General features: G+C 41.2%; 1 pseudogene; it reads left to right on the forward strand.

Moving 5' to 3' along the window:
• Positions 1–40,489: 40,489 nt before the first annotated feature.
• Positions 40,490–40,608, forward strand: LOC145417629 (5S ribosomal RNA; annotated as a pseudogene).
• The last annotated feature ends 31,481 nt before the right edge of the window (positions 40,609–72,089 follow it).

The following is a 72,089-nucleotide window of genomic DNA, read 5'->3' on the forward strand; positions in this document are numbered from 1 at the left end:
TAGACAAACGACAAACGCGCGCGCACACACACACCCACACACACACACACACACACACACACACACACACACACACACACACACACACACACACACACACATATATATATATATATATATATATATATATATATATATATATATATATATATATATGTGTGTGTGTGTGTGTGTGTGTGTGTGTGTGTGTGTGTGTGTGTGTGTGTGTGTGTGTGTGTGTGTGTGTGTGTGTGTGTGTGTGTGTGTGTGTTTATTTATTTTCCGTATATACAGGCATTTCGTAAGCAGTAACAACGTGGGACTCTTTTTGTAAGCACTGCGATATGATGATGCCGATTTTACTTTAAAGTTGCTACCTACTGTAGATTATTTTATTTCACCTTCGAGAGGCATCTCATATGAAGAAGCTTGAAATTGTATGTACTATACTGATTAAGTTGTTAATGTACACACCCACGGTGATGGAGGATTTTACAATGAATACCGAGAGAGAGAGAGAGAGAGAGAGAGAGAGAGAGAGAGGGTGAGTGAGTGGAAGACGGCTGAGATAAAGAATAATAAGAGGAGGATATCTGAGGAAGCTCAAGTGAGTAAAGCCGTCACACATTCCATAATCGAACCACGACAGCGCCACTAATTAAATTAGTAGAGGCATCATGGTCCTGATTTCGGTTCTATCGTGATCGATAGTGACACTCATGACGCACTCGGCCGAGGCCACGATAAATTAACACAAGCCTTAATTCATCGTGAAGCTCCCCGATTTTTGTGCGCAACGTAGCACTACCGTAAGTCTTACGTGACCCTATCGTGAACTTTGTTGCAACTACGTGACTCTATTGTGGCCGTCATAGGCCTTTCGTGACTCTGTCGTGACAAAGAAAAACATTACGAGTTAGTCACAATAGCTCTACTATATGCCGAATGCATCACGATAGATGGAAGCATGAGTCACGAAAGAGCTAATAATCTTGACCATCATTTGATGGTTAACACACACGTGTCACGATGGTCCTAAGATGAAGTCACGATAACCCTAAGAATACGGCGACTGAGTCACGATAGAGCTACTTATGGGTAATGATAGAGTCATGATAGACCTAAGCACTTTTCGCGGCCTCAGCGATTTGGCATCCGTGCGGGCACACGTGGCAGCACAACCCGCTGCACTGTTGGTGGCTGAGACAGGACAGGGCTGGGCGTCTCATTGATCAAGCTCGAATGCTCGGTTTGGGGGGCATGTGGGCATAACTCTTCATGCTGTCGTGGTACGTTCATGACACTGTCGTGACTCTGTCATGGCACTATCGTGGTGATCGTGGCCTCCTCGTGACAACAAAATGGCCGTTAAAAATATGAAAATCTGCCAATCGTGATTCAGTCTTACAGCTATCATGACGCCATCATGACCATCTTACGACCATCATGACACATACTTACAGCCATCGTGACATAGTTTGTTATCGGCGTTTATCGTGATCAAATTTCACGACAACCCCAAATGATTGAATTAGTGGCGCTATCGTGGTTCGATTATGGAATATGTGACGGGGCTTAAGATGATGAGAAAGAAATGTCGACTACTAAAGGAGTATGAAGCATGAAGGAAAACCGGTATGAAAGATGCAGAAAGTCTGAAAGCGTTAACATGGGAGTAAAACTTGAATAGGAGTTATGAAAGAGTAATGCATTGAAAAATCATGTATGAAATACTGACACGAAAAAGAAAGTACGATTGAGTAAGACAAATAGTGAGAATGGGACGGTAATGTTGAAAAAAGAAAAATGGAAGAACTTGACTATTATATGTAGACACAATATGAAAGAAGTACAAATAGAATGCAGGGATGAGTGAAAAATATATATCGTATGAATAATACATATGAAAGAAGTATGAACGTGTAAGAAAGTTTGAAGGATTGGAGAAAATTAGTCTGAAGGATTAAGATGGTGAGCAGAAGTAGTAAGAGAAAGAAACTATAAAAATATGAAAAGGAGACGCGGTGAGAAATTAAATACAAAGGAGTAAGAAAGTACGAAGAATGGAAATGAAAAAATGGTAGAATGACACTGAGAGATGAATGTATGAAAAAATTAACAAAATGAATGAGAGACAGTGGGAAAGGAATTATTAGAGACACTGGAATCTTGATAGGGAAGAGACCCATGAAAATGAGAGGAAGCATGGTAGAGAAAAGAGGAGCATGTGTGTGTGTGTGTGTGTGTGTGTGTGTGTGTGTGTGTGTGTGTGTGTGAGAGAGAGAGAGAGAGAGAGAGAGAGAGAGAGAGAGAGAGAGATGTCTGTATAGATACCAAGGTGCTGTGGCTTTGAAAACAAAGTCAAGAATGTACGAGTACTCGTATGTCTGCATGCTTTAGTATGCATGGGAGTATGTAAATTGGATATACTGTATCTTGCAGGAGAGAGAGAGAGAGAGAGAGAGAGAGAGAGAGAGAGAGAGAGAGAGAGAGGTGGGGGATGGGTTGAGGTTAGGTATTTCGCTCAGCAAACAGAAATGATTTTTAACGATAGAAATTTAGCACTTAGAAGTCTATAAGGTGTTGATTTTTCTCATTGCAGGTGTGGGAGTTCTTTGTTAGATTCAAGACAGTCCAATACGATTTTATTCACCCGAGATTAGTCCTGGGCATAAAATGTTTTCAACTCTTGCTTATAGTCTTTGTTACTGTGGGTATATCGGTCAGGATAACGCCAGGTGAATTTGTTCACCTGAAAGAAATATTGGCATTCATATATTCCTGAAATATCTTGATGCATCCCTTCGCTGCTATGAAGGCATTTGAGTATGATTTTCAAGCTAACTCAGGGAGACTTTCTTCAGCTGAAATTAGTCCCTTCCTTCGCTGTTTGTTGGTATCTCACTCAGACTACCATCGTCATTGTCGTCGTCGTCGTCGTCGTCGTCTACGTCTATCCTATTTTTCTCACCTAGGACAATGAGGTAGGGTCTAAATAACAAGAAGAGCGAAAACACAAAATGGGCCAGACACTCATTCGCAGGACTTATTCAGCTAAGTGAAGTCCTAGTAAATCAAAATAGTGAAGGAAGAACTGTGAGGAAAGGTAAGCAGATGAAGTATGTATATAAACCATTGAGGAAGGACTAAACATAGGTTCCAGGCTGTTTCAGGGAACTCTGGGGTTAACGTGGTGGAGTGGAGTGCCTTTGACATATTTCCCGTCGATAATATGATGCGTGGGGGAAAATGATGCAAGGGTGATTTATTTGGCAGAAAATAAAGACGATGTAAAGGAGAACAAACAGAAAACAGGGAGGGGAAAGTTAAGGTCTAACAAACAAGATTATTGTAAGCATTTTTTGCCGCTGATGAAAGAACAATCAGTTAGGGAGGGAGAATGTGTTTATTTGTTATAGCAAGCGGAAATTAGTGAAAGAAGAGCAAAAAATCTGAAGTATGAAAGGACGCTACGGCTGAGCAAGCATATTGCTACCTGCAGGGGGTTTGATTCATTTATTATTAATATTTTTTATTAGTACAAGGCAAAACAAAGGATACTGCGTATGTAATTCCTCCAGGTCGAAAAACCTTTTATAGTTAAATAACCTGTTTGAAAGGTAGGGTCTCTTGTAGTGAAGGGATTAACGCAGACAGTACTTAACCCTTGCAGTTCGGTATGTCTCTCGTAAGATGAATAAGCCCGTTTGGCGGTAGGAATGAGGGTGAGAGCCAGGAAACGAAATTTGGAAGGACTATAGACGTGTGCTGGTGACGTGATGTGAATATGTGTGAAAGGAACTTCAGCGATGTGACTGGGCGACCTACCAAATGTATGTGGAGAGAGAGAGAGAGAGAGAGAGAGAGAGAGTCCGTCATAAAACACACACACACACACACACACACACACACACACACACACACACACACACACATCAACTGTATTTTTTGTTTTGCACTGGTATTTGTTTAGATGAACCAACTCGTTTTGGGGGACGATTACGCCGTGTTTTATCATTCGTTCTGAGGCTGTTTAATGATTTTGAAACCCTTCTCGTACCGGAATGTCTTTGTGTCTTGATTTTGGTGCCGCCAGAGTAATTCCACAGTCACACTGGCTCCCCTGGAAAAAGTGAATTTGTTTTAGCTTTTGTCCCAATAATTAAGTTTACTCTCACATTACCTCGTCTTTTCTCGTATTTTATTACTGATACCGGCAGGCGGTTATATTCCGCAGAGAGTAAATTACGCGGGTCTGCATATGTTATTGCTGACACCATTTACTTATTCATGGTCAGAACAATTCTAGTAGCGTAATCTCTTCTTATTAGCGACAGACGATTATATTCAACAAAGTGAATGTAGGAAGATCTAAACAGTAACACATCCACTCTTAACCCTCGCTTGGTTCAACCAACATGGTACAGTAGTCTGTTTCAGCTAATACTTGACGATTTGATTAAACTATGAGTCATAGGAGTTTAGGAGAATTACTTCCCATTCATTGCATGAACGAATTTTGTACTGCCGTTGCTTCGGGGAGAAAAATTATTTTAAGTGTTAAAAATATTTCCTGAAATCATCTTCTTGGTAATCTTGTTCTGCTTATTAGAGGGATCGCTGTTAACGAAATCATTAAACAATAAGTCCATTAAGCCTTTTATGTTCATGATTTTTTTTTATTTAATAATTTATATGCATCTCTATCAATACTTCTATACGTAATTATGAATGTTTATGTATGCATATGACTGACGTATGTATGCACGTTTAACAGAAGACAATAAGAACAATCAACCACATTTAGGCAACAGTAATTACAGAAAAGCACAGAACCAATTTCCAGTCATTGACGATATAATTCATTTGCCAAACCTCTCTCCACCACTCTCTTTAAGTACTGTGTAGTACTATATATGAGATTGTGGGTGGTTTGGATGATGATTGAATATGAGGGTAAATACTCTCTCTCTCTCTCTCTCTCTCTCTCTCTCTCTCTCTCTCTCTCTCTCTCTCTCTCTCTCTCTCTTGTGTGTTTTGTTTTTTAGGATATCACATTTATAAATCCATGACAAGTCTCAGAAATTTAAGATAACACTAATTGAATTTCAGTGAAATATGATGCTGAGTTGCTGGCAATATTTGAAATTCTAGGTGTCACTGTTGAAAGACTTTCGCCTTGATAATATGAACTCTCTATTGAGTCTTCAAAACTTATTGTTGAGTTTATGCTTCACAGCCTTCTGTATTTCTGTGTAATGTTGTACTAAACCGGTATTTATGTGCTTTTCAATATTTTGAATTGAAAATTTAGTGTTTAAAAGTTCATATTCTACTAAAGTTTAAATTTGTGATATGCTGTGTACTTGGCAGTGTTTTTTATCTATTTGGTTTGGATTCTAGGTTTCACAGTTAAAAAGTCTTTCTAGTACATTAAGTGCATAATAAATCTTTCACTCCTATGTAGGCTATCTTGGCTCTTAATTATATAATGTAAAAATATTTAATTCAATCCTTGCTTTTTAAAATGTGTTGTGTGTGTTGAGTGTTTCATCCTTAGTAGGTTACCACATGAGGCTTTATTGGTGCATATACTCTTCCCCCATATATTTCTGGTACTGTATCCGTTAATACTGTAGGCCTATAGTTGCAGATTTTCACTTATTTATATGTCGTTAACTTTGGGAATTAGTGTGTATAGTTTTTAATGCACCCTTGCGTAGAAGACAGTATGATGTTGATGTGGTAGACGATATATATATTTTGTACATATGTGTCTTATTCATCTTGAACTCTAAAACTGTTATTTCATGTCCCAACCTCGCGTAAATTTCAGTGAGTGTGGTTCTTAAATATTTGTTTCCAACATGACTTACTGTACTTGTTAGAGGTTATTTTGTTTTGTAAATGCATATTTTTCCTATATTATCTGAGGCATAAAGTGCGGTACTGAGAGTTTATACATTCCTGTGTATTTCTCGATGCTAATCTAGTCTCCACATCTGGTTCGCCGTTCTGTTTCTTCGCCTTATAGGCTTCTATGTACTTTAGAGGATCTTTCATTTTTTTTCTTTCTTTTTATGTCTGTATACATGTCATCCAGTAATTTTTTTCGTCAGGAGCGTAAGGGTCCTAAGCTAGACCACCAAGCATTAGTCATCCATTCTTTCATCAGTAAAATTTTTGGCTCCACATTTCGCTCGCACTGTAACTCCCTTTTTTCTGTTACTCATCTTTATATATATATATATATATATATATATATATATATATATATATATATATATATATAATATCTGCAGATCTTGCTAACTCTCCTCTTTCTTCTCCTTCCTGGCCTCATACAACTTCCAAAAGATCTTGCAGTCCGTACAACCAGCCCAAGCATCCTTTGACGTACGGATGGTGAGGCGTGTGGAATCTGCCCAGGACGCTCTAGCTTTTCTTAGGACACTGAAAGCAACAACACGTGAGTGGATTGTTACCTGGATGGGTAAATAAGTGGGTGGACGGACTGTTGTTTTGGTGCTTATAAAAGATGGCATTGCTTAGTACCCTGGAAAGTAGCAGTAGGTGAGTGGATGATTAAGTGGATGGATGGTTCTTTAGTTTCATGGTTATACCTAGCCTTCTGTAAAAGGTAAAGATGGTTTACTGGAAGGTTGAGTGGATGGAACGACTGTTGTTCTTATGGTAATATAAGATGGCCTTCCATAAGCCCCAGGAAAGTATGATCAGGTGTGTGGATGGTTAAGTGTATGGATGGATGGATTGCTGACCGGTTCACTGTGATTTTTTTTAAATAATTTACCAACAGAGGATTTTATTCAACTATAGTACTGAGAAGGTTTACAAAGACTATATTTAATTCCACCAGTTCGAAAGAAAAGTTTCCCAAGTTTAGTAACTTTGCCTGGTGGAAGCAAGAATATGGTAATCTAGACGACACCGGATGGAACTGGTGAAGTGCTTCGATGTAATTTTTTTTTTTTTTTAATACGTAGCCTTCATTAGGAAACAGAGAAGGAACAATATGTGACTCTATGGTTACCTAAATAAATGGACGAACTCATACGTGCAGTCTCGTACAAATCTTGATTCACTTCATTGCAGGAAATAACGACATACTAAGCACATACTTCTGAATCACATGGATGTGAACTTACGAATCCAAGCAGGTTTTCTGCATATTATGTAAAAATTTCAGAACTGTTCAATTAAAACTGGAACATTGTCCACAGCTATACATACTGGGTAATTACAATGCTGTTAGGTGTATTGTACATAGTTTTCCTTAACACCCAGGAAAGTCGCAACAGTTGAATGGAAGGTTTGCTGGATGGATCGTTGGACGAATTGTTAGGAACTTGGATACAGTATTGGAAATTACATGAATATTTTGTTACTTGGATAGTTGGCTGGGTGGATGGTGGACTGTTAGGAGATTAGTCACAATGCTGCTAATTAACTGAATGGTTGGTTAAGTGGATTGGTGGTTGGATGGATGATGGACTGTTAGGAGATTATATACAGTTCCGATAGATTTACCTGTCTCCCCTATATAACTAAACAGTCAACTTAATGGTCTCTATTTTAAATGCGTTATGAAATGAAACACAACTTTGTGTGGATCGTTTGGCCGGTGAAGTGAAGCCGATAATTTCGAAAGATTTGATTGTCGATTGAATGAACGTGTGGCCCATTTCAGTGTGTATTTAACTGATGGTTATCCAGCTTTTATACTTTACTCTTCGGATTTCTCTATCCTTTCCACCATAGGCTTTGGTGGGAAATGTTGATGATGATGATGACGATGATGATGACACTTGTAGGCTATGTCACTTAACTTACTTTTTTGCAGTTTTATTGAACCATGCTCTTACCAGACCTAGTTGGGATGCGAAACAAAAGCATTAGTAGAGAGGGAGAAGGGCAAAGCTGTGGAGCCAGACTCACTAACAAACTTGTGATCAATTCCCTGCAGTCACTAGGATTTGTTTATACGAAAGAACAAGGAGAGTACAATATTCCTGAGTCTCCAGCTTTATTCAGATCGAGTCAGTTACAAAAAACTATTTATGAGCTGTTTTGCTTTTACAGGAAGGTTGAGAGAATAAACGTCCTTTGTCTGTTTTCTTCGTGCAACCCAAAATTTGAGTTACAAGAAGGAGACGATCGTAACTTTGTGCATTCGAACATTGCACACAGATGGCCAAGGTGCCGGGCAATACGTTCTCTGTACGGTAAGGGTCTTGAACTCATGAGCCATGATATCAACGCATATACTGACTCGTTTAGTTAGGCAAAGAATCCATTAGGTTTGGACAGATAGACGATGTAGAGGAATCACTGTCTTCAGATGTGAAAGGAACAGAGCTGGATCAATAGATGCAGTAGCTGGAAGACGACAACGAGAGCCGAAAAGTTACACTCGATGACAAAAGTTCGCCTTATATTTTCGTCTCGTATCTTTCTCACATTCCATTGCTGGCTCATATTCGTCAATTGAGAAAAGTGTGTGTATTTCTGTAGCCATATTATATCATTCATTTGGGGGAGGAAAGTGATGGGCATGCCCTAAGTGTGAAGTAGACGCAGTTGAATAGTAGAACAACTTTTTTTCCCAGACTGTGCAAATGAATGACTCGCGGACGGGAAGGAACTCGTTAAATGGTCCACAGAGAAGTGAATAATGTAGAAAGTAGAATATAAAACTAAGAACAATGTGGATGACAAGTAACTAAATTGGTCACTGTAAAATCAAAGTAGAGTTGAAGTGGAGTATCGTTACAATAAAAAGACGAAGGACAATCGAGGAACAGCGTGTTGTTTTAGTGAAATAATGCGCGGTGTTGACGTTGATGTGCTGGAAATAAAGTAGATGTGCCCTAAGATGCTATGACCTTGTGAGGGAATGGACCCTGGGAAAATGTATGAGAAGAAAGTGGAAGGGAGATGGAGACTGAGGATTAGATATGGAAAGGTACTGTACATGAATGAGAGTGGTGTGAGTTAAAGGTAGGGCTGCCTGATAGCGGTGGACAGGGTGGCATGGGGGCGGTTTGCACGTGACCACTCTCGACAGGATTAAGGCATATCTGAATGTAGACCGATGGATAGAAAGTAACGAAGGGAGATAGGGGTAGCGACTGTCAAAGAATATGAGTACGCAGAATATCACTGGTAAAGGAATGCTGCTATAATAATTTTACATTAACTTGGCCTAGATCTTTGTCATTGTGTGGCTTATTTCACTTAGCTTTGTGGCATAATAGGACAATTATGGCTCTGCATTCTTTCCACTGCACTTTTTTGTAAGCAGTATCATATTCTGGTGTCAATCTCTTGCTACATCTCAGCAATTTTAGGCCAATTTAGAGTTAATAGGAAATACCACGTATTGATACTGGTTAGGCTGTTTGATTAACCCTTTCACGTCGATTTACTAAAGATTATATTTCCGCTAACATCAAACGATTTAGCGAAGCACAGTAGAAAAATAAAGCAACAAAACAGAAAAAATCTTCATCGGATTGATGGGGTTCAGTTGATGGAAATACAATTTAAAATATCAACAGCACATACCAAACGCCAATTATGGTTGTTAAAATAATAGTTTGCGTTGTAGCTGCCAGAAGGGAGAACAGTAGGCAATTAAAACACTAATGGTGAGGGTGAAATTTAATATATGCGTACTTTTTCCCTGTAGCAACATGAAAACATTTATTATTATTATTATTATTATTATTTTTATTATTATTATTATTATTATTATTAGCATTGTTGTTTTTGTTGTTGTTTATGTTTTTGTTGTTGCTGCTACTGCTGCTGTTGTTTTTGTTGTATCAGAGCAGAAACCAAAATATCCGATTCCAAGGCCCAGTATTCCTCTTACTTAATAGAGATGGCGTCACACACCTTAACATGACACCACTTGGGCATTAATACCCACCGTTGGTACCGAGAAAATGTTATGGTGTCTGTGTCAGGAGTGATGTGATGACGTTACCGGGATGTGTTTTTATGAAATGTTATTGGGTCGTGTAGAAGGTCGGTCTGGGGTGTTTTGACGAGATTCCAAACACCCAAACTTCTTCCTGCCCCAGCCAGAAATGATCCCGCGACCTTTCAAACGGCAGTCTAATACCCTGCCACTTGACAACCACTTATCCCAATCAACCTACCCAATCTCTTCACTGTGATGGTCATTTTTTTTTTTTCCAGTTCAGTCTTTGTCTCCAGATACTTTTACCTAACTCAGAGGAAATTTTAATTGCAGGGTTAGAACTTGCCATCATAAACTCCTTCACAAATAAGTTGCTGTGCTCGGGTGAATATCATCTGGTAGCAGCAGGAATTAAATACAAATCACATCCAAGAACTGACGATATTAATGGCAATATAATACCGATACTGTTAATGATATTGGTGGTGGTGGCGAAGGCGGTGGCGAGGGGGACGACGCGGGGGCTACTTTTCTTCTCAAGGACTTACTGGGGCACATTAAAGTGTCCTATTAAGTCGGTCTCTTTGGGAAGTTGCCTTGAAGGAATCGTCTGTGTTAAGTAAATGAGGTGCTTTGTGTGTGTGTGTGTGTGTGTGTGTGTGTGTGTGTGTGTGTGTGTGTGTGTGTGTGTGTGTGTGTGTGTGTGTGTTTACCTAATTGTTCTTACCTAATTGTATCTTTACAAGAATGAGTCAAGCTTGTACTGTCCCATGTTTTGAAATATTTTTATCATGCAAATCTTTGAATTTATGAATAGATTTGGCGCACATTGTTTCATCCGGTAGTGCATTCCGCTGATCAATTGCTCTGTTTGGGAAATGAATTTCCTGACGTTTGTATCACCTCTCTGTTTGTACAGTTTTTTGGGGTGTCCTCTTGTTTCTGTCCCAAAGATTGTATGATAATCTATGTCTGAATTCTCTTTCTTAAGCATTTATAGCATAATCTTGTCTCCTCATTTCCTTCTGTATTGTAATGTTGGTAGGATTAATTTTCCTTGTCTTTCTTCATACCTAACATCCCTTAAGCTTTATGCCCATCCTGTAGCGGCCCTTTGTACTTTTTCAATTTTATCTACGTGTTTATGAGATGTAGATTCCAGACAACAGATGCATACTCCGGAGTTGGTCTAATGAATGACATGATTATCTTTCTCAGCATTTCTTCATTTATATACATGAAAGCTATTCTCATATTAGCAAGCAATGTGTACATGTGCTGTACTTTCTCATTAGTGTGGTCAACTCGAGTGAATCTATCTATCTATCTATCTATTGCCAGACGCCTCAATCCCGTTCGGGGTGGCCACAAACAAATCGCCTCCATGTCGCCCTGTCCCCCGCCATTTCACTGCCCTGCTCCCAACTCACATACTCCTCTCTCGTATACCTCTCCACCCCATCCCTCCATCTCATCCTCGGCCTCCCCCTCCCTCTTCCCCCATCCGCCTCACTCACATACACTCTCTTCGTCAGTCTTTCACCCTCCATCCTCTCCATAATGCCAAACCACCTCAGTGTGTTCTTCATAACGCTTCCTATCACATCCACATCCACACTACAACGCTCCTTTATATCCTCATTCGTCAGCCTGTCTCTCCATGTGACTCCACAGGCTCCCCTTAACCCGCCCCGTCCCGACGACGTATGGGTACGTCACCACGATTTGCATTTGCCAGTCCCGGCGACGTACCAGTACGTCGTGCAATTGCAATGTGCATAATTTCGACAATTTTCAAATTTCGCGCTTGATTTGCGGTACGTACCCTCGCCTGACCTTCCCCTACCTGCCACCAGGCGGGGACACTCGGCGACCCCGCGCGACCCGCGCTAGCCCGCCGCTCATCCACTCACCTGGTAACCACGGTCCTGCTCAGACATGGCTAAGAGAGGTCTCTCAGAGAGCGAAATTCAAGTCGCCCTGGACACCTTTACCGGCGACAGTGATTCCCCACTGGATGACGAGGAGATGGACAAAGATTATGTGCAGCCAGACGAGGAAGAAACCACCAGCAGTGACGAGGAAGTTCCGTCACCAAGGAAACGGCAGTACGTGACTTACCGTGCTGCTAGAGAGGGGCAGGAGGCAAAGAAGGCACGTGGTATGTCATATCCCTATCCCCAGCGTGCCTTGGAAGCCGAATTCGAGGTCGAGGACGAGGACGGAGACGTGGGACGTGCTGCCACGTGGTATGGGCGGGAGGTGATTACACATCGTGGCCCAGAGCGCACACCACGTCGTCTAAGCAGGTATGGGCCAAGCATTCTGTTTGGGGCGGTAGGAAGTGAAGTGGAGGGAGTGGGGAGTGAAATGGACATTCCTGGGATTAGGGAAAGTGAGAGTGAGGTGGGTGAGTCATTGCTCTCCCTACGCAGTGTGAGGCGGCAGAGTGGATCACGTGGGCCAGTGCGGGTGCGTTCCTTATCACGTGGGGTTGTGAGGGAGGGGGAAGGTGGGGAGGAACCACTCCAAAGCACGTCTTATGCTCCCCAATATCCCCTAACACGTGGTCGAGCAAGGTTGCGTGAGAGAGCACGTGGTGTGGTAATGGAGGGGGAAGGTGGGGAGGAACCACTCCCCAGCACGTCTTCTGCTCCCCAATATCAAACTATTTCATCCTCACAGCCCCCTAATGTTCCTCAAGGCCGTAAGGGTAAGGGAAAGGGAAAGGGTAAAGGCAGAGGGAAGAGGAGTGACAGTGGGGAAGCCCTCCGTACTCCTTCTCCCCAACCTCCCCAACCAGGATCTCCTCCCCACCCAGACGAAGGCGGTGATGGGGACGAGGGATTTGTGTCGTGGGATTGGGAGGATGGGAGTGATTTTTCTCCCCTCATTCACCCCTTCACTGAGCAGGGGCGATCTGGCTGCATTGCACCAGGTATTCACTGTAATTCAAGCAGGTTGGATTTTTTCCACCTGTTTTTCAGTGAGGCCTTCGTTGATCAGATCGTGCTTCAAACAAACCTGTTTGCAAGTGGCCAGCGGCTAGAAAGTGAAAGATTGGGAACAAGGAGTAGGCATTCAATGATTTATGATTACCCTGTCTCCATTCCAGAAATGTTCTTATTTTTTGCCCTTGTCCTTTTGATGGGTATAATAAGAAAAAATAGAATTCCTGCTTACTGGACTAGGGACCCTGTTATGTTTACCCCCATATTTGGTCAAGTGATGAGCCGTAATCGGTTTCAACAAATTCTAAGTCGCCTCCATTTTTATGATGCTAATGACCCTGCAAATACAAACAACACGGACAAAATGAGGCGAATTAGGCTGGTCTTTGATCACCTCAGGCAAACCTTTCGATCCTCATTCTATCCCTATAGAGATCTCGTCATAGACGAGAGTCTCGTGTTGTGGAGAGGCAATATTTCATTCAGACAGTATATACCCAGCAAAAGGCACCGTTTTGGGTTCAAGATCTTTGTTATGTGTGACTGTAGGACTGGATACGTGCAAGACATAGTCTTGTACACCGGTGCACAGACAGACATAATAGAAGATCGAAGTATAGGACTTTCTGGAGCAGTGGTAAAGACGATGATACAAGACTACCTTCATCGTGGTCACGTTCTCTACCTCGACAACTGGTACACTAGCCCTCTTCTCGCTCGTTATCTTCACAGACATGAAACGGGAGTATGTGGAACCGTAAAGGTGAACCGGCGTCACATGGTCAAGGTAGGGCGGAAACTTGCAAGGAGTGAGGTTGTCTTCTTCAAAGCAAACAACATCCTTGCAACAATGTGGAACCACAACAGAGAAGTAAGCCTCTTGTCCACGGTTCACCGCCCTTGATGCACCGTACTGATTCTGTTGATTACCATAGCGAGAGCAGGCGTCGTGTTTGGAAACCTGAATGTGTCATGGACTATAATATAAACATGCGCCTCGTGGACCAGTCAGACTCCATGATATCGACGGTAGAGTGTGCCAGGACCACGATGAAGTGGTATAAGAAACTGTTCTTTCACTTGCTAGATATCACTGCTCTGAATTGCCACCACCTTCACGCCATGACCACAGGAGTTCAGGAAACCTTTGAAGGGTTTGTGAGGGAGCTCACACGAGAAATCTTTTGCAAAATATGCGGTTGAAAGGCCCCAACAGCGCCCCGCACTGCCCCTATTACCCACACTCCCCAGAGAATATCCGCCCGCCATTTCCCCACTCCTATCCCGCCCCAGCTCAACAGACCTAGGCCCCAGCGCAGGTGTCACGTGTGCAGTAATTCCCAGGTGCGACTCACGACACAGAGGAAGGACACCCGCTATGAGTGCGTGCAGTGTGACGTGGGTCTGTGTATTCACCCATGTTTTAGTGAATACCACACGTTGCTGCAATTTTAGCATGGTGTGATTGCGAAAGGACGCAGAAATTATGATGTAAATGCGACAGACAGACGCTCTGTGAAAAAATCAGTCATGTGGATCGCCAAATATTAGTATAAAGTGCCTACGGGTAGAACATAAGTGCAAACATTGGGTGTAAGTATATAAATCTGCCCTAAGTTGAAACTTACATAGAGAGGGTTGTTTGATGCGATATTCTGTCGCTCAGTGCAATAAATACGGCCCCTTATTATATATTTTCTATTATGTGACATTCTTACTGGTATAATATAAGTTCAAATTATTGTATATGATGATGTATTTCCTAAGTCAAATATTCATAGCGTGTCTATAAAGATAAGATTTCCTGACGCCTAGTCGAATGAATAAGGCACGTATTAGTCAAAATAAAAGTCAGCAAGTGATAAAGTGAATAATTAGTATATAAGTGTGTGCGTGAATTAGTATATAAGTGTGTGAGTATTATGTATGACGTAACATTCCTTGCGAGGGTATTTTCAGGCGATATTCTCACACTCACTTGAATAAATAATGGCAGTAAGTATGTACAGTGCATTGGAGGGGTGTAAACGTGTGTAATGTAAGTGGGAAAATATAATTGGAGTGAATAAATAAAGTAGATGATGAAACACGAGTGTTTGAGATCGTGGTTGCTACGTGAATAGGCGCTAGCATATCGCTAAATGCCCTCGTAATGAATGAAAATAATTGAAAACCTTCACAGTGGTGGGGGAAAGGTTCTATGTAAATGGGAAAATAATTAGAAAGTGATAAAACAATTTGGTATGTTGAAATACGAGACATAGCGAGTGCGCTTACTAAGCTGATGTGCGCTAAACTTATGCTGCATGTCATCAAAATGAATGAAAACATCTGAAATCACTTACAAACAGTTGTAATTAGTAAATTGTCATTGAAACAGAAGTATACAAGTAGAAAAAATGATCGGTAGACTCATAACAGAAAATTAGCAGATAGCATGATACGACTCGGACCTAACTCGCTATGCTCGCGCGATGGTACAATGCTTATTTTTCCTATATATGTGTCTGAAATCCATTATATTGTTACTGTTATTGTTTATTAGTACAAATTCAATAAATGTAGAGGTGTTGTGTGTTGTTTGTCCCATTACTCCTTACCATAGAAAACGTTTACGCATATCCAGCCCATTACAGAATACGATACCTGCGGGGGGAAACCGCACCTGTATAGACCACTTATAGACTGCAGAGACAACTTTCTTCAAGATTTTCCATAGTTTCTCGACCTAAGCGAAAGTTTCATAAGAAAAAAAATTTTTCCAAAAAGGCTCGGGACTGGGGGATGTCATAGGTGCGGAAAGGCTCGGGACGTGACGGGTTAAATAACTCATTTCCACTGCTCTCACTCTTGACTTGTGTCCTTCCAACAACGTCCAAGCTTCACTTCCATACATTAGAGTTGGTATCACAATACTGTCATGTAGTAACTTTTTCACTTCCATGCTCACTTCCCTGTTTCTTATCACTGCTTTCAAAGAACCAGCAACCTTTCTTCCCTGCTGTACTCTTTCAAGCACTTCACCCTCCAAACCTCCATCCTTACTCATCACACTACCCAAGTACTTAAACGTACTCACATTTTCCAATTCCTCACCATCCAACCTCGCTGTACATTCACTGACTTCACCTCTCTCAAAGACCATCACTTTACTCTTCCCTACATTCACCTTTAGATTCCGTTTCTTACACACTCTCCCAAACTCATCCAACAAGCCTTGCAGCTCCCCTTCGTCTTCACTCAACAACACAGTATCATCTGCAAACAACAGTACAGGGAGTTTCCAAACACTATCCTCTCTCACCAGGGCCACTCCAACATCCACTACCCTACCTTGTACCTCTTTTATTACCCCATCCATGTACAGATTGAACAACCATGGAGACATGACACATCCCTGTTTCAACCCAACTTTCAAAGAGAAAAATTCACTTAGTTCACCATCCACACGCACTGCAGCCTTCGCACCATCGTACATACTCTTCACAGCAGTCAACAACTTCCCATCTACTAAATATATTCTTAACAATTTCCACAATCCTTGTCTATCCACCCTGTCATATGCTTTCTCCAAATCCATGAAAGCCGCATACAACTTCTTTCCCTTCTCTAGACACTTTTCCACTAAAGATCTTAGAATGAATATCTGATCTACACAACCTCTTCCCTTCCTAAAAGCCTCCCTGTTCTTCTCCAACTAATTTCTCTGTTCTTTCTCTAACTCTGTCAATAAGTATCCTACCATACACTTTTCCTATTATACTAAGAAGACAAATGCCCCTATGATTACCACACACTTCTTTTTCCCCTTTTCCTTTGTACAAGGGAATAATTATACCTAACTTCCAATCCTCCGGGACTCTACCTTCCTCCCAGGCCAATCTGCACATCTTCCACATTCATTCTACTACTATCTCTCCCCCATGCTTCAGCATTTCACCACCCACTCCATCAATTCCTGGGGCTTTCCCCGATTTAACTTTCTTCATTGCTTCCACAACTTCTATCCTACTGATTTCTTCCTGTCTTCTCACCTCCCTCCTTCTCCCAGCCATTCCCCAGCCACTTATACTCGCCTTACTTCCATCCTCTATGTTCAACAATTCCTTAATGTGTTCTCTCCATCTGCTCACTTTTTCTCCCTTCTCCACTAGTAATCTACCATTTTTATCTTTCACTCCCCTGCTAACTGACGGAGTGAATCATTTATTGATAATCACTCCTAAGTCCTTCTCCATTTCTAAAATGTATAGGGTTGAACTTCCGAGCTTATAAGCCCAGTCTTATATTTTATCACTGTTATCAAACATGATTACATGGCATTTGTCCCACTGAAATACATTTGCCATCTACTGTTCCATTCCCAAAGCTTATTTAATTCTTCTTGAAGTTCTCTGCAAGAGTCGGTGTTTGCAATTCTCCTTTGTATTTTGCATCATCAGCAAATATATTTAATCCTTCATGAGCTGAGCCTTTCTAAATCACACGGGAGGCTGACAGGGTACCACTGGACCCCAAGGAGGCTGACAGGATACCACTTGACCCCAAAACTTTTTGGTGAATTTCTACAATATGCATAAAGCTATATCATTTAGAGTTTGTAGATATGTTGCCCAGGACATGGCACGTGGAGCCATATCACCAGTGTCCCTTCTTCTTCTTCTTCTTTTTTTTTTTTTGTATTCTAAGAAAATTATCTACATTTATCAGAAATTTCTGAAAGTTTCAGTATGGATGCACTGAACCTACACTGATTTGACTGTTTGACATTACTCATGGGATAGGTTCTTTACTATATCAAGCTCTGGTATAAAGTATAATACATAATCATAAAACTATCCATATACTTGTAATATTCAAATTATATAAAAAAATTTTTGCTTTTAGTATCATGCAAATATAAAGAAAACTTACTTTTTGCTATGGGAAAACAACTAAATGATAGTACCTTTCTCACAAAAACAAAGAATAACATATTCTACAACGTTTACCCGAGGTGTTCCATTGACATATGGGTACGTCACAACATTTTGTCACAGTGACTTCCATTGACATACCCATATGTTTTGCAATTGTGAGGTCCATCATTTGCACATTTTTCAAATTTCATGTGTAAGTTTTAGTAGGTATATCAGGAAACCTTCCTCTACCCATCGCCAGGCATGAACACTGCCTTACCTGGCATGACCTCCCCCCCCCTGCATGCCATTGTCGTGGCAACTCACCTGTTACCAGTGACCTGGCCAGTGAAGACATGTTGTGCCACGGTACGAAATTCAAGGTGAGAGTGATTCCCCAATCGATGACAATGTGAAGGACAAAGATTATGTGGTGCCTGAGGAAGAAAAGAGCAGAAGTGATGAGAAGGTAACATCGCCAAGGAAGGTGTGGTATGCTGATGATTCAGTGAGTAAAATAACGCTTATATTGCCCAGATTATTGTGTGAAAACCAATATATTCTTGTACTACAAATAAATTCGTACCAAATGAACAAATAGCTACCTATTCTGAGTGGTCTGCAATAGTTACCGCTACATGGAAAATGCAACACCCACAGTGTGGCTCCAGAGAACATGGTACCAGCTGTTTAAAGGGTACCAGCTGTTTTATACATTGTCACTCCTAAATGCTGCAAGATTTTTGGCCAAATATTACATGCATGTACAATAACCATCTACAATAAAAGTCAGAGACAGACAGGTTGGAAAAATAAACAATGGCTTAATGGCATCATTTTAACCCCTAAACCACGGGGCGTCACTTTCGTGATGCTCAAGAGCAAGGGATCATACTGCAGGGTGTCACTTTTGTGATTCTGTGTTATTTTGAATTCGCCTGGGCTTTCAGGTGGTGGCTTGTATCATCTATCAGTACTACCAGTGTCCAGCTATACTCAGTTCTGCTAATGTCACCTGTACTCCCATCCACTGTTGACAATTTAGCCATTTTTCTCCTGTCCTTGACTCCCCCATTCCTTACCTCCCCTCCATTATCCTCTCCTCCCGCCTGACCAGCTGCGCTGCACTACACAAATCCTGGACGGATTTTTCCACTCATTTTATCCATTGAAATGTGCCCTTTGCCCTATTCTTATACAAAATAATATATAAAAGAAAGAGAAAACGTAATTGATACTCCCATACATCTGGAATGGGCTAATTATCACTAGGCAACACCTCACGTGCACTCGTTCGCTAATTTTCCGTTTATTTCCCCTTGAAATGTGCCGTATGACCTGTTCTCATAATAAAAATATATATAAGAAAGGGAGGGAGAAGCCTAAGTGATATTTACATTCACCTGGAACTACCTAATTTATTATGTATTGTCTAGATTTCCTGCCAATCATTTCATAGCGTATATATTAGCAGCTGTCACCACGCTGACAATGGCAACCCTTCACTGCCCCTAGGCCACAGCATTCAGTTTACTGTCGTCTTTCAAGGTGACCACCACATCGGATTCACACCTGTCCAATTCCGCCACTTTTTAGCCCCATGCAAAGGGCCCTGTGACCTCTACCCCTACTAAACCTCATGTGTAGTGGTAAAGGGCTAAGTGACTCTGCAGTGGAACGTGAACTGACTAATGTATCAGTGATAATGATGGACAGTGACTATGATCTTTCTGGTGACTCTAAAACAGTGCAAGTGGAAATGTAAATAATGTTTAAATAATGTGTAAACAGCAAGTGAAAGCAATGAATGTAAATATAACTGAACAGTGGAAAATAGTTTTATACGTTACTGCAAGTGACAGTGCATAACATAGTGCAAATAAGATAGAAACGTAAATAATGAAAATAAAATAGAGAATGTAAATAGAAATGTAAATAAGTAGTAATATAAGAATACGAGTTTATATACTAGGAGTAATGAAAGTGAAAGTGAAAGTTTCGCTCTAGCATGTATGAATACTGGGAGTTTGAAAGTGAAAGTGACAGCTTCACTCTCTATGCTAGTATACAGTACGGGAAAGTGAATGCCTGGAGTGAAAATAAACTACTAGTACTGAAAGAAACTTACAGATAAATATTGTATATATAAATAAGTGTAATAAAGTACTAGGAATATAAAATGTGAGTGTGTTTATAACTAATAAATGACAGCTCCACCTCAGAATACCATCGGGGAACCAGCACAGGAGGAAAGCTCGTATGCACTCGTAATTTACATTGCTTTCACAGTGTTTTTTTTTTTTTTTAATAAGGATTCCAAACTACTTGAAATTCATAGAATAGTGTTTGTAGTTATAATATCAGGCAGTGGTAACCATATTACGGGGTATCGGGAAGTGTAAAGTGGAGACTTCGTTACCCAAATTCAGAAGTCTCCACAAGTCGTACGATTGTCGACGAAGGCTCAACAAACATCCCAGGGGAAAGCTGAAGGTATGCGCCATAAGCATATGTAATTTTCATATTTTAGGACTAGTAACTGATTTTTGGCAAATATTTTTAAAAAGTCAGTTGGAGCGGGAATATTCAAGCGGGACGCGGAAGGAGCACAAAAATATCCCCATGGTGTAGGGGTTAAAGACATGCTGGGATCCACAGGGACCCCACTCAGCGCACGAAATAGCTTCCATTTCCAATGTTGTTGTCTGTGCCATTTATATACACTAAAAACATATTTGATGCCAACACAGAGCCCTGTAGGACTCCACTTGTCACTCCTCTCCATGATGAATAATATCCTCTTAGTACTGTTCTCCCTTCCTTTTTTCTGAGAAAATCTTGCATCCAACAGTGTAGGTTACCTTAGATTCCTCTTTGGTGGTACAATTTCCATAAAAGTTTTTTGGTATGGTACAATACTCTGTCAAATGCCTTTTTGAAATCCAAATAGATGATGTCTAGCCATGATGGATTGTATTTTATCTTTGATTTCTAGTTTTAAATCGTATGTAACTGTAGAACAGCTTAGTTGATCAGTACTTTATATTATAATGTCTTCTTCAAACTGCCGTTGAGCTTCACTCCTTATCCTTGCATAATCATTTCTTGTCTGCATGTAGTTATTATATGCTCTTTCTCTTTTATGTTGTCTGTATCTAATCCACAGCAAATCTCTTTTCTCTTGCTTTTGCAGTTTCGGTATTAAACCTTTTCTTTATCCTTATTTCTATTTCACTGTGCTGTGAAATATAATTTTGGACTCTTGTTTCGTAGAATTCACAGAATATTTTGTATATAACATTTATATCTTGTCCTCTAAGTTTCTTTTGCCAATCTGTTTCTATAAAGTTCTTCTGTAGGTCATGATAGTTGCCCTTTTTGAAGTTTTGCCTCTTGTTGTACTTTTCAGTATTGCTAGCAACATCATATACTATCCTGAAATTACAGTTTTCATTATTGCTAACATCATATGCTACCCTGAAATTACAGTCTAATACTTCATAGTCTCTTTTGCGGAAAGGAGGAGGATGAATTATGTTGGTAATATAAATTTTTTGCACAGTAAATATTAGATATAATAATGATGGTTCTTCTGATCCTCTCTTTCTAGTGTTTTCCTTTACACTTTGTGTTAGGGAAAATTCCTGTATAAGATCTAGGAGTTTCTTATTCCAAAAGCTTTCATAGCTTCGTATAAATAAAATATTGTATTCCAGTTAATATTTGTGTGGAAATCTCCTGTTTATATATATATATATATATATATATATATATATATATATATATATATATATATATATATATATATATCTTCCATTCTATATAGTAGGGTTCTTAAACTCTGTATTGTACTTTCTGCCAAGTCTTCATATTCACCTCCATCCCATGTGTTTGTCCTGGGTTGGATATATAAACTTGCCACCATTATTTTCCCTTCATATTGCTTTCTTCTGCAATTAACCCTACGTTAGTCCCCTGGCGGGGTAGAACACCTTTAGTACCCCGTTGTGTATGAACATCCACCCCCCCAAAATTCATGTATTGCTGCTAATTTGTCTAATATATTCATACAGCTTCTTGAATATAGTCATCCCGTTACCTATGAACGGGTTAATTTCATTGTACAGTAGCTGATATTTAAGAATATATGTGTTAAAGAATTGGTCGAACATAAACAAAATCGAAATTTGGTTCTAACACTCATTTATTAGATAGAAGTATACAGTATTATATATGATATTGTTTTTACTTCGTCAAAATCATAATAGACAATATACAAACTCCTAATCACTGTATGTTTCATTTTCAGATTCTTTACTAAAATCATAGAGAAATATGTCAGTGCTGTGATATAAAACTAAATCTGTTGCTGACTGGCCATGAAAAGAAAAATACGTTGTTTATGCTTCCAAAAACACACCAAGACGATATTAGAAAAATGTATAAGTCACCAAAACAAGTGCAAATTGTTCCAATAAACATGAAATTGCAAGAAAAACATAATGAGGTAATTACAGAACCACAGGGGAGAAGGAAGCACCGTGGGATTACTACACACCCCAAAGGACGAAAATGCATTTATTCTTCACAAGACCATGGGCAGGAGTGTTAAACTCTCAGTGCTCCCTCCCCTCACGTATTCGGGAAGCTACTGGAGAGGAGAAGAATGTCAGTGTTGCCAACTCAAAATTGTAAGCATACATTTTTTTAGGGGATGTTCAAACACCCCAGGGTACTAACATAGGGTTAATTCTGCTTGTGTGAGTATATCTGATTCTATCCCTTTGACTTGGAGTGTTTTCTTTGCTAATCTCGTATCTCCTACTCCTGTTTTCAAGTTTCTCTCTCTTCTCCATATATTGTATTCACCAAAATTTAAGGAGTCATGGGTAACGTGACCAGATTTACTGGAGCTAAAAGAGGGACAGTGTCACGTTTATACATACACATATATATATATATATATATATATATATATATATATATATATATATATATATATATATTGCTGCATTTCACTCTGAGGTTGCTATTCAAACACTAACGTCTTAGACAAACTCCGAACATACCGTATGGTACGGTGAATGGACGACCGAAGTTGTCAGTTAGTAAGCATAACTAATTCTATATTAACAATTCGTTATTTCATTTGTTTCGTATTATGCATCTATCTATCTATCTATCTATTGCCAGACGCCTCAATCCCGTTTGGGGTGGCCACAAACAAATCGCCTCCAAGTCGCCCTGTCCCCCGCCATATCACTCCCCTGCTCCCAACTCACACCTCCCTCTCTCATATACCTCTCCACCCCATCCCTCCATCTCATCCTCGGCCTCCCCCTCCCTCTTTCCCCCTCCATCTCACTCACATACACTCTCTTCGTCAGTCTTTCACCCTCCATCATGGTTTTATAAAGGAAGGTCAACTTATATCTAATGTAACAGTAATTTTCTAAAGGCGGGACACGTAAGATAATTTGCTAAAAAAAAGTGGGACACTTTAGTCGCACTGAAATAAGCGGGACAGACGTCAATAAAGCGGGACTGTCCCACCTAAAAGCGGGACTCTGGTCACCTTAGTCATGGGATATCCTTGGAATTAATTTTTTGTTTCTGTCAGGCAAATAATATGAGGTTCCTTTTCTTTGGTATAGTCTTTTTCTCTAATAATTTGGATACCGTTCCATCTACTTTTGAGTACATCAACTTAGTCATGTTGACATTGGTTGGGCCTACTACCTTTTTTTTTTTTTTTCGTAGTCCCTGCTATTTATGTGCCATTTTCTTACTTGTAACCATATTACTTTGTAAAAAAAAAATTACTTATCTCTTCATCCTACCATTCACCATTCTTCATTTTGCTTCTTGTGTCGTTTCCTTTTGTAATCCTCATTCTTCTTGAGTTAGGCATCTTTTAACTTATACTTGAATTCCTCTGTATCCTTAATTTTTTTGCATTTTTTAAATACTTCTTCTACAGTGTTTACATTTTGGTGGTTACTTTCCTGGGCCTTGATATATTTCTCTCATATTACCCTAGGCTTTTCAATTCCTCTATGTCTCTCTCACAGATGTCCTCTGATACTTCTTTCAATATAATCATTATATTTACCATCTACTTTTGGTCTCCAGAGATTCTATTCTTTATTTCTTCTTCATCTTTACCAGTGATTACTATAGACTTATTTATTTCAGATGATTCCTTAATTTGTATTGGGTTCTTTCTTATGATTTTTTTTTTCACTTCTCTTCTTATGCTTTTTTCTTCAACCTCTTGTACTATGTCTTCCTTGACTTTTGTGACTTCTGCTTAGCCTATGTACTTTTTGCTTCCTTTGTGCAATAATTTCTCATAATTTCATTTGTCTAAGTTTCTTCTCTTCAGTAACGCTGCTATGTTGTCTCGGACTGCCTGTTTGCCTAATCATTTCTGTATGATTTTTAAACTCCTCCAAAACTCTCTCATGGCTGACCGCTGTACTCCCCATGTCACTTTGCCTCTTTAACAGAGAGCTCACCTCCACTGACAACTCATATATTGTTATGTCGTTTCTGCATAATTCCTTTGCCAATTCTTCATTTTTTCCCTTCTGTTGGTGTAGTTCTCTTCTGATTTCCTCTATTTCCTGTTGCAAAGTTTCTTTTCCAATTTATTAACTTTCTATCTATCTATATATTGCCAGACGTCTCAATCCTGTTTGGGGTGGCCACAAACAAATCGCCTCCAAGTCACCCTGTCCCCCGCCATTTCACTGCCCTGCTCCCAACTCACACACCCTTCTCTCATATACCTCTCCATCCCATCCCTCCATCTCATCCTCGGCCTCCCCCTCCCTCTTCCCCCCTCCACCTCACTCACATACACTCTCTTCGTCAGTCTTTCACCCTCCATCCTCTCCACTTGGCCAAACTACCTCAGTGTGTTCCTCATAACGCTTCTTATCACATCCACATCAACACCACAACGCTCCTTTATATCCTCATTCATCAGCTTGTCTCTCCATTTGACTCCACAGGCTCCTCTTAAATAACTCATTTCCATTGCTCCCACTCTTGACTTGTGTCCTTCCAAACAACGTCCAAGCTTCACTTCCATACGTTAGAGTTGGTATCACAATACTGTCATGTAGTAACTTTTTCATTTCCATGCTCACTTCTCTGTTTCTTATCACTGCTTTCAGTATGGGTGTAGCAGAGAGGAAAAGTTTGAAGGTAATGGAGATGAGATGTCTGAGGGGTATGTGTGGAGTGACGCGTATGGATCGAGTGCGAAATGATGAAGTGCGAAGGAGAACTGGAGTTGTTCGGGAGATGGCTGGTAGAGTTGAGCAGAGGGTGTTGCAATGGTTTGGGCATATGGAGAGAATGGATAATGAGCGATTGGTGAAAAAGATAACTAGATCTGATGTGAGAGGTGTAAGACTGAGAGGAAGACCACGAATAGGATGGATGGACAGTGTGAAGAGAGCTCTGGATGCGAGAGGGATGTCTGTTGAGCAAGGAAGAGTGGCTGTGCATGACAGAAATAAATGGAGAGAAATTGTGAATGAATAAGTGATGACGCAGCCCTGAGGGGATATTCTCCCTCATTTGGTCTGATCAGTTAGTCAGGTCAGGTGCGGGTAAGGGGATGGGTCTGTTATGATGTGGCAGGGGTAAACCAGTTCTGCTGTCGGGCCCTGCTGTGGATGTCACTGATTGCATTGCGCAGTTGACCCTTGTGCGGTGTGATGCGGTGAGGATCTGTCCGTTCTCCCCTTTGGGGCTAAGATGCGAATGAATGTGTTTGAATGGATGAGTAAATGGAGAGTGAGTCGTCCTGTGTCGGCTACCTCCCTTTCCTTGGGGGAAGCAGCCTAGGTATATAGATAGATAGAGATAGATAGCTTTCAAAGAACCAGCAACCTTTCTTCCCTGCTGTACCCTTTCAAGCACTTCACCCTCCAAACCTCCATCCTTACTCATCACACTACCCAAGTACTTAAACGTACTCACATTTTCCAATTCCTTACCATCCAACCTTGCTGTACATTCACTGACTTCACCTCTCTCAAAAACCATCACTTTACTGTTCCCTACATTCACCTTTAAATTCCGTTTCTTACACACTCTCCCAAACTCATCCACCAAGCCTTGCAGCTCCCCTTTGTCGTCACTCAACAACACAGTATCAATTGCAAACAACAGTACAGGGAGTTTCCAAACATTATCCTCTCTCACCAGGCCACTCCAACATCCACTACCCTGCCTTGTACCTCTTTTATTACCCCATCCATGTACAAATTAATATACCATCTACCAAATTAATATATTGTTACGTCCTTATCCCACACTGCCACAGGCTTCAACAGCAGAAGTAGTATAGAAAGGACATTTCCCAGTGAGTTCTTCTTCCTATGGTTAGCCTTTAGATGTAAATCACACAAGCTCAGCTCAGGCATTGTAAATAAACACTGGCTTCTTATGTTCACTGTCTTTATTTTCCAAATAATTACACTTAACCCGAGGCATCCCGTCGACGTATGGGTGCGTTGCAATATTTTGCATTTCCAGTCCCATCAACGTACTGGTACGTCGCGCAATTGCAAGGTTCATAATTTGCACAATTTTTAATTTTCATGCATGAATTTTTGTACGTATACACGGGACACCTTCCTCTATTCCACTACAAGATGCCAAGCAGGGACAATGCCTTACACCACATAACCTCCCCCCCCCCAGCATGCCATTGTCTCGGCAATTCACCTGTTACCAGTGACCTGGCCAATAAAGACATTCAGGGCCAGAGTGATTCCCCAATCGATGACAATGTGGAGGACAAAGTTTACATAGCAACAGAGGAAGAAATAGTCAGAAATGATGATCAGGTAATGTGGCAAAAGAAGGTCAGGTATGGTGATGAGTTAGTGAGTGAAACAATGCTTATAATGCCTGTATTACTGTTTGAAAACTAATATACTCTCATACTACATATAAATTCGTACCAAGTAAATAAATAAATACCGTTTATGAGTGGTGTGAAATAGTTACTCTCCCATAGAACTCGTTTTCTTTGGTGCCAGCCTGTTAGAAAACCCAGTCAGGTAAGGAGGTACTGCTACCTGGATCGAGTATTTTAAACCTCAGGTGAGCGATATCTCTATGAAATGTCGATGTTTCTCACCAAAAGCGTAGGTTTTAGCAAAACAAAATTTTTTTCGAAAATACCTCTTGATTGGGGGGTGTCGGAGGTGTGAAATAGCTCAGGACATGACGGGTTAAATACTGCTTTACAGCTTGACTATTTTCTCCAGTACCGAATATATACAAAACTTTTCACGAACTGCACTTACACTTCACTGTTTGCCAACACTACACTGTTTTCACAAGTACAGTCTCCAGCAAAAATTGAGCGACCGGCTCGACGAGCAGGTTGGTATATGTGGCACCGACACGCCCCCCATTTCATCCCCTCCCCTCCCTCCCTCATTCCCATTCATTCATCTACCCTCCACCCTTCCCACATTCGAGGGCAAGATTGTAACCTACTCACATTGTATCAACCATTCTTCCGTCATCCATTTGTTTTGGGAAATAATGGTTTTGTTATGATAACAAATCAAAACACATTACACAGTGTTTTACTCTGTAGTATAATTATTTATACACCACGATCTGTACACAGGGTGATACTGAATAGTAATATATTCGTATGATAGTGAGGTATGTAATCATACAATTCCTCATTTTGACGACTGTATCCAGTCAGTGTGTAACGTTGAAGAGTCGGAAGCTATAAATAAGATGTCTGTAGTGGTCGTTGGTGTGTGTGTGTGGGGGGGGGAGGGGTAGCTGGCAGTCACACGTTGTGGTGGGGGCATGGGGAGAGGGAGATGGGCCCTGGGTCGATGGCTCTGCCTGGTGTGTGTGTGTGTGGGTGTGTTCTTACCTAATTGTATCTTTACAGGAATGAGTCTAGCTCGTACTGTCCCGTGTCGTAAACAATATTTATCGTACATATCCTTAAATTTGTGAATTGTTTTGGCACACACTATTTCATTCGGTAGTGCATTCCACTGATCAATTGCTCTATTTGGGAAACTAAATTTCCTTACGTCTTTATCACCTCTCTTCTTATACAGTTTTTTTGCAGTGTCCTCTTGCTGATGCTTCCCCATAGGTTAAGTAATCATTTATGTCTATTTTCTCCTTCCGTGATATGCATTTATATAGCCTAATCATGTATAGTATAGAAAAAGGTAGAGCGGACTGGCTCTACAATGTATGTCAGACGTTCAACCCGGCCTCTGCAACTTCCATTTCACCGCTTCCTGTCCGATCAGCGAAGTTAAGCAACGTTGGGTCTGGTTAGTACTTGGATGGGTGACCGCCTGGGAACACCAGATGCTGTTGGCATAACTCCCTACGTGTCAAGTGGGGTTGGTGGAGGATTAGTGCCCCTCCCTGTAAAACAATTAACTCTGAGCCCTTGGCCACCCTGTTTGGGATACATGGCGTCTGGCAATGAATGAATGAATGAATGTCACCTTTTTTTCCTTCTCTCCTGTAGTGTTGGTAGATTCAGTTTATTTAGTCTTTCTTCGTAGCTTAGATCCCTTAAGCTTGGTACCCATCTTGTAGCAGCCCTTTGAACTTTTTCAATCTTGTCTATGTGTTTTTTGAGATGAGGACTCCAGACTACTGATGCATACTCCAGGGTTGGTCTGATGAATGATGTTATTATCTTTCTTAGCATGTCTTCATTTATGTATGTGAACACTATTCTCATATTTGCAAGCAGTGTATACATGTTCCGTACCTTCTCACTGATGTGATCAGCCGGAGATAGTCTGTTATTGATAATCACACCTAGGTCCTTCTCTCTTTCTGATGTGTGTAGGGTTTTATTTCCTAACTTATAATCCCAATCAGGTCTTTTTCCACTTTTACCAAACATGATTACGTGACACTTGTCCACACTGAATTCCAATTGCCATGTATTACTCCATTCATAAAGTTTATTAAATTCTTCTTGTAGCTCTTTACAAGAGTCTGTGTTAGTAATTCTCCTATGTATTTTTGCATCATCTGCAAACATATTTAGATAATTTTCATTTCCAGTGTTACTGTCTATATAATTTATATACACTAAAAACATGATTGATGCCAGCACTGAGTCCTGTGGTACTCCACACTTCTCTCCATGATGAGTAATTTCCCCTTAGTACTGTTTTCATTTCTCTTTTTATGAGAAAATCTTGCATCCAACAATACAGTTTGCCTCGAATTCCTCCTTGATGGTACAGTTTCCATAAAAGTCTTTGGTGTGGTACTGTGTCAAATGCTTTCTTGAAATCTAAATAGATACTGTCCACCTATCCTTCTCTTTCCTGTAATATGTTTGTTACTCTGTCATAGTAGCTCAACAGATTAATAACACATGATTTTCCTTTTCTGAAACCAAACTGTCTTTCTGTTATCATGTTGTGTTCTTCTAGATGATTTACCCAAGCTTTTCTTATAAACTTTTCTAGTACCTTGCCTACAACACTGGTTAGTGATACTGGTCGGTAGTTAAGTGGATTTTGTCTATTCCCTTTCTTGAATAAGAGAACAATGTTTGCTTTCTTCCAAAAATCAGGTAGTTTACCTTGCCTCAAGGATTTCTTGAAAATTAAAAATAATGGTTTACTTAACTCTTTTACACATTCACGTAGCACCCAACATGAAATTTCATCAGGACCATTTGCTTTTCCTTTGTCTAATTTACTTACCTCCTCCTGTATTACTTTTTCTGATATTTGTAAATCTGGTAGTATGTGTGGGCATGCATGTTCCACATAATCCCTCTCAAAATTTTCTTCTTCTGTAAAAACTGATTGGAAATTCTTTAGTGCTTCACAAATATCCTTTTCTTGTGTATAGGTGATTCCCTTGTCCGTAATGGATTGTATTTTATCTTTTACTTTGGTTTTGCTTCTGATGTAGCTGTAAAATAGCTTCGGTTGATCACTACTTTTATTTATGATATCCTCCTCAAACTGTTTTTGGGCTTCCCTCCTTATTCTAGCATAATCGTTTCTTGCCTGTTTATAATTGTTATATGCCCTTTCACTATTGTGTCTTCTGTTTCTATTCCACAACAAAACTCTTTTTTCTTTTGATTTTTTACATTCTGTATTGAACCAATTCTTTATTTTCTTTTCTGCTTCTTTGTGCTGTGGGATGTACTTCTGGACTCCCATTTCATAAAGTTCACAGAATGTTTTATATATAGCATTTAAATGTTGTCCTCTAAGCTCCTTTTCCCAATCAGTTTCTAAGAATACGGTAGTTCTTTAGGTCATGATACTTTCCCTTTTTATAGTTTAGGCTCTTTTTGTAACTTTCATTGCTATTAACTATGTCATAAGCAATCCTGAAGTTGCAATTTAGTACTGCATGGTCGCTTTTGCCAAATGGAGGGTGATATATTAAATTGTCAATATCGTTTTCTTGCCTAGTAAATATGAGATCTGGCATTGAGGGCACATCGAGTCCTCTTTTTCTGGTGCTTTCCCTTACATGTTCCGTTAGGAAAAACTCTTGCACGAGATCCAGAAGCTTTTGGTCCCAACAGCTTTCTTGGCTTATTACATCTAGAGTATTCCAGTTTATATTTGTATTAAAATTTCCAGTTAGTATAATTCTTTCCGATTTCTCTTCCATTTTTTGTAGTAATGCTCTTAAACTCTGAATTGTACTCTCTGCCAGGTCCTCATATTCGTCTCTTGCCCATGTGTTTGATCTGGGTGGCATGTACAAATTGGCTACAATTACTTTCCCTTCAGATGTATTGATCTCTACTACAATCAGTTCTACTTGTGAAGGTATATCTATTTCTATTTCTTTGACTTTTAGATTCTTCTTAGTATTATAATCCCATCTCCTTTTTTTAAGTTCTTATCTCTTCTCCATATATTATATTCCTCTAAGTTTAGGATGTCATTTGATATCCTTGGTGTTAATTTTGTTTCAGTTAGGCATATCATATGTGGTTCATTTTCTCTGATATAATAATTCACCTCAAATAATTCAGATACCATTCCATCCACACTTGAGTAAATCAACTTAATCATCTTGTTAATATGCTTCTCATGACTTGGTTCTACTACCTTCCTGCTTTTTATTTCCTCCTGTTTATGTACCACTTTCGTACCTGCAATCCAATTTGTAAAAAAAATGTATTCTTCTCCTCCTCTGATCTTCCCTCATTTTTTGTTTTTGCTTCCTCCCTCTTCTCTTTCAGTAATTCCAGTTCCTCATGTGTTAGGCATCTTTTTTATCCATACATTTTTTAACTCCTCTTTTTCCATAAGAGTCTTCGCATTTTTAGTATCTCCTCCACGGTGTTTACACTCTGGAAGATTACCTTTAGGGGCTTTGACTTGCTTCTCTCGTATTTCCCTAACCTTTTGTGTTCCTTTATGTCTTTACTACAGTTTCCTGTGATACTTCTTTCAATATGCTCATTACATTTGCCATCTCCTTTTTGTCTCTGGAGATCTTGTTTTTTACTTCTTCCTCTTCTATACCAGTGATTACTATAGATTTGTTAATATCTACTGAATCTCTGACTAACTTAGGATTGTTTTGGATTATTTTTTTCACTTCCTTTTTAATGTTTTTTTTTTTTTTTTTTTTTAATTCCACCCTTGTTTCTAAGTCTTTCTTTACTTTCACCATTTCAACATATGTGGTTTCCACATCATTTTTGTAGCTTTGCACAGCTTCATTCACCTGTGTTATATTCACCTCAATATCACTGCTCTGGTCTGTCAGACTGCTTACTTCCCTAATTGTCTCTGTATCATTTTTGAACTCTTCCATAATACTCTCGTGGTTGACAGCTGTACTTGCCATATCACTGATTTTCCTCCTAAGTGAAGCCAGTTCTACTGTCAACTCATCTATGGTTGTCTTTCTTGTTGACTTCCTTTCCTAATTTTTTTATTTCTTCCTTTTGCAAGTGCATCTGTTTCATAATTTCATCAATCTCATTCTGAAAAGTAGTGATGGGCAAACCGAGTACTTTCTGCGAACCGAGTAATTCGGTATTGATTACTCTTCAAAACCAAGTAAACCGAGTACCGAATGATTACTTTTCACTCAGGTGGAAAACAGAAATGAGAAAAGTGTAGGGATAGCTGGGAGGAGGGGGGTTGATGGCAATCTGATACGCAGGAGGCTAGGGGAGCCAAAGGGTTGCCAAAGATGAGAATATTTCAAATTTATTAATACATAACATTCATTTCGACCAAGAATATAATGCCTTTAATCAGGAAAAGAAATCTTGCAGCGATAAGCAAATTCAATTTATTAAAACTATTTTGTGATGAAAATTTACTTTTAAATCAAAATTCTCATATCAAAATATAGTAAATATACATAGAACGGAACTTAGTTTTCTGAAACTGAATAGAGTCTTAAAATGCAGAAAATTCAAGCTCATGATATTCTAGGAATATTGAACTACTTTCATACAGGATATCTGGCTATCAGCCATTAAATCACTTCTATTCCTACATCAACAAAGAAGAAATGTAAAAGGAAAACGATTTTGATGCCACCTCAAGAAAAAAAATAATAAAACATTTCACTTCACATGAATATTCTTTTTTTTTTTCTTTTTTTTTTTTTTTATGCGAGGAAGAAGGAACCAAAGGCCATGGCCCGCAGTAACAGTTCCCTCCAAGAGAAAAACAAAATACAATAGAGAGCCAAATTCAAGATCCGATCATTTTGAGATGCCTGGACACACTGCGTTTGAAAGACTGGAGATCATAGGCAGCAGGAAATACAGACAGAGGGAGACAGTTCCAGAGTTGACCTGTTGCATAAATGAAAGACTGGGAGTAACGGTTAACTCTTGCATTAGAGAGTTGGACAGAAAAGGGATGAGAGTTTGCTGCCAGACGAGGTGGAGGAATGCAAGCAGACAGTTCAGAGGAGCAGTGACCATTAAAGTAGCGATAGAAAAGAGATAAAGATGCAACAGTGCGGCGAAGAGACAGAGGTTGAAGGGAGTCAGTAAGAGGAGGAGAGTTAATGAGACGAAAAGCCTTTGACTCCACCCTATTGAGAAGAGCTGTATGTGGGGAGCCTCCCCACACATGAGAGTTGTACTCCACACAGGGGCGGATAAAACCTCTGTATAGAGTCAACAATTGTGCAGGGGTAAAGAAAGAGCGGAGTCGGCTTAGCACACCCAATCTCTTAGAAGCAGATTTTACAAGAGATGTAATATGATCTTTCCAAGATAAGTCCCGAGTAAATGAAACCCCAAGCATGTTCAAGGATGATGCAGGATTAAGCTGAATATTATTAAACATTAATGGGTATACCTGTGGAAGATTTTGCCGGGTTGATAGGTGTAAGAACTGAGTCTTAGATGCATTAAAGACAACCATATTATTTTTACCCCAGTCAGCGATACGAGCCAAGTCAGACATTAGGTGTGCCATAGCCTCATCCCTTGTTTCTTGAAGTAACTGTTGAGATGGGCGTTGCGGGAACCGAAAGGAAAGGTGAAGGGTGGAGTCATCAGCGTATGAGTGGATAGGGTTAGATGTACAGCTTAGAAGATCATTGATGAATAAAAGGAAGAGAGTTGGTGATAGGACAGACCCCTGAGGAACACCACTGTTGATAGATCTAGGAGAAGAACGATGGCCGTCTACAACAGCGGCTATAGAACGACCAGAAAGGAAGCTAGCGATGAAGGCACAGATAGAAGGATAGAAACCGTAGGAGGGCAGTTTGGAAATTAAAGATTTATGCCAGACTCGATCGAAAGCCTTTGAGATGTCAAGTGCAATGGCAAAGCTTTCGCCAAAGTCCCGAAAGGAGGATGACCAGGAGTCTGAAAGGTAGGTGAGAAGTTCGCCAGTGGAGCGTCCCTGACGGAACCCATACTGACGATCGGAAAGAAGGTTGTGATAGGAAAGATGCCTTAAAATTTTTCTATTAAGAATTGACTCGAAAACTTTTGAAATACAGGACGTTAAAGCAATTGGACGATAGTTGGAGGGTTGGGAGTGGTCACCCTTCTTTGGGACTGGCTGAATGAGAGCAAATCCAGCAAGAAGGAAAGGTACAAGTTGACAGACAAAGGCGAAAGAGTTTGCCTAGGCAGGGTGTAAGCACAGAAGCACAGTTCTTGAGAACAACAGGAGGGACCCCATCAGGCCCATATGCCTTGTTAGTACTGAGGCCAGTGATGGCAGAAAATACATCAACTGAAGAAATTTTAATGTCAGCCATGAGGAAGTCAGAGGGGAGAAGTGATGGAGGAACAGCACCGGAATCGTCTAAGGTGGAATTGGAGGAGAAAGTCTGTGAAGAGATCTGCTTTATCAGTAGAAGAAATAGCTACAGAACCATCAGAGTAGAAAAGAGGAGGGAAGGATGATGAGGTAAAGTTGTTAGAAAGATTTTTGGCAAGGTGCCAGAAGGAGCGGGAAGAATTCAAGTTGGAGAGTTGAGAGCATTTAGTATGGATGAAATTATTTTTAGTAGAGCGAAGAACAGACTTAGCACGATTCCGGCAGAAACGTAAAGATGATGTGATTCAGGGGTGGGTTGGCTCCGGTACCTTTTGTAGGCCCTCTCCTTGTTATGGACAGCATTAGAACAAGCGTGATTAAACCAAGGCTTTCTTGCGTTAGTCAAAGGATATGAGAAAGGAATGTATGCTTCCATGCCCGGTGAGAATAACCTCCGAAATGCGCGAGGCACACTCAGATGGCTCCCGGCCATGGAAGCAATAATCATTCCAGGGAAAAATAAAGAAGTACTGCCTGAGGGCCTCCCAGTTCGCGGCTCCAAAGTGCCACAGACGACGTTTCCCCTGGAGGGTCCACAGGCCGCACCGTGAGTGATAGGACAGGTTAAGGTAATAAGGTTGTGATCGGAGGAGCCCAACGGAGAGAAAAGATTAACAGAGTAAGCAGAAGGATTAGTTGTGAGGAAGAGGTCAAGTATGTTGGAGCTCTCTCCAAGGCGGTCAGGGATACGGGTAGGGTGCTGTACAAGCTGCTCTAGGTCATTAAGGATAGAAAAGATGTAGGCTTGTTCACCAGGTGGATCCGTGAAAGGAGAGGAGAGCCAAAGGTGGTAGGAACATTGAAATCTCCAAGAATGGAGATTTCAGAGAAAGGAGAAATGGACAGAATGTGTTCCATTGTAGAAGTAAGATAGTCAAAGAATTTTTGATAGTCAGTAGAATTAGGGGATAAGTAAACAGCACAGAAATATTTAGTCAGAGAATGACAGGAAAGCCGAAGCCAGAGTGTGGAGAATTCAGAAGAATCAAGTTCAGGAACACGAGAGCAAGATAAGTCGTTGCGTATGTATACACAACAGCCACCTTTGGCTTTGAAATGAGTATAGAGAAAGTAGGAGGATACAGAAAAGGGTTTGCTGTCGGTTGCCTCAGACAGCTGAGTCTCCGTCAGAAAAAGAAGGTGAGGTTTAGAGTAGGAGAGGTGGTGCTCAACAGAGCGAAAGTTAGATGAAAGGCCGCGAATGTTGCAGAAATGAAGAAGAAGAGAGTCAGACAGTGGTTCCAGGCACCTCGAGTCGTCACCGGGAGAGGGGCAGATGGCGGGGGCATTTATGGTCCCCCCCCCCTGGGGACTCCGAGGCTTGATTAATAGACGCCATTTGTGTTGATTTTTGAAAAGGAAGTGTAGTGTGTACTGTGCATGTAGTTTGGTGAAGATAGTTAGAGAAATTTGTACTGGAGAGCATGCTGGCCTACTCTCTGTGTAACTGAGACACTGAAAAAGTTCAGCAAAGGGGGATGGTCAGGAACTAGTCCTGAGGGCTGATGAAACGGGAGCTCCAGCACTCCCTGTCATCAGCTTTCCATCCACCTCGGGAGTACTGCCCTGCTCGACTGGTGCTACAGTCTACTCCTCACATACTAATATTCACAGGAATATTAGTATGTAAAAAGCACAATACTCTCAAAACAAAAGAAAAATGATTTAACATTATTGTAACATTAATGAATTCTTTGAAGGACTATTTTGCATTGTTTAGAGATTAAATCGATCAAGTAATTGAATTGCAAGAACTGAGTAAACTGAGTAGTACTCACTCAAACCCAAGAACCGAGTAAACCGAGTACTACTCGGACCGAAACGCACATCCCTACTGAAAAGCCATCTCTAGTCAGTGTACTCATTCCACCAGTTTATTGTGAGTCTCCATTTCAACCAGTTCTTGATAGAAATCATCATCCTGCTTTTTACCTTTATCCTTTTTCTTTTCCAAGTTTGTTTTACTAAAGTATGTGGTCATCCTGCAGTACTAAAAGCACATATACTACATACATTCTCTGGTGCAGTCGTAGACTAAACAAATGATCAGCAGATTTTGTGCATTCTTGCACTACTATGTTTTCTTTACTGTTTGAACAAGTCTTACTTGAAACTTCTTTTTTTATATTAGAACACCATTTAGTCTAACCTGGTACAGAGCTTGACTCATATATAGATATTAATTTAGGTAATGCCCCTGGCCAGGTTGGCCAGGTATGGAGTGGTGGCGACGTGCGTCTGCTATCCTCGGTGCCTCGTGTGTGTGTGTGTGTGTGTTTTCCACCAATGCTCATAAACATGTCTTTATTATCACCCAAAAGTAGTTCACTACAATATTGTCCACGGCGCCATATAGTAGTGATCCTTATAGTTTAACCTGCCGTGTCACGTTGACGCATATATATGTCCACACATTTTGTCACTGTCAATCCCGTTGATGTATATAAATGCACATCAATTTCAAGGTCCCTAATTTGCACATTTTTCAATTTTTGCTCGTGATTTTTGGTAAGTATACACGGGACACCTTCCTCTACAAGATGCCAGGCAGGGACAATGCCTTACCCTGCATGACCTCCCCCCCCCCACATGCCATTGTCTAGACAATTCACCTGTTACCAGTGACCTGGCCAGTAAAGAAATGTTGTGCCACGGTACGAAATTCAGGGCCAGAGTGATTCCCCAATCAATGACAATGTGGAGACAAACTTTATGTAGCTTTAGAGGAAGAAACAGTCAGCAATGATGATCAGGTAATGTTGCCAAAAAAGGTCAGGTATGTTGATGTGTTTGATGAGTGAAACAATGTTTATAATGCCTATTTTACTGTGTGAAAACCAATATACTCTCATACTACATATAAATTTGTACCAAATAAATAAATAACTACCGTTTATGAGTGGTGTGGAATAGATACCCTCCCATGGAGCTCATTTTCCTTGGAGCCAGCCTGATAGAAGACCAAGTAAGGTAAGGGGTACTCCTACCTATATCGAGTATTTTAAACCCAAGGTGAGTGATTTCTCTATGAATTTTCGATGTTTCTCACCAAAAGCGGAGGTTTGAGCCAAAAAGAAAAATTCCAAAATTGGTCAGGATTGGGGGGAGTCAGTGGTGGAAAATCAGTCGGGATGGGGCGGGTTAATGATATGGCAAATAAGCATTTAACCCGTATAATCCCACTGTCGGCATGGTGCTGACAGTACAAAATGTCTCAATTAATCCCAGTGACGTGATGGTGCCTACAGCAAAATTCGAGCTCTGTAGCACGTCTCAAACTGCTTTAATCTAGCTTATTTTTTGCTAAGGAGTTGCTTAATGTATTGGCAACACTGTGTCCAAGCAGTTGTAATACTGAGTTTGGTTCTGCTTGGGTGGGTAACATCAGTGTGCCACTGTCCATCGTAGCGTCAGGATGTCATGAAAATCATGCCATTTTTCCGTCTCATTGGGCTGGAGGAGGCTGTTGAAATTGTCACATGGACCCTTCTGTCCCTTCATTTAGTGATTCTTCAGATGAGAAAGACCTGGATGACTATTCTGGGACGGAATATGAGCCAGTGGAGGACACTGAGAAAGGGGAATCCCCCATTTTTCTCCCCTGTTCTCTCTCATCCCGCCCAGCTGGGTGGGAAAATGTTGCTCACAGCTTGGGAAACTGGGCTACAAACACGACGGATGGCCATCCTGCTCTTATTTCTCCTATATGGAGTACTTTTTTTTTGCCTTTCCTTGATTTATATGCCCTTTTGGATTGTTTTATGCAATAAATTGTTTTCCATTTTTGGTCCGGGATTGGGTGGGTATAAAATTGCAAAAAATCCTGGGATGGTACAGGTTAATGATCAGTACACAGTAAGACCTTATTTTCTATGTTATTCAATCAGATATGCAGTGCAATAGCAGACTATAATATATCAGTTTGAATGCAGCTTTTAACTCTACAGCATATATCAGGCTAGAAAATGAGATCTCTAGTAAAATATTCACTATTGTCACTATACCACATGTTATCGCAGGGCAACTGGAACAGGGCGATATCAAAGGTGGTGGGTGGTCCTATTCGGTGTTGACAGGGTTACCTTGTCACTCTCCCAGTTACCCACAACATTCTATTGTCATATAAATCCAGTGTCTGGCCCGATTGTTTCATATCGTTTTAAATTGTGACCTTAAATATACCAGTAGTCAGTTAGTCTTCCTTATTAAGTATTTGCGTAATCAAAACTGTTTGTCCATTCTAAAATCCTTCCCTCTCTGAGGCAATTGACATTTCAGCTGATGATAGTTAATGGGAAAGCCATTGCCACAGAGAGAGAGAGGAAAGTAGTAACAGACACCGGACACAAGTTGAATAGCACACAATCATAAGGTTAACCTGATCGCTAAGTCTATTACGTTGCTGTAAGTAACATTGACCAGTGTGAAATGTAACTCGTCAAACCTTTGTTAAAAACGTTCTAGCTGAAAATGGATAAACTGATTTATCTGCTGTATGGCACGATGATGTTGATTAGCATAAGCTGCAATCGAGACAAGTTTGTAGATCATCCTTTTGGCCAATTTAGTTATTGGTTACCTTTTTCGAAATAGGTCGTATTATAAACGTGTGAATTGCTAGTTACACCCTATTGCAGTTATAACTATATATGGCAAGGTTATATTCCTGATATTGTTTTCAGGTGGTGGTGGGTCTCTTGCTGGAGTGAGTGGCAATAAGTGGCTGCGGCAAGGGGTGGAGGGGCTTGGTTGTATGCAGTGCTGGATTAACCATTCTGTGGCTTGGTAGGCAATGCAGATTGTTGGCCTGCAACATATAGATCTCTTTTTTCCATTATTTCCAGTGAAATTTTGGCATGACCTATAATGGCCTTTTTTGATTGCCTGATGGGTGATGGCACGTATTTGGACACCCAAAGCGTATATTTATTCTGCTCTGGAAGTCTGGATGGCCTGTGATAGGCCGTGGCCTGGTAGGCAGTTGCCCATTTTGCCTATATCCGGTAATCTGGCCCCTGGTACAATGCGCGGCTCACTCTATTGTTGGCTGTTCTGTGTATGAAATTGACATTGATACTTATAATACTGTCAGCAGCAATGAATGGTGTCTAAATATTGACTGACCTTTGGTAATGCCAGCAACTATGTCATGGCCTTGGCTTGACCAGCTTAGGCGGTTTAACCACCAGACAAGTTGTTATCCAGTCCCTGTTGCCCAACGTTATCTGATAAAATATAGTAAAACATCAATAACCAAGATAATACTGACCATGTGTTTTACTTATCAGTGACATTTTGCTAGTATCACACATGGGGTATTAGTAGTAACTAAGGGTAATGACCTATAAAAGAGTTTGTATAGTAACAGTGATTATGTCGAGTAAGGGAAGGAGCACACCACCGACCACTACAGAGTGTTTAATGTTACACACTGACTGGATACAACCGTCAAAATGATAAATTATATTACATACCTCACTATCATATGAATATAATACTATATCACCCTGCACTCAGATCGTGGTGTATAAATAACTATACTATGGAGTAAAACACTGTGTAATGTGTTTTTATTTGTCATCATAACAAAACCATTATTTCCCAAGACAAAATGGATGACGGAAGAATGGTTGAGACAATGCGAGTAGGCCTTACTCTCTTGCCCTTGAATGTGGGGAGGGTGGAGGGTAAACAAATGAATGGGAATGAGGGAAAGGGGGAGGGGGTGAAACTGAGGGGTGTGGCAGTGTCACATACCAACCTGCTCATCAAGCCATTCGCTCAGTTTTTGCTGGAGACTGCACCTAAAATATACAAACTTCACTGACACTGCACTGATACTGACCTACACTCAAAATGAACTGAAAACTGACTAAACTTCTCTAGTCTTTTCCTCATCCTTATATAGCCTTACATTACTCTTGAAACTTCTAGCACAAACTTGGTGGGGCAACAGTTAAAATAGTAGGAGACATCCAAAACATACAAGAGTTTTGTTACACTGCATAACACTGAATTATTTAGCACACAACTTAACCCGCTGACTCCTGTTGACATATATATACGTCCGAACATTTTATCACTGTGCTCCTGTTGATGTATATAAATGCGCTGCAATTGCTAGGTCCGTCATTTGCACATTTTTCAAATCTCGTGCATGATTTTTGGTATGTATACATGGGACACCTTCCTGTACCAGATGCCAGGCAGGGACAATGCCATACCCTGCATGACCTCCCCCACCCCTGCACGCCATTGTCTTGACAATTCATCTGTTACCAGTGACCTGGCCAGTAAAGACATGTTGTGCCACGGTATGAAAATTCAAGGCCAGAGTGATTCCCCAATTGATGACAATGTGGAAGACAAAATTTACATAGCATTACCACATTGAGTACACCGCTTCCCGTCCGATCAGCGAAGTTAAGCAACGTTGGGTCTGGTTCGTACTTGGATGGGTGACCACCTGGGAACACCAGATGCTGTTGGCATCCCTACGTGTTAAGTGGGGTTGGTGGAGGATTAGTGCCCCTCCCTGTAAAACAATTAACTCTAAGCCCTTGGCTACCCCGTTTGGGATACATGGCGTCTGGCAATGAATGAATGAATGAATGATTAGAAGAAACAGTCAGAAATGATGATCAGGTAATGTTCTCAAAAAAAGGTGAGGTATGTTGATGTGTTTGGTATGTGAAACAATGCTTACATCGCCTATATTACTGTGTGAAAACCAATATACTCTTGTACTACATATAAATTCGTACCAAATAAATAAATAAATACCTTTTATTAGTGGTGTGGAATACTTACCCCTCTCATAGAACACGTTTTCTCTGGAGCCAGCCCCATAGAAAACACAGTAAGGTAAGGGGTACTTTTACCTGTATCTGGTATTTTAAACATCAGGTGAGCAATTTATCTATGATTTTTCGATGTTTCTCATAAAAAGCAGAGGTTTTAGCAAGAAAAAACAAAATTGAAAATCTGCCGGGATTGGGGAAGGTCATTGGTTAACCTCTTAACCGCAAGGCGTCACTTTCATGTTGCTCGGGTGCAATGGATCATACAGGGGGGCGTCACTTTTGCGATTCTGTGTTATTTTTAATTCGCCCAGGCTTTGAAGTGGTTGCTTGTATCATCTGTCAGTACTGCCAGTGTCTAACAATAGTCAGTGCTGCTATTGTCATCTGTACTCCCATCCATTGTTGACAATTTAGCCATTTCTCACCGTTCTTGACTCCCCTCCCTACCTCCCCTCCATTACCCTCTCCTCCCACCTGCCCCAGCTGCACCCCGCTAGGCAAATATTGCCCGGATTTTTCCACTAATTTCATCCATTGGAATGAGCCCTATGCCTTATTCTCATACAAAATAATATGTGTAAAAAAGAAAAAAGGTAATTGATAGTGTCATACACCTGGAATTGGCTAATTATCACCTGGCAACACCCCACATGGACTTGTTTGCTAAATTTCCCTGTTTATTTCCCCTTGAAAAATGCTTTATGGCCTGTTCTCTTAATAAAAACATATATAAGAAAGGAAGGGAGAAGCCTAAGTGATATTTACATTCACCTGGAACTACCTAATTTCCTGCCAATCATTTTATAGCATATAAATTAGCAGCTGTCACCTCGCTGACATTGTCAACCCTTGGTGGCCCCATATCCACCTCGTCATTCAGTTTAGTGTTGTCTCTTGAGATGAAAGCACGTAGCACTCACGCGCCTCCATTTCCGCCACTTCTAGAGGGCCCTGTGACCTCTACCCCTACTAAACCTCGTGTGGGAAGGGGTAAAGGACTAAATGACTCTGCTGTGGAGCATGAACTGGCTAATTTATCCGTGATATTGATGAACAGTGGCTACAATCTTTCTGGTGAATCATGTGATGAGCCAGTGGAGGATATGGTGATATACTACGAGTTCTTCAGTGTCCCAAATTCATCCTGGCTCCAAGGGAAAGGAGCCCTTAGTTACTGGAGGTGACAGTGTATAACATAGTGTAAATAAAATGGAAATGGAAATAATTACTAATATAAGAATATGAATACAAATACCTTGGACTAATGACAGTGAAAGCTTTACTCTCTACACTAGTTTACTGAACAAGAAAGTTAATGCCCGGAGTGAAAATAAACTACTATTACTGAAGGAAACTTATAGATAAATACTGTATATATATATATATATATATATCTATATATATATATATATATATATATATATATATATATATAAGTGTAATAAAGTAATAGGAATATAAATTGTGAGTGTGTTTATTAATAATAAATGACAGAATACCAGCGGGGAACATACCTTCAGCTTTCTCCTGGGATGTTTGTTGAGCCTTTGTTGACTACCGTAGGACTTGTGGAGACTTCTGAAGTGTTATTTTTTTTGGTGTATGGATTCCAAACTACTTGAAAATCATAGAATAGTGTTTCTAGTGATAATATCAGGCTGTGGTAATCATATTACGGGGTGTCGGGAAGTGTAAAGTGGAGACTTCGTTACCCAACTTCAGAAGTCTCCACAAGTCCTACGGTAGTCAACAAAGGCTCAACAAACATCCCAGGAGAAAGCTGAAGGTATGTGCCATATGCATATATAATTATAATATTCTAGGCCTAATAACTGATTTTTGGCAAATGTTTGTAAAAAGTCAGTCGGAACGCGAATATCCCAGCGTGAGGTGCACGAACCGCCTCTGACATGCCTGCATTTAAGGGGTTAAAAATCTGCCGGGATGGGGCGGGTTAAATTAATTTACACAATTTAACAATCACATAAAACATTTTTAGAGAAAAAGAGCACAAAAATTAATGCATAACTTACAAAACCACACTAACAGACAGCAGGCTAACTGGCAACTCTGACTCATACCAGCACTACGATAAACATTGGAAATTATCCAGAACAATCTAGCTAACAATCCAGCTTCTCAGCACTACTCCCTCACTAATCCTCTTGTTGTCCCAACAAAATTACTCAGTGTATAAAATCATAGTCCTTAATCCAAACTAAACAATTAATTATACACAATCCTTCAACTTATCAGGTCTTCTATGCTGCTTCCGACGATGTCTCTGTTCTTCTGCAAAGTCAACTCCTCCAGGAATGTCTTGGTCCTCTTCTTGATGCACTTCTTCTCTTGGGAAACTGTCATTGTCCTCTTGCACTTCAGCTCCTTGGTCCTCAACATCCTCAGCTGCGGGTGAGCACGATTCCAGGGAGACGTCCCAGCTGTACTGTCCTTGTCCATGGTACTGCCACAGACAATTCATGTGTACCACCTTTGGGTGAGACTTAATGCCTCCACAAATCCGATACGTTATGTCTGATAGGTGGTCCAAAACACCGTTAGGCATATCTCGTGGGCTCAGCAACTTTGTGGCTGTCGCTGTTTCCTCTGAAGATTATACAACCAAACTTTGTCACCATCTTTGAAGCTCACCTCACTTACCTTGGCATCATACTTGCATTTCATCACCTCTCATGAAAACTTATGGGCTCCTCACACTTGATGATGTACCTCAGTCAGCTTTTCCTGAAGAAGCTTCGCATAGCTGAAGGTGTCTGTAGGCAGCTCTTCACCAGCTGGTCTTTCCATTAACAAGTCAACAGGTAAGTGTAACTCATGGCCCAACATCAGTTTTGCAGGTGTGTAGTTGGTAGACTCATCGGATGTAGACCTATATGCCATCAAGAACAGAGGTAATTTCTGGTCCCATGTCTTTTGTCCCTCTATGCAGTACTTGGCCAGTTCTTGTCCCAGGGTCCAGTTGAATTTCTCCACCATCCCATCTGACTGAGGCCTTAGTGGGGTCGTCCTGGTCTTCTTAATCCCCAATAACTTGTAGCACTCACGGAACACAGCAGACTTGAAGTTTCTACCCTGGTCTGAATGTAGCTCCTGTGGCATGCCAAAACGACAGAAAAACTGGTCAACCAACACCTGAGCAACAGTAGCAGCCTCTTGATCAGGGATAGCATAGGCTTCTGGCCACTTTGTGAAGTAGTCCATGGCAACACATATATACCAGATTAGTCTTTCAGTGAGTGGCAAAGGTCCAGCAATGTCCACTGCGACTTCTTCAGTGCACCCACTTCGTACAGCTACAGAGGGGTGCAACCACTTTTCTTGGCACAACATACATCACAGGCCTGACACCACTTTTCAACGTCCTGATGCATGCCAGTCCAGTAGAGCCTATTGCTGCCGGCTTAGAGTTTTCTTCACTCCCAGGTGTCCACTAGTGACCTGGTTATGAGACTCAACCAAGATCCCAGACCTATTCATTCGGAACCACCAGTTGCCAATACTTGCTGAGGCCGTCAGGTGTCTCCCACTGATGCTCCAGTAGGCCATTGTTCAAACGAAGGTCCTACTGATTCCAGTAGGTTTTAGTTGCAGAGCTGAACCTGGAAACTTCTTCCCAAGACGGTTGTACTGTACTCTGGTGCAGCCACTGTAGCACTGGTTGTAAATCTGCATCCTCCATGTGCAATTGTGCATCCTCTTCAGATCTTCTTCATCTGACGCTGGCCCTATCACTGGAGTACGGCTGCATTTCTTGCTATGGTCTTCTTTTTTACTACACTGCTGGCACTCTGGGTCACAAGGCCGATGTCTCAGGCTGTCAGCATTGCCATGTACCCGCCCAGGACGGTGCTGTACCTCACAGTTGTGTTGGTCCAGGATCCTGAGCCAGAATGCCAGTTGACCTTTCGGATTCTTTAACATCTTCAGCCACTTCAGTGCCACATGCTCTGTCCTGATGATGAAGTAGGACCCATACAAGTAGGGAGTGGAAGAAATCAAGCCTCTTCATCACTGCCAAGAGCTCCTTAACCCGCCCCGTCCCGACCACTTTTTCACCACTGGTACCCCCCAATCCCGACCATTTTTCGACCCTTTTTTTTTTTGCTAAAACTTTCGCTTTTGGTCAGAAACAATGGTCAGTGACAAAGAAATTGTTCCCCGGGGTCCATAATTACCTTAAACAGGTATGCCTTGGTCCCACCTGGCCCCGTGTTCTCCGTAGGCGGTCTGAGCCTCTAACGTTTTCTATGGTATTATAAGTCTGGGAAACCAATGAAAGTAAGTAGATATGTATTTATTACAAACATAAAAACATGTGATAAAAGAGTATATTGGATTTTATACAAAAATAGAGCAGAAATAAGCATTGTACCATTGTGCGAAACGAGCAAAATCGGGCAACTTGGTCACGATGAATCGCTAACATTCGAAAATCATGATACATATCATTTTTTTTACTTACATAATACTTCTACAATAACATTATACCATTTTACATTTTACTGAACTGTTTTTACGTATTCACAGGCCTTTTGAAAACATTTAGCGTAATGTTAGCACTTATTTACGTAGTGAGTGAACTCGCTGTGACTGTTGTTTCAACTCGTATTGTGTTTTTTCTACTTACATAATACTTTTCTAATAACATTATACACTTTTCAACTTTATATAACTGTTTTGAGATAATTTCAGGCCTTACGTAAATATATAGCGTAATAATAGCACATAATAACACACACGGTGAAGTCGCTATGACTACTATTTCAACTTACAACCTATTTTTGTACTTATATAATAATTCTCCACTAACATTGCACATGTTTACACTTGATATAATTGATATCACATAATTTCAGAACTTACGATGCAACTGAGCGTCATATTAGCGCGTACTTACACAGGGAATGTTATCGCGATATCATTTGTTTCATCTTACACTAGTATTCAACTTATAAGATACCTTACTACTAACATTACAACAAATTTCACTTTATATAATTCCTATCACATACTTACTGACCAGAATGTGGGTGTACTCGTGACATCAATTATTACAACTTACACTATTGTTCAACTTATACGTTTTATTCATGCTAACATTACACCCGTTTCCACTTTATATTCTTGCTATCACATATTTACTGACCAGAGTGTTATACTGAGCGTCATATTTTCGCAGATTTACACAGTGGGTGTACTCATGACATCAATTATTACAACTTACACTATTTTTCAACTTATACGTTTTATTCATGCTAACATTACACCCGTTTCCACTTTATATTCTTGCCATCACATATTTACTGACCAGAGTGTTATACTGAGCGTCATATTTTCGCAGATTTATACAGTGGGTGTAGTTTCATATCACTTCGTTCAACTTACACTATTTCTCAACTTGTACATTACTTTCCTGCAAACATTACACCCGTTTCAAGTTTATATAAGACTTGGCACATACTGACTGGCCTTACCATTATACTGAGCATCATATCGCCATCCCACACAGTTTTAGTAGTGTAGGAAGTTATGGTACTCTCTGAAACATGGCTGAAGGCACAACGCAACATTGGTGGTGGTGGGGGAGGTGGAGAGCGGCGCCTTTCATCACTCGCACTTCTCTTCCCTCTCCCTTTTCCTTTACCCTTTCTCTTCCCTTTCCTTCCTTTCCCCACATCCTGGGGCTGTGTGGAGGAAGTTTGGGAATACTGTATGGCGAAAGACGTGCTGGGGAGTGGCTCCACCTCCTCTCCCCTAGGCCTACGTGCACCACGTGCTCGTGCTGCCTCCCTCACACCACTTCCCTTTCACCCCGCATTCCCACCACACCACTTTCGCCTTCCCCAGACAAATAACTAGGCCATACTTTATTTGCCTTCTCGCCCCACCTTCTGATCCTCAGGGTGAGATTTTTTCCTTCCCCAACCACGAGGCAACATCACGTCCTAAGCCGCCGTCATCGTCATCGTCCTCATCCTCGTCCTCATTAGAATCTCTCTCTAGGGGATGGAGAGAGGTCCATGCAGGTGTTTTGGGTGCAGGCTGGCCTTCCCTTGCCTTACGATACGTGACATACCGCTTTTTCCGGGGCGAAGGGACCTCCTCATCACTGCTTGTTATTTCCTCCTCAGGCTGCACATAATCTCGATCCACCACATCATCATCAAGTGGAGAACCACTATCTCCAGTGAAGGCATCCAGGGCGGATTGTATTTCGTCGTCTGAGAGACCTTTACACACCATGTCTGACCTGGGTCACTGCTAACAGGTGAGTGACCGAGACAAGGGCGAGCACAGGTCATGCGGGGTCTGGGACGCTGCCCGCCTGGGGGCAGGTAGGGGAGGCTTGGGTACGTGGGCGAATCGAAAGTCTCGCGCGAATTTTGAAAATTGTGGAAATTATGAACCTTGCAATTGCAGGACGTTGAAGTACGTCAACGGGATTGGCAGTGACATAACGTGAGGACGTGGAAGTACGTCGACGGGACGCCGCGGGTTAAGGGTCACACAGTAGTTCCGCTCCGGTGGACTAAGCTTCTTGCTGTAATATGCCACCACATACTCCTTGTCATCCTTCTTTTGTGACAGGACTCTCCCAATACCTTGGTCATTAGCATTGCAGTCCAAGATCAATGGCTGATTCTGGCCTAGGTACAGCAATACTGGAGAGATTGCCAATGCTTGCTTGAGTTCATCAAAGGGCTTCTGAGTCGCTGCTGTCCATGCAAACTTCTGTCTTTTACCCAGCAGCTTGTGCAAAAGTCCTTGACAAAACACCAGTAGTAGGTACACAAGCCAAGGAAACTCCGTAGCTCCTTCACACATGTTGGAACAGGCCAGTTTTCCACAGCTGTCACCTTTTCTGGGTCAGTACAGACGTTGCTCTCACCTATAATGTCTTCCAGGTACTTCACATCCTTCTGAAACAGGTAGCATTTCCTGGGGTTTAACTTGAGGTGTGCTGCTCAGATCCTGTTCAACACCTCTAACAGTCTCTCCAATTACTGGTCGAAAGTTTGTCCAAACACAATTACATTTTCCAGATAGATAAGAGCTGTCCACCAGTGCAGGCCCTCCAGTACGTGATCCATGAGATGCTCAAAAGTAGCCGGGGCATTGCATAGGCCAAATGGCATCACTTTAACCTGCCATAAACCCTGCCTATATGAAATGGCTGTCTACTCTTTGTCCTTCTCTGCAGCCTTGACCTGATGATATCCTGCCTTCATGTCTAGGGTGGAGAACCACTTGGCATCTGACACAGCATCAAAGGTGTCAATAATTCTTGGCAGGGGGTATGCATCTTTCACTGTCACTTCATTCAGGGCTCAATAATCCACACAGCACCTTACAGAGCCATCCATCTTCCCTACCAGAACACTGCTGATGCCCAAGGACTGCTGGACTTTTGTATCACTCCTTGACTTTGGAGATTTTCAATCAGCTACTACATTTCTTGCCATTGGGCTGGTGCCTTCCTCCGCGCTGGCTGTTTAATCAGGCGGTAATCTCCAGTATCTATACAATGCTCCACCAGATCAGTGCATCCTAGGTCTAGGTCTCCGGTGGAAAAGACATCAGCAAACTTCATCAGCAGCTGCCTCAACTTCAGTACTTGTGAGCCAACCAGGCATTGCCAACTCCTTGAAAATAGGGCTTGTAAGTGGTCTGGCAGGTACACATCTTCCTTGACTATGCACATTTTACAGGCTTTCCTCTAATGCTGTTCAGGGTCCACTGCCTGGCACAGTACCATAATTTCTTCCTCAACGGTCTTTTGTGGCTCACAGGAGAAATTGGCCACCACAACCGGCACTTTCACCTATACCTATTTCAACCAAAGTTCTCCCCACCAACACTCCGGCCTTCATCTTGCACCGTATATCAGGCTCCACCACCCCTTGACAGCTGTAAAAAGAGCCACTTACCTTGCACTGGAGCAATGGTTCTGATTTTCATGGTATAACTGTAATGCAGAGCGTCCTCACCTCACGACCAGAAATGGTACAACTCACTGCTTTGACAGGAACTGACTTTCCTCAAACCTTCAGCTTCATGGATCAGAAGTTCAGCTCACATCCCATGGTCATCAGATAGTCCAGACCAAGAAGGCAAGAATTCTCTATCTTGGCTACATAGACTGGAAGCTTGGCCTCTTGCCCTGCCACTTCCTTCTGGACATCCAAGGGTCCTCTCAGTTCTGCGCAGTGCCCAGTTACGCCACACAATTGTTCTGATGACTCAGGCAGATATCGATGATGTGACACATCAGGCCTCACAAAAGTCTGCTCTTAGGCCGAATCAATCACCAGGGAACACTTCTTTCCATCCATTATCCCATCTACTTACACACTGTTGATTGCAGTTCTCTTGCATTTTCTTGGTGGTGGGGCTACTTGGGAAAAGCCAGCTGGTGGTTGTCCCATAACACCAGCCTTCACTAGTTTTCTGCTTCTTTCTGGTTTTCTGCAGCCTTCTTCTTATCCCCCTTTTTCCTCTTCAGACACTCAGAACTGAAATGTCCCACCTCACTACATGTCCAACATGCCTTTGGTACACTTGTAGATTTCCTTGCACTGCTCTTTTCTTGCTCCTTCTCCCATTTGTAACAATCATCCTTCTTGTGTCACGGCTTCCTGCAGGACCGGCAACCTTCTCCGGTCTTCTCCTGTTTCCTCTTCCAATTGTAGTTCTCTTTTCTGTGTCCTGGCTTTTCACAGTACCAGCAACTTCCTTCGAATTGTTCCACTTTACATACCTGCCCCTTTCTCGCCCTAAATCCTGCACTTCGAGCTACCTTGAAAAATGGATGTACTGGACATGATGTAGGACTCAAATTCTAGAGACCTGACTAGTGCTTCTTGCATGCTTCTTGTTTGTGCCTGCTTCACTTACATTTTCAACTCTGCACTATCAAGAGCATCGATGAGTTGATCCTTCAGAAGAATAGCCAGCAGGTTAGGTGCGGCTCCAGGGTACGTCTTGTAAGCCATACTCTCCATGTCATGAGCAAGCTGGTATAGTGATTCTCCTCGAGCCCATGCATGGCTCTGGAATCTTGCTATGTAAACCTCAGTCTGGTACATGGTCCCATATCTGCACTCCAGCACTTCCACTAGGGACTGATAACTGTTCCTCTCCATCACTGACATCTGGCCGAGAACTTCCATTGCGGCACCCTTAAGGCTAGTAGCAAGCAGCATTGTTGTCTGCCTAACATCCCAACAATTCTGATCAGCAAGTAACTCAGACTGTGCACGGTAAGCTTCCCAAGATACTCTACCATCAAATTTCTGAGGTTTCTTTTTAATTGGTTTGGGACCTAAAAACTTGGGTATCATAATTTAGTCCAGGACTTAAATCTCCTATATTCAGCCCTGTAACGCTACCTTTAGATGCTTGGGATTCGTCAAGATTCGCCATACACTGTCCATTCTTTTCCAATGCTCCCTGTACAGTACACTAACCTGAGGCTCAACAATGCAGTATTTCTCGATAGCCTAAGTTTTCTCTCTAGTTATCTTCACATGGCCGACTACATGCTTCATCTGGTTATCTACATGCTGTCTGCACTCCATCACTATTCCCTCACTAATCTCCAGCTGGTTGTCCACATGCTGTTTGCAGTCCATCACTATTTCTTCACAAACTGACTTCAGTTGGTCATCTACATGCTGTTTGCACTCCATCACATTATTGCTTACCTCATACTTCTGCTGCCGTAGCTCAGAATATACTTCCTCCTTCAATTGTTCTTATTCTTCCTTCATTTCCTCCATGAAAGCGTCTTGCTCTCCTTGCATCCTCAGTTGTAATTCCCTCTGTTGCTCCTGTAATGTCTCTTGAAGCAGTTCATATCATCCTTTCTGTTCTTCACTTTGTGCCTGTAGTTGTTCTTTCATTTCTTCATTTTGTGCCTGTAATTGTCGTTCAAGTTCTTTCTGTCCTTTATTCTGTGCCTGTATTTGTTCTCTAAGTTCATTCTGTCCATCATTCTGTGCTTGTAGTTGTACACTTTGTGCTTGTAATTGTTCTTTAAGTTCTTTTTTTGCTTCATTCTGTGCCTGTGGTTGTACACTTTGGGCCTGTAATAGCTTCACGATTGTCACTAGGGACATTTCTTCATCCTGCTCATCTTAGGAGCTTCTCTGCACACCCCCTTGCTCCATATTGAAGATCTGACCCACTGCAGCACTTAATCCACACTCCTGTCACAAGTATTACATCTCCACCCCACACTATCCTAGGCTCCAACAGCAGTAGTAGTATGGGCAGCATGTTGCCCAATGAGTTGTTCTTCCTATGGTCAGCCTTTCGTTATACAGCACACAAGATCAACTCAGGCGTTGTAAAACACTGGTTTCTTAAGTTCACTACCTATTTTTTCCAAATAATTACACTAAATAGTTTGCGGTAATTTTTTACAAGTGCACAGGGACATCTTCTTTGGTGAAACCAAGATATTTCTGATAGTTTTTGATGTGTTTTGAACGAATCTGACCTTCATTTCTGCCGCAAATCAGTATATTTCAAGATATCCCCCACCCCCCTTCCCCCCACAAAAATGGGGGAGATGGGCGAACCCGGGGTTTTTGGGTGGGGGAAATCACATAATATATTGATCTGCGATAGAAATGAAGGTCAGAATAATTCACAGCACATCAAAAACCATCAGAAATACATTGGTTTCACCAGCCAGGCAGATGCGTGCTGGGCCGTCTGGCCTACTCCCCACTGCCTTGCACCAACAATCACCTGCCTGCTGTCACCAGCAAACCATTATCTCCTAAGCTAAACTAAGCTAAGCCATAAAATTATATTTTTCCGTGCCAAGAACAATGGGGGACCTGTGGGAAAGCGGGTTTTGGGTGGGAAAAACACGCAAAAACGAGTGATTTCCGACTGAAACTGTTCAAATTCAAACCAAAAACACTAAAATCCTTTGGAAAAATGAAACTTTAAGCTTCTTAGGGAGTCCGTGTTTGCTAACTGGGGGGCTTCGCCCCTCAGACCCCCCAGCCCTGGCCGTGCTTTCTAACTGGGGGGCTTTGCCCCCCAGACCCCCCCTGACATTAACCAAACCTCATCTAACCTAACCTAACCGGGTGTAAATACGAAATAATGCCTTTACTCACCAGTTTACAGCTCCTGAAGTACTTACAGTAATTTTGCAGGCTTCACAGGTCGTGGCTGGAGACAAACTGACTTTCAAATCCTGCGGGACCCTAGCATATCTGAAATTCAAATTGCGCCCCGGTTGTAACAGTTTGAACTTCACGCATGAGCAGATAGCGCGTGACGTAACAGTAGACACATGCTTTAGCCTCACCCATAAGTCACATGAACCGTGACGTGATGGTAGACACAAGCGAGACAGGACCACAATGCATTAGGCACGTGCCGCGATGGGTCTCACGTATCGCCAGACTATGTAGAGAGTAATTTTTTGGAAAATTTTCAAAAATCTTTTTTCGCGTTAATATTCATTTGCGGAAGTTATTACTAGGGTTCAAAATGTTTGCAATGGTGAGATTTAAATATCTGTAAGAGTAAAATTGAGATTCCAAATCCCTGTGCACTTGTAAAATAATACCTAGTTTGCAACTTCACTATTTTCACCAGTACCGAATATATACAAAACTTCACTAATTGCAGTTACACTTCACTGTTTGCCAACACTTCACTGTTTTCAGAAATACTTAAAATATACAAACTTCAGTGACATTGTACTGACACTGCCCTCCACTCAAAATGAACTGAAAACTGATTTAACTTTTCTAGTCTCTTTCCCATTCTTATATAGCCTTACATTATTCTCGAAGCTTCTAGCACACATCCTACGTGGCAACAGTTAAAACAGTTACCAACTAGGAGACATCCAAATCATACGAGAGTTTTCTTACATTGCACAACACTCTAAATTATTTAGCATACAATTTATATTGCATAATTTAACAATCACATAAATAAAACATTATACCGAAAACGAGCACAAAAATTCATCCATACCGGTAACTTAACAACTACGCTAACAAACAGCAAGCTAACTGGCAACTCTGACTCGTACCGGAACTACGATAAACATCAGTAAGTGATTGGGTTTGGCCTAGATCCCCTTCCTTATAGATTTGCTTTTTCGTCTAGTACGTCCATAATGATGTGTTTTGTTTTGTTTATACTTCCTTCTCATCAACGATTTAGATTTTTTTTTTTTAGCTGTCAATAAGGACCCCTCCCGGTCGATAAGGCTCCCCTAGGCTCAATAAAATAACCATGGATATTGCTAGAATAAGATAAACAAGAGACACTCTGGTTTAAAGGATGCAGCCCAGGAGAAAAGAACCTATCATATACGGTAAGTAAAATATGAAGGAGAGAGAGAGAGAGAGAGAGAGGGTTGTACATGAGAGCTCTTTTCCAACTAAGGCAGTTTTCTTATAACGCTTTTCAGCACGAACAGAATCTTTTCAGCAGTACCAGGATTCTTTCTCTCTCTCTCTCTCTCTCTATATATATGTGTGTGTGTGTATGTGTGTGTGTGTGTGTGTGTGTGTGTGTGTGTGTGTCTTTCATCCGCTTTTCAGTATATGCCATTCCGTTTCTGCTGGACCCTCCCAGGGGCCCGGGCCGGCCTAGTAACTGATCTTTCTCTGAGTTAACCCGCCCCGTCCCGGAGACGTCAATTCACGTCCTCACATGATGTGCACTCATATCCCGGAGACGTAAATTAATGCGGCACCATTGCAAGGTCCCTAATTTGCACAATTTTCAATTTTTGCGAGTGATTTTGCGAGTGATTTTTGGCACGTATACACAAGACACCTTCCTCTATTCCTCTACAAGATGCCAAGCAGGGACAATGCCTTACATCGCATAACCTCTCCCCCCCACCTGCACGCCATTGTCTCGGTAATTCACCTGCTACCAGTGACCTGGCCAATAAAGACATTCAGGGCCAGAGTGATTCCCCCATCGATGACAATGTGGAGGACAAAGTTTACATAGCATTAGAGGAAGAAACAGTCAGAAATGATGATCAGGTAATGTGGGAAAAACAGGTCATGAATGGTGATGAGTTAGTGAGTGAACAATGCTTATAATGCCTATATTACTGTTTGAAAACCAATATACTCTTGTACTACATATAAATTCGTACCAAGTAAATAAATAAATACTGTTTTTGAGTGGATAAAATAGTTGCCCTCCCATAGAACTCGTTTTCTTTGGTGCCAGCCTGTTAGAAAACCCAGTCAGGTAAGGAGGTACTCATACCTGGATCGAGTATTTTAAACCTGAGGTGAACGATTTCTCCATGAATTTTCGATGTTTCTCACCAAAAGCGAATGTTTGAGCCTAAAAAAAAAAAGGTTAAAAAATGTTGGGACTGGGGCATACCACTGCCTAGAAAACGTCGGGATGGGGCGGGTTAAATAAATTGACCAGGAGAGTGTGTGTTACTTGTTTTACCTTGCGCCTGTCAGTCCTGCGCCTCACCATCAGTGCAGTCGTACTGTAATACTAGATCTATTGTGAACATCGCACAAGGGATGATTGATAAGTTCGTGGCCTAAGTTACAAGATGAGCTGTACTGTTCTAACTAAATTTACATACAGTTCAACTCATTGAATGACTACACATAAAGTTTGAAATTCATAACTGTCGTATTTTTTCCGTTCCAGTTAACTGAAATTTCATGAGTCAGCAGTTTTTGGGAAAATGTACAATATCGCCCATCATGCAGCCATCTGCTTTCGGTAATCAACGGCTTATCACCAAGGAGATCCACGTTGACGTGGTGGCGACACAAAAGGAGGATGTCCCTTCCTACAGCATGGTTAAGAAGTGGGCTGCTGAATTTAAATGAGGCAGAGAAAACCTGGAAGATGACCCTCGTCCAGGAAAGCCTGTCAATCGCCACACAGGAAACCACTAACAAAATCCATGACAAGGTCTGGGCAGCTAGAGAGTTACATTGCCACAGACCTTGGTATCTCCCAGGAAGGGGTCCATGCACTTATCTGCAATGAACTCCAAATGATCAAGATTTGAGCTCGCTGGGTCGCAAAACTCCTTAGACCTGATCAGAAGCGGACATGGCACATGTCAAAGGACAGTCTTTATTTTTTATTCAGATCCCGAGAGATTTATCAGGTAATTCGCTACCATGGATGAGACGTCAGTGCACCACTTCCTACAGTGATGAAAGAACAGTCGAAACAGTGGAAACATGCAGGATCTCCAGCTCCCAAGAGGGCCAAGTCGGTGATGACTGCATGGAAGGTGATGGCCCCAATTCTTTGGGATGCAGAAGGAGTGCTGCAGGCGGATTTCGTGGAAGAGGATCACACTGTCACCAGCATCTATTACGCTGACCACTTGAGGCAGCTACAAGAGAAAATTAAGAAGAATCGATGTGGGAAACTGACAGGAGGGATGCTCTTCCTCCAAGACAAAGTTCCGACTCACAAGTCTGTGGTGGCCATTGCTGCTAGCTATGTGGATTCCAACCTGTCGAACACCCGCCTTATTCACCTGATTTGGCGCCTTGAGACTGCTACCTGTTCCCCAAGATGAAGAAAGAGCCCAGCAGTCGCCATTTTGCCACCGACAATGACGTCATTAATGCTGTAGATCGCTTCTTGGGGACCCAAGATGCTGTCTTCTACAATGAAGGGATCTATATGTTCCATGACCGCTGGACAAAGTGTGTAAATTTGCAAGGGGACTGTGTTTAAAAATGACTGTGTTAAGCTGTAAAATTAAATAGTTGTACCTTAGGCCAAGAACTTATCAATGTATTGTATACATGTCACAGAAAATACGGCTAAAAGATAAACCTAAACAAATATGAAGAATATTCAGTGTGTTGACTTCTGGTATCCCACATCAGGCCACGCATCTCTCTCTCTCTCTCTCTCTCTCTCTCTCTCTCTCTCTCTCTCTCTCTCTCTCTCTCTCAATATGAGTATTTTTTAAATATTCTTGATTACTGATAATTTTTGGCAATCGTGATCGATTATTGATCGATTACTGCCACAGTAATATAAGTAGGTCTTCCTGATACTTCATATATACGCAGAACTCGTTTATTAATGTGTATTTTGATATGTGAGTTTATTATCATGGTATTTGGGCCTACAAGGTTGTAAATATTGTATCCTGAATAAATTATATCTGGCTAAAAGAAAACAAGAAATAATTCTTTGAATCCCGTTGGATTTTTAAAATATTTTAAACGTCAAGAAACGATCACCGAAACAAGTAATCGACTGACAAACATTTTTTCTTGTAAAGAAAATAATCGATTACTTTTAACACAGTTCACCAACCACTATTGCTTTGTGTGATTTACAGTAGAAGCAAAAGGAATGACATTAACCGCTCTTCTCCACCAATATCTCCCTCTCCTAATCTTACCTAATTAACGACAAAACAACGGTATATGAAATCAATATTTTTCGCCCTCCTTTATCAAGACGAGGCGATATAGTTTTCTCCGCACGCGCGCGTACGTGTGTGTGTGTGTGAATGAGAGAGAGAGAGAGAGAGAGAGAGAGAGAGAGAGAGAGAGAGAGAGAGAATGTGTGTGCGTGCCTATTGCAAAAATATCTCGAAAAGTTGTGGACGAATTTTCATCTAACCTTCTGAAAATGGCAGCTATATGGATGTGCAGAAATGGTTAACTTTTGGTGAGGATGTTATCAACGATTGCCAAATGCCAGCAGTCACACACACACACACACACACACACACACACACACACACATATATATATATATATATATATATATATATATATATATATATATATATATATATATATATATATATATATATATATATAATGGACTGGCTTTTGTGAAATGCGATGACTGAATTCCGTAAAGTATAGCTAATTTTCTTCTAATTTGGTTTGTAGGTAGCTTGTGCCTTAGCCAACAATAAATTTTGGCTAGCGATTAGCATTTGGCCCTCGGAATGCTTTTCTTTCATTTTTTGTAGTTTAGTCCTGCCTTTAGAAGGTTCGACAGATCCAGTGAACAGTGCTCTAGTTTCTTCATTTATTCGCCTCAGACTTAGCATAGTTGTTCTCTGCACAAAAAACTGCCAGTTACCCTTTTCATTTTTAACTACCATATTGGAGCCTTATAAAGGGGTTTATTTGGGTCATATATCAGGCCATACATATATGGAAATTTGAGGATCATATATCCGTGATTCTTCCTTTATTATTATGTCATATTGCACAAAGCATGTCAATGTACAGTAGTTGTGAAGAGACCATCATCCATTCTTTTGGGGATGTTGACAGTCTTTACATTTATTATAATTTTCCGTTCCATTATCTTCCTCTGTAATATAACTGTATTCTTCCCCTTCCTTTCTTCCGACTTTTCATTTTATCTTTGTTTATGTTTCGCACTATAATTATTTTCTTTTGCCCCCCTCTTCATCGCTAGTGTTCATCCTTCACTTTCTTCTCTCTCTCTCTCTCTCTCTCTCTCTCTCTCTCTCTCTCTCTTCACACACACACACACACACGCACGCAGGCGCGTTGCTCTTTCTCGCGCCCTAGTGACTGCTTATTAGAACTAGACTATGTCGTAGGCGTCAGTTTACACACAGAGGATCGAAGGCGTCGCACACTTTATCACATATGTCGACGTAACTGAAATAAAAATTAATAATGAGTGTTCTGTGAACTGTATTCTGTAATTAGAAAATGAAAAATTCTGAATGGTTGCTGGTGATGAAATGATCGAGGTTGGTGGAGTAATGTGTGAAAATAATTGTTGTAGTTGTTAATGAGTATTGTTGATGGAGTAATTGTCTTTGTTGATGGAATGATTTTTGTTGTTGATTAAATGATTTTTGTTGTTGATTAAATGATTATTGTTGACTGTGTGATAGCTTTTGAGTGATTGTTGTTATTAGGATGATTGTTAGTGTTAAAGAGTTTTTTCTGGAGTGACTGTTGTTGTTGGAGTGATTATTGTTGCTGGAGTGATTGTTGTTGATGGAGTGAGTGTTGCTGCTGGAGTGATTGTTGTTGATGGAGTGAGTGTTGCTGCTGGAGTGATTGTTGTTGATGGAGTGAGTGTTGCTGCTGGAGTGATTGTTGTTGCTGGAGTGACTTGTTATTGGAGCAATTGTTGATTTTGGAGTGAATTTGTTCCTGGAATGACCTGTTTGAGTGACTGTTGTTGCTCGAGTGATTGCTGTTACTGTAGTTATTGTTGTTGTTGATGATATTGTTCTTGCTTTAATGATTGTTCTCTCCGACATCGAGAGTATATTTTCACCCCTGATTGTTTGTTAGTTTGTTTTTCTGTTAGCAGGATTACTCAAACACTAAAAAAAAAAGGTATTAGGGCCAAAATGGTTGTTGGATAGATCATGTCCCAGGGAACAATCGATTAACTTTTGGGACCGATCCGGATCGTATTACTGATTCTGGATCCGGAAAACATTTTTTTTTTTTTTTTTTTGTGAAACCCTAATCATTGATGAAAAACCCCAACCCATTATGAAGAGTGGTTTAAGAATTACGTTGCCCTTGTCAGAGAGATGCACTCCACTGAGTGCCCCTCTAGTTGTTGAAATGTTTTTCCTGGAGTGACTGTTGTTACTGGGGTGATTGTTGCAGTTGGAGTGTTTGTTGTTGCTGGAGTGTTTGTTGTTGTTGGACTGATTGTTGTTCTTGCAATGACTTGTTGGAGTAATTGTTGTTGAATTATTGTTGTTGGAGTGACTTGCTGGAACGATTGTTGTTGATGGAGCGATTGTTGTTGTTGGAGTGACTGTTATTGTAAGTGTGTTTGTTGCTGTTGGAATAATTATTGGTGTTGGAGTTGTTGTTGTTGTTGTTGTTGTTGTTGGAGTGATTGTTGTTGGACTGATTGCTACTGCTGGAATGTGTGTTTGTTGAATTATTATTATTGTTTAGGGGATTGTTGTTGATGAGATTGCTGCTGTTGGAATGATTGTTGTTGTTGAAGTGACTGTTATTGCTGGAGTGATTGTTGTTGTTGAGGTGACTGTTCTTGCTGTAGTGATTGTTGTTGTTGAAGTGACTGTTGTTGCTGGAGTGATTGTTGTTGTTGAGGTGACTGTTCTTGCTGTAGTGATTGTTGTTGTTGTTGAAATGATTGTCGTTGTTGGAGTGATTGTTGTTGTTGAGGTGACTGTTCTTGCTGTAGTGATTGTTGTTGTTGAAATGATTGTCGTTGTTGGAGTGATTGTTGTTGTTGGTGTGATTGTTGTTGTTGGTGTGATTGGTGTTGCTGAAGTGAGTGTTGTTGTTGGAATGATTGCTGATGTAGGATTGTTTGTTGTAGATGTGTTTGTTGTTAGAGTGATTGTTGTTGTTTGAGTCGGAGTGTTTGTTTTTGAAATGACTGTTGTTGTTGGATTAATTCTATTGCTGGAGTGATTGTTGTTCGAGTGATTGTTAATGTTGGAGTGATTGTTGCTGTTGGAGTGATGGTTGCTGTTGAAGTGATTGTTATTGTTGGAATGACGTTGTTGAGGTGATTGTTACTGCTGGAGTTTTTTTTTTTTGGGGGGGTGATTCTTTTTGTTGGAGCTATTGCTGTTGTTTTGTTATTGTTGTTTTTAGAGTGACTTGTTGTTGGCGTGATTGTTGTTGTTTGAAAGACTGTTGTTGTTAATGTAATTATTGTTGTTGGAGTGACTGTTGATGTTTGCCGTTTTTTGCTGTGGGAGTTATTGTTGTTTTAGGAGTGATTGTTGTTGGAGTGAAAGTTGTTGTTGGAGTGACTGTTCTTGTTGGTGTGTTTGTTTTTGGTTGAGTGATTGTTGTTGTTCATGTAATTGTTGTTGTTGGAGTGATAGTTGTTGTTGGAGTGATTGTTGTTGTAGTAACTGTCGTTCTTGGAGTGATTATTGTTGCTGGAGTGATTGTTGTATTTGAAATTATTGTTTCTGTTGGAATGATTGTTGTTGTTGGAGTTATTGTAATTATTGGCGTGACTGCTATTGTTAGGGTGATTGTTGTTGTTGGAGTGATTGTTATTGGTTAAGTGATTACCAGTGTTGGACTGTCACTGTCTGAGTGCATGTTGCTGGGGTGATTGTTGTTTTTGTTGATGAAGTGATTGTTGCTGTAGCTCATGTTGTTGTTGATGCTCTGATTGTTGTTGTTGGAGTCATTGTTAATGCTGCACTGATTTTTAGAACCGTAGAATTTATGAGTATGGACGTAGTGCCGTTGTGTTTGTGGCAACTGATATTTGGTATTGTGTTAGCAACCGGCTGCAGTCATTGTTCAGCCCATTGTCCCAGGAACAATGATGTTGTGTGTGATTGTTGTTTTTAATGGTAACGGGGAACATTATATGAAACATATATATTGCTCTCCATTGCATCATATTATTGCTATATCTCTAGTTGACTTTATTCAGACTAAAGGTGACCTTACGAACTGGAGCGGTAAAACACAGCTGTAAAAAACCTCTACCCTACTAGAATAGTTCTGCATACAAGGATTTCGTAACTATTAATAATTCCACTCCAAATGATGCATTACTTTAAGCTTACTGTCACCAGATGATTCACTGAGCTTAGAGGACGCTTTTGGAAATGAAGAGTTTTCATATACGTAATACAGCCTTCATTAACCTTTCTGTTTTGGCAGGAATAATTAATACTGCGTGTGCATAATAGCCTTAGTATTCACGCCAGTCAGATACATTAATCTTAAAGAAGACTTTACGATTCAGAGGGAAACGCATACGTGCCGTTAACCCCTGTGCGAATATTACGTCATATGTAGCTTTTTTTTTTTTTTTTTTAAATGAGTCCGACTCTGGACATAAGCTTCACAGCTTGTACCCAAAGCCCAGTGGTCCTCCTACATACAACTCGACTTAACATGTCACCACTTCGGCGCTAATACCCACCGTCCATACCGAATACATGCTAGGGCTGTCTCATACAGGACTGGTATACTGGTATTAGCGGGGGTACTTTTACATGTCGGTAGGTCTTCTGGTAGATCAGTAAAGTCTGATTTTATGAAATTCCAATCCTTCAACTGTTTCCCGCCCCAGCCGGGATTTGAACCTGAGTCCGGTATAACTGCAGGCCACCTCTCTTCCGATTGAGTCACTGCCTGCAAATTATTCAACGTATAGATTTTTTTTCCTCCTTAAGGATTACGTTTATCCTTCATTAAACCCTACACTACGAGAGGTCTTACCTCCCTCCCTCCCTTTCTCTCTCTCTCTCTCTCTCTCTCTCTCTCTCTCTCTCTCTCTTTCTCTCTCTCTCTCTCATCCAGTACATTTTACCCACTGATATTTCAGACTTTATGCCAATCATAATTTGAGCTCCTGCCACTAAGGGCCCTCTCTTCCATAAGGAAACCCGACGCATGATGAGCCACGACATCATCTTTTGGTATTCAAACTTTGATGCAGCGTCGGCTGAATATGTACGAGTATGCCAGGCCCACCGCCACCACGTCCGTCGCCAACATACTAATCTTATCTCCCTCCCCTTTACCCTAGGATATTTTTATTATTTTTCATCAGTTTACCCCCCAAAATCATATGAAATAACTACAGTGTCTGAGAAACAGATTGTATTTTATAATGTTATATGGTCATGCTTTGCAGGTATAATGACTGATAAAGTTACGAGATAATTACGAGTGAGACCATATTCACCTATACGGCCAACAGTAATTGTAGCTTTGTAACGGCTGACAAGTTGACTCATGTTGATATAGTATTCTTTTTTTTTCATAATTAGACCTGAAATCCTTGGATTCCACGAATGAGCCCTAGGGCAACACACACACACACACACACACACACACACATATAAATATAAATATAAATATATATATATATATATATATATATATATATATATATAAATATAAATGAAATATATATATATATATATATATATATATATATATATATATATATATACATATATATATTTAATAACAGAACAGAGGAAGGAAAAACAAATGAATAAAAAAAAAATCCATGCACAAGATTACTGGTGTCCGCTGTTCATAAAATATCTGTAACAGCTAGATTTGAACAGCAGTAGGTTGAAGTCTGGAGTGAAACAACTCTGGGGAAGCGAGTTCCAGAGAGATGCAGTTCGGGGAATGAAAGAATTCTGATAGGCAGAAGTTCTGCAGTATAGCCGAGTGACATTCCAGTCATGAGCGCTGCCAGCTGCCCGTGTAGCACGAGGGAAGGCATGGAGATGTGGCACCATGGACACAACTTCGTCTGAGCATTTGCTGTAGAAATATCTGTAAAATAACGCAAGGGAGGCAACATTCCTTCTTATTTGTAGGGGAGGTAGTTTATTAGTAATAGCAGGGTTATTATCTCTCTCTCTCTCTCTCTCTCTCTCTCTCTCTCTCTATATATATATATATATATATATATATATATATACAGTAATCACTCCAATATCCGGATCAATAGAGCCATCGGTAGGTTCGGATATTGGTTTTGTCCGGATATTGGGCCCCAGCTTATGGACTTGTACTTACGGACCCTAACACAGAGAAACACCTATACAACTCCCTCCGGACATGCATAGCACCTATTTAACACCCAAATCACACCAATAAGGCACATAAATGACTGAAATAAATGCAATAGACACATAAAATGTGGGTTTAGAAGTATGTTCATACATTAATAAACATTCTGGTACTTATGGACTCTAACCGAACCTAACCTAACCGAACCTAACCGAACTCTGAAAAACACATTCCTACTGCACATGCATGAGGTAAGTTTAGTATGGAAAGAAGTACAGTATGACACTTTCTGGTAAGTATAGTATGGGAAAAAATACAATATGAAACATTCTGGTAAATATAGTATGGAAAATAGTACAACATGAAACATTTTGGCTACTTACAGCAAGTCCCTGGCCACCTCGATGAATAACCGCCTCCTCTCGGACTCTGACAGTAAGAACGATTTCCTGAAGCACTTGCACTACACTCTTCCTGAAGTCTTGCACTGAACTTAGTCACTAACACACAGAAGTCCGTTCTTTTCACAGTGTTCACTTTAGTCCAAATAATGTTCCATTAAATTTAAGTGTTGCACATTAACTTTTCCCAAGTTTTTTAAGTTTCCAAAGCCAAAACAAAGAAGGTTAGTTACGTTAAATTTCTTTTCTACTTAGTCTTTTCTCCCAACTTGAAAACCTTAACACAACACACCGTTTTTTCACTGCACAACACTCAAAATTCCCGTGTGGTCTAGTGGAGAAGTTCTTGCTGTTTATTCACTGTCAGAGCCCGAGAGTATCACTGGCAGGCGTCCAAGGGGTGCATCGGTGGGTAGTGGTGATGGCGTACCGACTACAGAAGACTCTGAAGACAGCCGCAAACTCACGTCGAGCGGTGACTCCACTGTAGCTGATGTGCTGGGCTGTGGCTCGGAGCATGAGGGCCTGTCTTGGGGAGGCAACGGAGTGGAACCAGGGCTTGGCACAGCGGGGGTCACGGGCCTGAAAAAACTGTCAATCGTTGACTGACGCAAGGACCGACGATTCTGGCGATTGATGATGCGCTGCCGGAAAGCACGCACTTCCTCCACGAGTCCCAAGGGCCCCATCTCCCTGTCGCAGTCCGGGTGTTCCAGGTAGTCTAGGACGAACTCTAGATGTTCCCGGAGTGCGCTCAGCTTGGGGATGGCTGGAGTAGTGTCCTGCTGGGCGGAGTCTGCATCATCATCGCCTTCGTCATCGGAATCTTCAAGTTCGGGACTGACACCAGCAACCGAAGACGCGATCTCGATATCAGACAACGTCTGATACCCAGGATCGCCCTCGTTGTCGTCCAACCACTCACGAACATCATCCACATCAACATCGTCGCCGTGCGTACGTAGCCGTGCATGGAAGTCATCCACGTCAAACCCTAGGAAATCGTACTCCACATCTGTTCCGAGAAGCAGACGAGACCAACCATTTTCAAGAGTTTTCACAGGGACTTCCTTCCATGCACTAGCCCAGTTGTACAGCGCAGACTTGATGTTGTAGCGGCGAAGGTTTTCCAAAGTCCGCTTGCCTCGAGTGTCACGTCCTTCCCTGCGCTCGTCCTCGTCCTCGAGAACCACCATCACCTCGTCCAGGAACTTCCGACGGTACAGGCGCTTTGTTGCCACGATCACTCCTTGGTCCATTGGTTGAATGAGAGCAGTCGTATTAGGTGGCAGAAACATGCACCTAATACGGCCATTCTCAGCAACCAAGTCCTTGTCGCACGGGTGGGCAGGTGCATTGTCGAGGAGAAGGAGAGCCTTTACCTGGTCGCGAGGAATTCCCAGTGTCTTCGTCTGGTAATGTATGACCTCCTTGACGAAGTGATGGTGAAACCAGTCTTTGAAAATCACAGCTGTGAACCATGCTTTCAAAGAATGGTACCATACGACAGGAAGGACATCCATCACCCCACGAAGGCACCGAGGCTGCTTTGCACGGCCAACAATAACGGGCTTAAGCCGGTGCATGCCGTTAGCATTGGCACAACACAAAGCAGATATCCGTTCCTTAGAAAGCTTGCGGCCAGGTACACGCTTCTCCGTCTCATCGGCGAGAGTGTTCGTTGGCACCGAGCGATAGAATAGGCCAGTTTCGTCAGCGTTATAGACTTGACCGAGAGTGAGGCCCTCCCTGTCGATCAAGCCTTTCACCTTGTGCCGAAACTCGTCCACTCCATCCTCGTTAGCGTCCAATGCTTCGCCATGTGCTTTACGGTTAGTAAGGCCATGTCGCAACTTGAACGCGAAGAGCCAACCCTCGGATGCCTTGAAGTCTAGGGCGTCGTGAAGCCTTGCAAACTTCTCAGCAGCAGCCTTCAGCTCCGTTCCACGTACCATCACACCAGCTGCACGTTGCTGTCGATACCAAATCAACGTGGAGCGGTCGATCTCTGCATACTTGGGAGTAAACATAACCTTCCTCTCCACGTTGCGTTTGCTTCTCGACGAGAAGTCAGCCGTGTACTGCATGAGCTTGTCTCGGGAACGCTTGATATCAAACAAAGTCGACCGGGCCAGGTTGAACTCGCGGAGAATGCGAGAGGAAGACCAACCCGCATCAACCTTCTCCAATATCTCCCGTTTCTTCTCCAGAGTCAACACCACTCTCTTCCTTTTCCCAGGAGGCGGGGCCATCATCACACACACTAAGAGTAGGGCAGAGAGCAGCAGGAGGCCTTGCAGCAAGTACGGCACCACCACAAAAGCGAGCACGTGGGCAGCCATTACGAAGAGCGCAGGTCCAGTCGCGGTGAGAGACAGGCGGGAAGTGGGGAGGATGCAGCGGCGCTCTATCGGACGTCGGAGGAAAAAAGGGGTACCTGGCATAAAACTCACTTATATATATATATATATATATACGCAGGAGAGAGAGAGAGAGAAAGAGAGAGAGAGAGAGAGATTATAGCCATCGTCGAGCGTTCCCCAAAATGTGTTAGACTGTAGGGATTTTAAGAGGAGAGAATGTTCGAGTTGTTCTTGTCGTGGATGGCAGAAGAAAGATCAAAATGAATGTGGAGTCTGACTGCAGTTTTATTCTCCAGATGAAGTATCTTCACGAGAGCAGTACTGAGGTGACAGCTGTTTATGCTTGCTAACTCCTTGCTCTCTGTTCCTACCTTACCCACTGTGCCTCTTCTCTCTCCTAACCCCTTTCTGCCCTGTCTCTCCCATTTCCCCTGTATATGACTGGCTGGGTCATACGTGAGGGCACGTGTCAAGGGACTCTCCATGACTGTGGTAGTTTCCCATCCGGTGTCACACTGTGCTGTGTGCGAAATTCCCTAGCTAGAATGTGCATTGCTGTTTCCTCTAGATCTCTTGAGCTTAGGCTTGACTTTCTTCAAACCTCTATAATACATATTAACAGTATATATGTCACTAGCTATAATTTAGTGTGTTATGATATTAAATTGTCCTGATATATATATATATATATCTAAGTCAGCCCTGTTAAAATGAAAATACACTGGGTAATGCTCAGTTAAGGCAAGATAAATTATTACAGATACAAAATATTATTAATGATGGCTGACAACAAGAACCCTACATAAATCACAAAAACCTCACTAGGCCTAAGAATTAACCTTATGCTACACAGTACAAGAAAAAATGCAACAACAGTTATACTTAAATTACACACAGCTGCTAGATGGTTGGAGACTTCCTGAGCACTCACAATAATAACTGTACAGGGGAGGACAGAGATGTGAACAAAATGAGGAGCAGATCTAAGTGGCAATGATGCAGAGACTGAGCTCATTATATAGGGGTCAGCAGAGCTTGATACAACTTGTAAGAAGGACGCGCAGATGAAGCCATAGGGGACAAAGAGCTGACAATCCTGCTCTGAACAACAGAAAGGACGACTTACTCTACTATAACGGTAGAAGGGGGGGACTGAGGCAGAACACGCTCGTGATCAAACATGCAGCACACTGTGCGTTAAAATTACACAAAGGATGATGAAATCATAGGCTATGTAACACCTCCCCACAAAGAAAAAGAAATTTACAAAGGAAATTTCTTATTACTCTAAAACAATCTGTCTAAAGTCTAGATAAGCAATCTGCAATAACATTTTCTTTCCCCTTGACATGCTGTATCTCCAATGAATACTCTGGAAGAAGCAGACTCCATCTTGTCAATCTCTGATTTTTATCTTTAAACTTACTAAGGAATTTCAGTGGGTTATGATCGGTATAAATGACTATGGGGTCAAAACCAGAACACAAATAAAATGAAAAATGCTGTAAACCCAAAATCAAGGCCAAAAGCTCTTTTTCAATAGTTGAGTAGTTCTTTTGAGGTGGAGTGAACTTCTTACTGTAATAAGATACAGGATGTTCAATACCCTGATCATCCTCTTGCAGCAAAACAGCCCCAGCTCCTGTATCACTTGCATCAACAGCCATCTTAAAAGGATTAGCAAAATTTGGAGTAGCGAGCACTGGCTGACTTAATAGGATAGCTTTAAGTTTGTTGAAAGAGGATTCACAGTTATCGGTCCAGACAAATTTAACTCCCTTTTTCAGTAGGTCTGTAAGTGGTGATACAAGAATTGAAAAGTTAAGAACAAATCTCCGGTAATAACCTACCATTCCCAAAAATCTTTGTAGCTCTTTCCTACTTTTAGGTCTGGGAAGATCACTTATAACCTGAACCTTAGCTCCTGGTGGTGCAACATGTCCATCACCAATTACATACCCAAGGTACTGAACTTTAGCTTGACCAAACTCACACTTTGATAAATTAGCTACAAGATTAGCATGAGCCAAACGCTCAAGAAATTTACTGACATGGCATAGGTGATCTTTCCAGTTGTCGCTGAAGATTAATACATCATCAATATAAACAACACACCCTGCCAAACCCTCTGTTACAACATTCATGAGCTTCTGAAATGTGGCTGGTGCATTCTTCATACCATATGGCATTACAGCACAAGCAAAAGTCTTTCCTAGTGTTACAAAACATGAGATCTCCCTAGCAAGTTCAGTCATAGGTACTTGCCAGTATCCCTTTAACAAATCAAACTTACTTATGTACCTAGCCTTTCCGATCTTGTCTATGCAATCTTCCACGCGAGGGAGAGGGTAAGTGTCTGTTTTGGTTATCTGATTAACACGTCTGTAGTCGATGCAAAGCCGCTGTGACCCACCCGGCTTAGGGACCAGAGTGACAGGAGAACTCAACTCGCTCTGACAGGGCTCAATCATCTTGTGGTCCAACAGGTAGCCAAGCTCCTTCTGGATGAGAGGAACTTTCACTGGGTTCACACGGTAAGGAGGCAATTTAATTGGCTTTGCGTCTCCAACATCGACATCATGCATCAACACAGTGGTTCTTCCTGGAGTGGCACGGAACACTTGCGGGTACTCCTGCAGTAATGCCGAACACTCCTGCCTTTCCTTGGGAGGTAGATGAGAAAGCTTAGTCTGGAGATCATTCATGATATCAGGATTCTTCCCCAAACTATCACTCAAGCTCATACTGCATGGGAGAGCTTCAATTGCAGACTCGGGTGGAACAGCTACAGTGCAGACTGGATTATTTTCGTCCCGTCTGTGATATAACTTTAGCATGTTGATGTGACATAATTGCTTGTTGTTTCTACGATCTGGTGTGGCGATGACATAGTTGACGTCACTGAGTTTCTTCTCCACGAAATAAGGACCACTAAACTTGGGTTGAAGAGGTTGCCCATGAACTGGTAGCAAAATCAAAACCTGATCTCCTGGCTGAAAGTGGCGTAACCTGGACTTCTTATCATACCAAGTCTTCATCTTCTCCTGAGCAGCTCCTAAATTCTCTCTCGCCAGTTGTAAAGCAGTGGACAGTCGTTCTTTGAACTTCATCACATACTCCAGCAGGTTGACGTCATCTTCCTCCGACAGCCAGCATTCCTTGAGTAACTTAAGGGGTCCTCTTACTTCATGGCCAAACAGTAGTTCAAAAGGTGAGAAGCCCAGTGATTCATTTGGAGATTCTCTTGCAGCAAACACAACAAATGGAAGACCTTTATCCCAGTCTTTCTGATGTTCCAAACAGTATTTCTTGAGCATCGATTTGAGTGTTTGATGATATCTCTCCAACGCTCCTTGGGTCTGGGGATGGTAAGCTGAAGACGTGATCCAGGTGATGCCCAACTCTTTCAGAGACTGCTTGAAAACATTTGACATGAAATTACTTCCCCGGTCTGACTGTACCTCCTTGGGCAGACCAAACTTTGTGAAGAACCCTAGCATTTCCTTAACCACGTTCTTTGCTGAGATAATTCTAAGTGGAATAGCTTCAGGATAACACATAAGAAAATCCTGAAGAAGTCTTAGGAAGAGGGCCCACAATATCCACCAACACACGGGTGAATGGCACCTGAAAAGGAGGAATGGGAACTAGAGGTGCAACCTTTTTGGTCTGATTACACTTCCCCACAACTTGACAGGTGTGACAAGACTTACAATACCAGGAAACATCCATGAAGATACCTGGCTAGTAGAAGTGTTTCAAAATGCGTGCCACAGTCTTCCTCACTCCAAGGTGTCCTGCCAAACTGGAATCATGAGCCACTCTAATGATATCCTACCTACAAACACGAGGGATGACAACTTGATGTACAACCTCCCACTCACAGTCGGCTGATGCTGTTGGGGATCTCCACTTCCTCATAAGTACTCCTGACTTTATATAATAACAAGTAGAAGCACCAGCTGACTCTTCCTCACTGCAAGCAGAGTTAGCTAGACCTTTCAACTCAGGGTCAGCAACCTGCAACTCAACCAACTCTTGACGAGACAAATTATCAACACTACGGGGTACAGCCTCATCTGGTGAGTGGTCCAAATTAGCAAGAAAAGTGTCAGCTAGGATAACATCATCATCATCATTATCCTCTAAATCACCAGTAACTTTAGACTTAGCCCTAGTGACAGCACATGCAGGGAACACATCAGGGACATCACAATCCTGGGCCGCAGCCACTGGCTCACTAGACAACTGAGGAGCTGGACACACTTGACTTCCACCAATATCATTTCCAAGTAAGAAAGTTACACCTGACATTGGGAGTGTCTCAACCAACCCAACCATAACGGAACCATTAACAAAACCAGACTCTAAATTCACTCTGCACAGAGGGACAGAGAAGTAATTATTCCCTACACCTTGTAAGATTACAGTTTCATCAGAGGAATTAACATTAGAGCCTAGAACACTGGTCAGCATAAGGGATTGGCAAGCACCTGTATCACGATATATTTTAACTGATTTCCTGTCATTACTGTCCAGAGGACTGACAAAACCATCAGACAGGAAATTAGCACATGAACTCTTGAGAGTGTCACCCACGTTACTGCTCAAAAGAGGAGCTCCATCATGAGAATTTAAGTTACCCCTCAAAGCAGGTTCAGTTAACTCAGTTAAAGAATTCTGGGAACTCTCAAGGGTGGACACTAGACCAATTGACTGAATATTTAATGACTCCTTTTTGTTCACGCTGTCTCCTGAAACATTTCTCCGTAGTATGACCAAGCTTACTACAATAAGTACAATTACTTTTCTGAAATCTAGAGGTGAAGCTGGTATTTACTTCCTGAGAAACATCATCCTTATTCTCTTTCCTGTTACCTGTACTCTGAGTAGAGGCAACATACTTACTCTCAGCTTTCCTTCTTTCTCTAGAATATCTCTTGTGAGTGAGAACATATTCATCAGCTAAAACTGAAGCATCAGACAAATTATCTGTTCTTTTCTCATCAAGATATAGGCTTACATCTTTACTAATACACCTTTTGAAGTCCTCCAGCAAAATCATCTGCTTAAATTTATCAACATCAGAATCCACATTCTTAGAATTTAACCACTGCTCTAACAGATCTTTGATTTTTGCATACTCAACATGGGATTGCTTATCTTGCTTGTAAGTTGTCCTAAATTTTACTCTATAGGCTTCAGGAACAAGCTCATAGGCCTTAAGAATCAAGCTCTTAACTACATCATAATTATCACATTGATCCTGAGGCAAAGATGCCTAAATTACTTGAGCTTTACCGTGAGAACAGTTTGAAGGAGTACTGGCCAATACATTTTGGGCCAATTAAAACCTGTAGCTACCCTCTCAAACAACTGAAAATACTTTGTTAGATCGGATTCATTAAAAGGAGGGACAAGTTTAACATTCTTAGCCACATCAAAATCATCAGAGCTAGATGATCCAGTTCCACCTTGTTTCATGCGATACTCATGGTCTGCCTGAATCCTAGCTAGTTCAATTTGTGCCTGAGCCTGTATCTGTGCCTCTTGAATGCAAGCATTTGTCTGAAATTCAGCCTCCTTAACACGGGCCTCCTGCAGGGCTAGCTGTAACTTAGCTAATTCAATCTGCGTTTGCTCATTTGGAGGAGTTACATTAAACAAGCTTTCATTAATCATGTCAACAATTTGATCTTTAGAATGATGAGAGTGAACTGCAATTCCCAATTGTTGAGCAACAAGCTTAAGTTCATTCTTTGTTCTGTTTTCTACATCACACACTGTTTGCACATTTGACAAAAAATCTTTGGCTTCATCAAGTGTAGTAATAGTAGACATCATGAATAAATCACAGTCACAAAATATCAAGCAATATCCTTATGATAATATCCTGAATATCCTGATAAGAGGTCGCCAAATTTATGTTACGGAACAGAGAAAGATAATGTACACTTTAAGTGAGAATACTAAAAATCATTACTGTCCCGTAATGTTCCAGGTTCAAAACAAAAGAGTTAGGTAAAATTACAAGTTAAAGTTTAAAGCTCAAACTAACAACAAAACATTCAGGACTCATAAGGATAATGTAATGGCAAAAACAGGTAATATATATGGTTAACTGCAATAGCCTCTATTAACACAAAATTAGCATGAGTAAATTTATCTAAGTCAGCCCTGTTAAAATGAAAATACACTGGGTAATGCTCAGTTAAGGCAAGATAAATTATTACAGATACAATATATTATTAATGATGGCTGACAACAAGAACCCTAAATAAATCACAAAAACCTCACTAGGCTTAAGAATTAACCTTATGCTACACAGTACAAGAAAAAATTCAACAACAGTTATACTCAAATTACACACAGCTGCTAGATGGTTGGAGACTTCCTGAGGACTCACAATAATAACTGTACAGGGGAGGACAGAGATGTGAACAAAATGAGGAGCAGATCTAAGTGGCAATGATGCAGAGACTGAGCTCATATAAGGGCCAGCAGAGCTTGATACAACTTGTAAGAAGGATGCGCAAATGAAGCCATAGGGGACAAAGAGCTGACAATCCTGCTCTGAACAACAGAAAGGACGACTTACTCTACTATAACGGTAGAAGGGGGGGACTGAGGCAGAACACGCTCGTGATCAAACATGCAGCACACTGTGCGTTAAAATTACACAAAGGATGATGAAATCATCATAGGCTATGTAACAATCTATATATATATATATATATATATATATATATATATATATATATAGATAGATAGATAGATAGATAGATATAGATATAGATATAGATAGATAGATAGATAGATGGACATATAAACAGATAGATAGACAG

Source organism: Coenobita brevimanus, chromosome 110 (genome assembly GCF_032717465.1).
Source record: "Coenobita brevimanus isolate Jiangsu-jjx chromosome 110, ASM3271746v2, whole genome shotgun sequence".
Classification (NCBI taxonomy): Eukaryota; Metazoa; Arthropoda; class Malacostraca; order Decapoda; family Coenobitidae; genus Coenobita; species Coenobita brevimanus.